Source organism: Schistosoma haematobium, chromosome ZW, assembly GCF_000699445.3.
Source record: "Schistosoma haematobium chromosome ZW, whole genome shotgun sequence".
Lineage (NCBI taxonomy): Eukaryota > Metazoa > Platyhelminthes > Trematoda > Strigeidida > Schistosomatidae > Schistosoma > Schistosoma haematobium.
The window spans coordinates 41,269,795-41,341,883 of record NC_067195.1 but is presented as its reverse complement, the minus strand read 5'-3'; the positions used below and the strand labels follow the sequence as shown (position 1 = coordinate 41,341,883).

Sequence of the window (72,089 nt, the reverse complement as noted above, 5' to 3'; positions counted from 1 at the left end):
TGGCAAACTATATGGTAGAGTATGAGCAGTGAATAATGTTGACTATAGTATTCGGGCATCTGAATGGTAATATATACGTTACGAACTTTCTGTCTCTCTGTTGCCTTTGTTTTAGGGTATTATTTTACTAACAATCTTATTTACCGTTTTATCACAAAGAATTAAAAATTATCTTATAACTGGGTATGACAAATTATCTTAGTTATTCTACAAGTTCAATGACCTAATTGCATGATTTCTGATTAAAAATAAATGAATGATACTAGTCCTGAAAAGAGGTTGGAAGCATTTATGTCCATGTTGTCGGTCATTTCAGTACTTGTGACCCTTTATCTTTTAATATTATCGTAATTCAAGAGCACATTATTGCAACTGATTATTTTCCAACAGTCAAGGAACTATAGTATGTTTAAATAAAGTGAATTAGAGAAAATAATGAGCACACGGTGGTTGAGAATATGGCAGGGAATTCATCAGTAGATGGTTATCCATTTGTGGACAAAGTAGTTTTTATGGGCAAAGATGGATAGTGGTTATCGGTAAAATCCAGGATGCGTGTTTCGTCCCGAATGGGTGTGCCTGCATCTCCAAGTTGATGTTCACCCTGGGATTCGAACTCAGTACCGTTCGCTTCAAACGTCATCGCATTATCCACTAAGCTACTAAGTTCTGATAATCACCTGCTTGTGCAATGGATCCCACCGCCAGCCACTATCGATCTTTGCTTATAAAGTTTGTGACTTAAGGCGATATCGAGGTAGTTTGCACAGGATGCACATATACCAGCAAGAGACTGATCAATTTTCGCCCTAAATAACAGTAGGAAGATACAAGTAAACAACACCAAGTGAATTTTTAGCTAATTTTTATTTGAGATCATTGACCGATCAATGTTAGACCGACATTGGTTAAAACTCAGCAATCTTTACATCCTCTTACTATTAATTATTATTATTTTTTTTTATCGCGTTAAGAAATGTTATATAAATCACGATTCTACCCAAATTAAGGTGACTTTTCCCATGACTTTAGTAAAGAAACCGAACTAAGTGAAAATCAGACAAACGTTTACTAGCTAAGCAGTTTATCACTATTAACGAGCGTCATCAAAGAATAGCTCATTGCATAATTTCTTTTTTAATCCAGTCGGACAAAATGTAATACCCATAATCTCAGAACAGTTTGCTATACACAGTAATAAGTCCACAACTAAATCATTGAAAAATATTGGAAACTTGTTTACTTATTGATGCTACTAACGTTCAGTTTACTCATTGAAAAAATTCCTATTTACACCCACGGACAAAATGTGCAATAGATACTGAAGATTGTTTTGTTTCACTTTTTATAACGATTTACAACAAATTTTGGTTATTCATATTTTAAATAAGTTGCTTACAAACACTGTAGATCTTGAAATAAATGGCTGTTACTTGATAAAATCGTAGAATTAGGGTGTCACTGTTCCATAAGGTCTTTGACTATTTTTATATTTGACTATCAACGATTTTCAAATCATCAGGTCAACTGTCAGTTGAACTTTATTTTCAAACTTTCATCATATTGGTTTATGATACCTACAGAAAGTTTCTTATCAATCATATTAGTAATAACATTCGTTGAAAACTAACAACCGTTAATTATTCATATTCATATAATTATATCAACGTATGATTGATTAAAAAAAGCCAAATAAAAAGAGCATGGTTACTTATTTTGATTCATGACAATACAGTATAAAACCGTAACTGTAGTATATATATATATATATATAATAGTTAGTTTTGAATTTGATTATTTTTGTTCTCCACAGCAATCACCAGGTTTATCAACTTGATGAACACATCCTATTGCACCGATTACAAAGTAAATTATTATCATCATAATGATGTAAAAGACTAAGTTAATCTGGAATAAAGAGGAAAGCATTTATGTGAATTAGATTGCAAAGGACAAACAATTCATTATCTAATATAGATAGTGTGTTATTGTATTTAAATGTTGTAGAAAAGTTCTAATTGTTTATTATAATCAATATTTTCATCGACTCATAGTTTCAGAATTTTGTTAAAAACAAGCAATAAAATAGAATGATCTTTGTAGCATCTTGAGTTATATGGTAAAAACCTTGAAACAAATTGCTAATTTTACATTTCGATAGAACAATGAGAAGACGGAGTTGATCTGGTCAACTAGTAAATTATTATAACAAAACGTTAGCTTTCATTGTTGATTGATATCCAAATGAATAAATGAAAACTCATCATAGTTCATTAGAAATGACAGATTAAACTGAGCATCTGTTATGTAAATAGGAAATGTCATCTTCATAAAACCAGTATGTATAGATTTCATTTGACCTTATAAATATTTGAGTAAAGTTATAGTGCTGTGAATCTCTCACTCAAACATACAACTGGGATTATTATATTCTCGTATATCAAAAATGATGAATATAGTTCAAATTAAAAGCACAGGGATGAGTTATAGACTTACGTTTTGAATGGAAAAAGCTAAAAAATACACACTAAGGTATCTAATATGAAAATATAACTCACATTCATTGCAATAATATTGTTTGATCTTTTGCCATATTCAAAGAAGGAATTCAGCATTTTATAGTAAAAAAAATGTTATTGTTTATGTTCGTAAAAATCAATTTGCACCCATTTCATAAATTTAAATTGTAAAAAATTAACATTTTAAAACACAAACAAGAAATTTCGCTTATTCTTATTTACTTAGTTATTTTTTTTAATGAAAAAGAAAACATTTTTATTTATTGTTATAAACATCGTCTTAATTTATGAACTAGTTTTCGGAGACGTCAAATAATATGAATTTAATTGATATCGAACTGTGGGAATAGGCGTCTCCCTGACAAGCTATAAAGTCAGGTTACAGTTACTTCTATACTTTTTCAACTTTACTAATGAGAATCTCATTTAACATTAGTTATTTACAGACAACGGTTATAATGTTCAATGAGAAAGATCAGTGAGTATTTGGTGCATAGAATTTTACATTAACAGAAGAAGTAATCTGAAATTCGGTTAAACTATTCAAAGGTAAACGGTTTCCGTTGTTTATGATATGTACAACTAAGGTGATCCAACTAGTAGGCTCATGGTCTATTAAAATTATATTGCTTTACCGACTAAGTAGTACTTAATATTTTGATGAAATGTTAAGCACTAAATTTAAGATAATTTTAATAGTTGAGATCATGAGTCAATTGAAGCTAGACCACTATGGAAAACCTGGAAGCACTGGACGGCTGTTTCGTCCTATTATGAGACTCCCCAACAGTGTGCATCCATGGTCACGCATGCAGAGCTTAAACCGAGGACCTTTGGTCTCACGTGCAAACTCTTAACCTCTATACCACTAGCCGGCATCCAACGTTATATATATATATATATATATATATATATATATATAGAGAGAGAGAGAAAGAGAGAGAGAGAATGAGAATGACCAATTTATGGCATGATTTGTTTGGTTTTAGAACTGTACCGAAAAGGATGGATTTACACTGAAGTGTAACACAAGGGTTTGTCGCTAGATCAGTGGAGAAAAACATGAAATCTACTAACGTCAATATACATCTTGTTTACTCTAATGGATAGTTGTTGAATCAAACTCCAGAAAGTATATGAATATTTTCAACTTGAAGAATAATTTACTTCCTCTGATACTGGCCAGAGAGAGTGGGGTACGTGGAACTTTTTCACTTTATTTAGAAAAGCATGTTTTTTATATATTTGTGTATATCGCGAATATATAAAACTTCTTTTCTTAGTATTCGAAATTATCTTTAACAATAAATATAATTATAAACAGAGATGTGGATAAATAGTTGAAATTTCTTACTGAAAATGTCCAACTAAATTACTATATCAAGGATCAAAGGGATTGAAATTGAATACTTACAAAGTTGAACAAAATTGTATGTCCACCGAAACATCATCTTTAATTCCTAGTAAATCTTTAAAAGGCAAATGATAAATGTTATGGTACCACTTTCCATGATTATGCTTTTTAAATTTTAGACTGATATCATTAGTGAGGTTAATAATATTAAGGGAAAGCTTTCACAATTTCTTATTATAGTTTTGTTGTATACTAGTTTTAGTTTTGACATATTTTAAACAGATTACAAAACTAAAATGTCAGTACTAACAGAGATCTTGTTTGACAAATTATACATTTGTATAAATATCAGCAATTGAAATACCATTCATATTAATTGCACTTGGCGACCAGAATGTGCAAAGATATATTGGCGAAAGTTCGTATAAACAGAAGTTGGCTTTTTTTCTTGCTAATAATTTAATCTCGTTTCATGACCACGTTTATGAAAGCTGTCGTCTTTGACATTTATGAAGTTAATACTGAATAAAGTGAAAAAATATGTTTTAACTCAGTAGATTAGTTTTTCTAATATATAGCAAATCATCCAACTGTTATGCTAAAAAGGGTTTCCGTCTGTTTGAATTCGTTATTTTCATTACCGCCTCGTATAACTGAAGTAGTCAGTCTTTATTAGTTTATACACTTTGACTAATATAGCGGTTATATTTGGACAATATTTCCGTATTTAAACTATTAGGTTCGTAATTCGAGTCGGATCATCAAATCATTTTTATTGGCAACGATAATTTCCTTGCTTAGTATGTAATCCTCAAACATATTACGTCTGCCTTAATCACACTAAATCCCCCCTTAATTTAACACTATAGGAATAATATGATCATAAGAACAATTGCGTTGCCATGTTTTCCAAATGAATGGATCAATACACAATGGTTTCACCTTTACATGAATACTAATTCAGATTGTATCAATATATGCAAGATTTATCTTGGTCATGATTTTTCAGTTTATATCCTGAATTAATTATTCGAAAAGTTATCATTCCTTTGAGTGTCAATATCAAGTTCTTAAATATTTATTTACTTAAATTTTCACTTTATTTTCTTGGAGCAAGCAGTTAATACCAGCATTCAATTTTCTCAATTTGAGTTCATTATTTAAAGTACACACCCATAAGTTCCGCATACTTCATATGAATAAATTGAAGCAATTTATATGAAGTAATTTGACATATAATACGAATTGTACGAGCGACTAAATTAATATATCATTGATTTACCCGATTATGCTATTCAATACCAGATGAGATGTACAAAGAGTGAAATTTACTGATATTTTTTCACCACAAGCATCTTTTTGAAATAATAAGCACAGATTTCTGAAATGTATGAGGTTTGTGATGCAAACCAGGTTATTTGGAATTATTGAAAAAAATCACTTGCGATTATATTAGTAACATAAGTAACTGAAATTTTAATCTTTTACATTGATATGCCTTAAGTTATATCATTTGTAACACTTTATGAAATCGTGGCATTCAGCATCGCCTAATTTATTACTAATAAACAAGTTACTATAAGTAGTCGACACAACTGTGTTCATAGAATGTTTGTAGAGAATAGAACTGTTTACCTTCATAGTATAATTAAGTTTCTATAGCTTATTATTTTTAGATTTAGTGACCTACTGGTTTACTTCTTTAGTATTTCCTGCTCAAATTACGTGGCAATCTTAAATATGGTACTTTATTATTTGAAATTGTAATTGATGAGGAAACTGTTGTATCTTAAATCACATGATCTTTTGTCGAACTCATATCAACCGTTTGACATTCACATACTTTGAATGGCTCAACAGCTACATTTCTACCGATTACCTAAAATCTGGGGATCAGTAAACAAGAAATGAGTAAAATATTTCATTTGAGTCGAGTGAATAACAATGTTTCTGAAATGGTTGTATGAAGATAATTGTTATCGATTATTAATAATAATTATTATCTGATTCATATACTTCATAAGTGTGTATTTCAGTCACTAAACATGACTTCATTTCCCAAGCAAACATAGAAAAACTTTTATTTTCAGTACGAATCACTAGATCCCTTTTTGTTCTGGCAAAAAAATTTAGACAGACTAAATCTCATCATTTATATCAAATACATGTGCATTTTGATGGAAGGTAAGTCGCTGAATAACTTCTTTATCTGGCCAAGTAATGTTGTGTTTTTTCTCGTTTGCATTCCACTTAATATATACAAGTCTGTTGTATTATCATTTGATATTTAGATAGATCATGTATTTTTTATAGGGATTATATAGTTAATTTGTTTAAACTGCTTATGTGGAAATCAGTATTTTGATTCAAAAATACGATCATAATAATTATATTATGAAGTAAAGTTCCGGATCAAATTCTCGAAAACGTTGCATTTCTTTGAATAATGAAGGCTATCTGCTAACCGAATAAAAGTTAAGGAACCCTCAATTGACGAGAAATTCTTTGGAAAAAGGACAAAATTAGTCTATTGGTTTAGGATGGTTCCTGTGTCTTATGTCGACTGAAATCACTACTTACTTGCGCCTGTTACCCCTACTGGGGAAGCATAGGCTGCTCATCAACACTCTCCATCCAACCCTGTCCTGCGCAATCCTTTCAAGTTCTTTCCACTTGATATTCACGCTTTTGATGTGTGCTCCCAATTCTAAACACAGTGTGTTCATTGTCTTTCCACTTTCCAGTTTCTCTTCAGGATTACAAGTTAGCGCATGCATCATGATGCAGTTTGATGATTTCCATAATGTGTATTCCATCCAATCCCAATGTCTTTCACTAAGTTCATCTTCAACTAGAAGATGGTTTGCTCCCTCCCACAGTAGAATATTGCTGATGGTATCCGACCAAGGCATATCGAGTATCTTGCATAGACAGCTATTTATAAATACTTGCACCTTCTTGATGATGGTTGTGGTAGTTCTCCATGCTTCAGCTCCGTACACTAGAATTGTCTTGACTTTCGTACTGAAGATTCTGACTTTGATGTTGGTTGAAAGTTGTTTTGAGTTCCATATGTTCTTCAATTGTAGAAAAGCGGCTCAATCTTCGCCTATTCTCGCCTTTACGTCTGCATCGGATCCTCCTTGTTTATCAACGAGGCTTCCCAGGTATGTGAATGATTCTACATCTTCCAGAGTTTCGCCATCAAGAGTGATTGGATTGCTGTTCTCCGTGTTGTATTTGAGGATCTTGCTTTTACCTTTGTTTATGTTGAGGCCTACTGATGCAGAGGATGCTGCTACGCTAGTTTGTTCGTGTATATGGGATAGAAGTGCCAGGTCATTTGCAATGTCCAAGTCTTCTAATTGATTCACTACATTTTTACAGTTAAAACTGAGATAATAACTGTTAATAAAAGTTAACATATACTGTGTCACATCAGACCTTGATTTAGTCGTTATTTGGATTCTTATTTTTGAGGGTTTGCATTTTGTTGTTGTTGATGTAAAACTTGTAACTAAGTCACAATGTGGAGGTAATGTTTTCAAGATGCTAATGGCAACTGATCATTTGCAGTCGTTTACACAAATTGGGGAAACATATAATAAAATAAATACCCTCTTTCCAAGCTGATGAGTAAATGGACTCAGTAGCTCAGTGGACTAGGCTCTGGTATTTGAAACGAAATGTATTGGTTTCGAGTTGCATTGTAGTCGTCAACACTAGGATGCAGGTATAACTAACCTACGAATTTGAAATAGGACGAAAAGCGAGTCAACAAATCTGCTGTTATCCACTGTCAAACTTTTACTATACTGATCCTCTTGATCCAAATCTTATCTGTGAATAGATGCAAAACAATTGTAGGCAGATATGTTTATTAAAATACTAGATTAATTGTGAGTTTGGATTTCCTTATCTGAAGAAATGATTTGGTTGTACACCTGTTACTTATATTTATCGCATTGACTGATTAGATCAGAAATGAATTAGATTCTCTTTATCACATTTTAGGACCGTTTCCATTTAATGACTGTTCAATCACGTCTTTATTGACTTTTATGTAGAACAAAAAGCTACTTCTAACTGTTTATTACAAATTTATCTACGTTATCCATCGGAACATTCGAAAATAAAATAAAAAGTCTATATTTTAGTGTTATAATAAAAGAGTTTGTTGGATTGACAAACTGGAGATCAAAAGCGAAGCAGAACAAATGAATTTTTATTACTGTTCGTTAGACATAAATTCAAACAACCATAAATAAAAATAAATGTGGACAGAAAAAACTAAAATAAAAGTCTAAATATAGAAACAATATGAATATACACCACTCCCAAAATTATTTTCATTTAAACTCTAATGTTGTAGAACAAAAATATAGAACAATATAAGACAATATTGAAACTGAGACCCAATAAAATAAGTAATAGAAGATTATGTCTTGGACAAAATAATAGTGAAAGTGATATTTTATCGTTTTCAATTTACAAAAAAAGGGGAATATTTCCGTATCAGGCAGAATTTCATAGAATATTGTTAAAAGGATTTTTTTTTGAAGAATAGTCATTCTCGTCAATAGTCAAGATGTAATTTCTAAAAATAGACTTGTTTTTTAAGTCTTACTAAATGCCATTGTTTATAAATGCCGTTGGTGATCTGATAAGTATGTGTAAAACTTAAATAGAATATTTTTCCCAAAGAAAATTGGAGGTAAACTTGAATTTACTTTGTAGTAAACTGTCCTTTTTCATCAAAACTATAAACTTCAGTGTTTTCACGATAGTGATTATGAAATATAATGGTGAAAAATAGTTACATTAAAGTTAATGGGATAAGTGTTTGAGAGAAACCTCAGTCAACGAGTTTGAAACCTCTTGTTAGTTCGACATGAATACCGGTACATTTATCCATTGACTTATCAAAATTGCAATCATTTTTCGAGTCTATTGTATCACGCAATTATTTTAAGGGAATAAACACAAAGATATGACCAAATTTACTTTAGCTTATAATCGTCTTTAATTGTTCTGCCTTTTCACTGCTCATTAATGCAAACTATTTTGTTGGGCGGTCGTTCGTTTCTCATACTGATATTCAAGTTCCCCTTATGACAACTCAAACTAGTATTTCATTTAGAAAACTTGGAATGAATCGAAAGGTATATTGGTAAACTGGATCGAAACGTATGGAAACCAAATGGTTTATATTTGCATATATATGTCTGTCGGATAATTGACCCAATTGTCGACTAACACTGTTCGTCCATTAGCATTTTTCACCCACCATTTCGCCTTGAACTAGCGGGCGTGCATATGCATATGGTGTCTTCATCGGCCGAGCCTATCATAGACATAAGTAATAAACTAAATGGCTGGTGATCTTGCAGTTCAGGTTCATAAAGCTGACCTTCATCTTACAGATATTAATCATGGGCTTATTCGGGTATCTATCATACAGTATAATTCCAAATAACTTGAGGCATTTTCATCATACTAATGATCTTATACAAATGGTTGTATGGCCATTTTTCATTAATAATAATTTTCTTGGATTTGAGTTTAAATAAAATTGAATAATCTTGTCTTATTCATTTCCTATATATGTGAGAAAGAAAGAAACTTAATTACAATATATATTAGTTAGACAAAATTTCTCCTTAGAATAATTCATATTAAACCTATCAAAATGAAGTTTTAGAAAATTTTGTTTATACTAAGTTTTACTGTTTAGGGGGTGGAAAGAAATAATGTAAACATTAATAAAAAGTGATAGATATTTCATAATTTTCTATAGAAAGTTAATTAATTATTAATTAAGGCTGATATTTTTCTTATGCATCATATGATACACTTAAAGTAAATTATTTTTTTTTATCGACTGGCCATAGAAAAGAGACGAGTACTGGAACATTTGGTCGAATTATGTAAATCTATGATATACTTCTCAATAAATAGTGCGCATGACATTGTGAACTGAGTTAACATTTCTACTTATCATCGATTCTTTTGATGATAAATAGTATCAAAAGAAATAATCTACAAACCCGTCCTGGTAAAACGTTTTGTTAGGCAAGTATAATTTTGTATATAAATTCTGTATAATGTTTAATAGAAGTTCTGCTGATAACAGTACATCACATAAATATTCACTGGATAAAGAATGATAAAAGTGTCGTGACTCATTTACCAAGAAAATTTTTATGTACTCAGCCTTGAACTCCGCCTGTAGCTTTTCTAGAGTTACTGCCGGTCGCAACCCCGGGTAAAGGAGGAGGGTTGGACATGGGGTTAGCGTCCCAATTACGTAGAAAACTAACTCGCTAAAAAAACGCTTACCAGAAAAAATTATTCAAACCATTCAAACTCTGCTCTGAAAGTTAGAAGGTCTTCATTTAGAAGAATTATGACGCTTCATGGTGAAAGTCGAGTTCCTTCGGAAGCCACGAGACTGATGCCCCTTCTAACAACCAGAGCAAACATTCTTATAGGTACATGGAACGTCCGAACAATGTGGGAGACCGGGAAGACCAGTCAGATAGCAACAACTTGGCAGTACTGGGGATCGGCGAAACCCATTGGACCCAAGCTGGACAACAAAGGCTAAATACGGGAGAGATGCTACTATACTCCGGTCATGAAGAGGGAAATGCTCCACACACTCAGGGAGTTGTCCTAATGCAGTCCAAAGTAGGATGGGAATCTCACGGGTCCAGAATCATCAAAGCATCATTCAAAACAAAGAAGGAGGGGATCACAATGAATATTATCCAATGTTATGCACCCACCAATGATAGCAACGACGACATTAAAGATCAATTCTACGAGCGGCTGCAGTCAATCATAGAGAAGTGCCCAAGAAAGGACCTCACCATTCTGATGGGAGATCTAAACGTCAAAGTCGGAATAGACAACACCGGATATGAAGATATCATGCGACGACATGGACTGGGTGAGAGAAACGAAAATGGAGGAAGATTTGCAAATCTATGTGTATTCAACAAATTGGTCATTGGACGCACAATATTTCCACACAAACGTATACACAAGGCTACATGGATCTCACCGGACCACACTACAGAGAACTGGATAGATCATATCTGCATCAATAAAAAATCCCGAAGGACAATGGAAGATGTGAAAACCAGGAGAGGAGCTGACATAGCTTCAGATCACCACCTAGTTGTGGCCAACTTAAAACTGAAGCTGAAGAAGAACTGGACAAGTGGACAAACAGCATTACAAAGGTTCAATACAGCCTTCCTTCGAGATACTAACAAAATCAACGAATTCAAGATAGCTCTCAACAACAGGTTCCAAGCCTTACAGGATCTACTGAAGGAAGAAGAAACCACTATGGAAGACAACTGGAAAGGTGTCAAAGACTCATTAACTTCAACGTATCAGGAGGTTCTGGGCCTGAAGAAGCACCATCATAAGGAGTGGATCTCTATAGAAACACTGGACAAGATCAAAGAAAGGAAGAACAAGAAGACAGCAATTAACAACAGCCGAACACGAGCAGGGAAAGTCCAATCACAAGCTGAATACATAGAAGCAAACGAGTGAGTGAAGAAGAGCATTAGAGCCGACAAGAAGAAGTACGTGGAAGAACTAGGAACGACGGCGGGAAAAGCTGCAAGGGAAGGAAATATGAAACAGCTTTTCGATACAACGAAGAAACTAGCAGGGAGATATAGTTAACCAGAGAGACCGGTCAAAGACATAAAAGGCGGGCCAATCACTGAGATTCAACAACAGCGGAACAGATGAGTAGAGTACTTTGAGTAACACACAGATCTTCCTATAGATGTCAATCCACCAACGACGGAAGAAATCCGAATGGCCATCAGACAAATCAAGAGCGGGAAAGCAGCAGGACCCGACAATATACCAGCTGAAGCACTGAAGTCAGACATCGAAGTAACTACAAACATGCTTCACCGTCTATTCAAAAAGATTTAGGAGGAGGAACAAGTGCCGGCGGACTGGAAAGAAGGACACCTCATCAAGATTCCAAAGAAAGGAGACCTGAGCAAATGTGAAAACTACAGAGGGATCACACTACTGTCAGTACCAGGAAAAGTCTTTAACAGAGTTTTGCTGAACCGGATGAAAGACGCAGTAAACGCCCAACTTCGAGAACGACAAACTGAGTTCCGTAGGGATCGGTCGTGCACAGACCGGATTGTGACACTATGGGTCATCGTCAAACAATCAGTTGAGTGGAACTCGTCACTGCACATTAACTTCATTGATTATGAAAAGGCATTTGACAGTGTAGATAGGAGGACGTTATGGAAATTTCTTCGACACAGTGGAGTTCCTGAGAAGATTGTCAACATGATCCGGAGCTCATACGACGGACTACAGTGCAAAGTCGTGCATGGAGGACAGCTGACAGACGCATTCCAAGTAAGGACCGGATTTAGACAAGGCTGTCTACTCTCTCCCTTCCTCTTTCTCCTGGTGTTCGACAGGATTATGAAGACCTCGACATCGGAGGGAAAACACGGCCTACAATGGACAGCTCAGAACCAGTCAGAATATTCGGACTTCCCAGGTGACCTAGCCATCCAACCAACATCAAAGTCAGAATCTTCAATACGAAAGTCAAGACAATTCTAGTGTACGGAGCTGAAACATGGAGAACTACCACAACCATCATCAAGAAGGTGCAAGTATTTATAAATAGCTGTCTATGCAAGATACTCGATATGCCTTGGTCGGATACCATCAGCAATATTCTACTGTGGGAGGGAGCAAACCATCTTCTAGTTGAAGATGAACTTAGTGAAAGACATTGGGATTGGATGGAATACACATTATGGAAATCATCAAACTGCATCATGATGCATGCGCTAACTTGTAATCCTGAAGAGAAACTGGAAAGTGGAAAGACAATGAACACACTGTGTTTAGAATTGGGAGCACACATCAAAAGCGTGAATATCAAGTGGAAAGAACTTGAAAGGATTGCACAGGACACAGCTGGATAGAGAAACGTGGTTGTTGGCCTATGCTCCTCCACGAGGGTCAACAGGCGTAAGGAAGTAAGTAACTAATGAAAAGATATGTTCTGAGGAACATTGTGACGTATATCATTGTTCTTAATTTTAAAGTGAGACTATTGAATAAGGAATAAATGTAGTTCAATGAATGAGATTTCTTTTACGATGAGATTATTTACCAGCGCTGCCGAATTGTATGTACAACAGATTAATAAATATATGGGTTTATAAATAAACGGAAAGAAAATACATTACAAATTGTTCTGATATTTCACTTGTCAAAAGAAGGTTAAACAATGATCTGAAGTGTAAATAAAGATAGTAAGATGAAAGTAGTTAACGGATCAAATATGTGAGAGATAATTTTACACTTGACAGATATGAAGAAGTGAAAAACGTTAGGGTAGTAATAAAAATGGATGTTTAGTATGGGAGTGTGGAGACGGTTGAATTTGTTGAAATTATGAATCCATCTAAGTTAGACCACCATTGAAAACCTGGAAGTACTGTACCTAGTATGGGACTTTTCAAGAGTGTGCATCCACGATTCCTCACATGACGTTCGAATCCAAGACCCTTGGTCTCGCGTGTGAACTATTGACCTCTAGATATCTGAGTCGGGTGGTAATATCTAACTTCAACCAATTCAGGACATTACGCGATCATCTTCTATTGTATTCAATGGGTAACTGCCTCACATCTGACACGGTTGAACTCCAATGACTACGGCTCCTGAGTAAAACTCAAAGCTAATCACTTATGAGTGCATAATGATTTTTAGTAAGGGTTTGAAGTGATTGTTGAGTTTCAGTGTTCGAAAAAATTTTCCAATCTACGAGCGATTGTGATAAAAGCTGGGAATTAGAAAATAATTTGTATATTGTATATCCAGTTTAATTTAAACTAACTCCAATAGAGTAGGTTAGGACTTTTAGGAGAGTCGAAAACGAACTTAAGAATACATTCGTAATAAACTGTGGTGGATAGACAATCTGATCGAAGTTGTGTAAATTTCAGACAGTTATTTATTATACCAAGTCCGATTAGTATTTAAGTCTTATTTGGCTTTCCCACATTTTAAAATTATCCTGGATAATTATAACATTGAAAATTCGTCACTTTTTCTCAAGTTTATAAATTCTGTAGATTATTAGGTAAACAATCAGAGGAAAATTAACAAAACTAAAGCACAATGTTTGAAATAAACAGAAGGTCAACTGTTAACCTATTTTTATGAATGAAAAAATAATGATTAAGCTAATATTTAATAATAATAAGCAATTTGTTTAACGAATAAAATAATTGGTAAAGTAACGAGGGTGTAAACAACTGTGTTATTTTGTTATACACGGTTGATTAAGTATTAAGGGCTAGTTAATGAGTTATCGTTTCTTTTCTTGTTTTCTTATTCATACTGTTGATATACAATATTCTCTACTGTTACGTCTTTTCTGTGAATACTTTCTTGTTATAAATTCAGTTATAACTTCTACTGAGCAAAAACTATATTTGTATATCATTCAAAGATTTACTTGTTAATAAACCTGTCAAAACAGTCTTACTTGATTCATTTCATATGTGCATTATGTCGATATTAATTTTTTATCTCATTTATTCTGTATAGAGTGTAAATTTAATCTTCATAAAAATACAAGTGTCGCAATTAGAAGATAAATTCGATGAAGTTAGTGAACAGTCAAAATATTTCTTATGTACTTGATGGTACTTTCGGTTACTAATGTACATTGTCTTTGAGTGTCGGAACTGTTCAGAACAATTAATTTATGAGCTCTGATATTTCTCTAACTTAATGTGATTCATGTATTAGTTCTCACATACTTCATGAAAAGACTTGTGATAACCCTCGATGGCGAAAATCACATTGGATGGATTAGACTTCGAATCTTAAAATTATTGACTGAAAACTAAGTGCTTTCACCATTTTCCTAAAGCTAATTAATCAATGTAGCTTAGCAGTTAGAGGTTTCTAAACTTCGTATTGAACCGTACTGTTTATGTGAGAAGAATTTTTGAATTTACCTGCTAGATTTTAAATCAATAATCTAGTTTAGTGGAGTGTGTAGTTAACAGGTAAAAGTCTTTTACTAGATAACTGTAATCATGAATTGACCGAATAGTACGAACTTAATTTCCTTCAGTAATGAATAAGCTAAAGAACTGATGAAAACTAGGAAACATCAAACATGTTCCTGGTAATCATTTTGAACTTTTAATCGAAATGAAATCTAGGAAGTTCCAGTTTCTTAGTGAGTCTGTTAATGTCGAGCTACATAACAGAGATCTAATGGTTCAAATCGTCAACTTTAGTCACTTGTTATCTAAGGTGTCCAGCTCACCGGTGACTCACTCTGAGATAGGTTTGTTGACGTTCCAGTGGAAATTCGCGACTTTTGAAGTTAACCGATTCAGAAGTTAAGAGTTTAATCATCAATGACACTGGATGAATATTTTATTATATCGTATGCAGGATAATTGTTTAAACTACCTTAAGTTAGGTGCACCAGTTGCTATTGGCGTGAACATTATTTGATATCATTTATTTTTCTTATTTTTTCGTTCTCATGGTTTTCAGATGTCTTTTATTTTACAAATGAAAACAATGATCAGTAAGTAATCGAAATGTACATACAAGTAGCTATCAACATAATACAAGTGAATTATATTCTTTCTTTAAAATAGCAATAATGTATGCACAAATTAAAAATCAACACTATAGTTGTCAATAATAGGAAACCGAACTTAATATTTAACTAACAGATTTGATGACGACAAACACTCAATGAACAGGAAAATGAAAATCAACATAATTTGAGTAGGTTTATTCACGTACTTACGAACTGCCTAACGTTTCCTAACGCAAATTAATACTAAGACAGTGATAATAATGATAATAACTCTAATTGGTGTACATCACATGGTTATGGTACTAAGAAATTTATTAACTGTAGTGTTCAACGTGATTTATATTAATTGAATGTTTTTACGTACTTCATGATTTAATGCATTTATCACAGTTTTACATAGTAATCTCTTCAATTCATTTATAACTAAATAAATCGTCTTCAAGTAAGTGGCATTTTAGAGACTATTTTGTGAATATTAGTGGATCATAGTTCTCCACCTACAAGATACCTTGGAACTACGTTATCGAAAACAAAATAAGTGAAATATACGGAGTCGATAAAATACCGGTGAAATGAACAACATTTTACTGCAGTCACTTTGAAGGTTCACTTACAGCTGACGAGAATTATTTTATCTCATATTTCCTTGTTTCTTTGGCAGAATTTTGAGTTTATATATCAACTGAAATTTTTCAGCTTTTTTACATTATCTTACGTATTTACTTATCTACTTACTTTATCCTTAACTAAGTTGCTTAGTGAAGTTAACTGAAAAATTGATAAGTCGGATTTGCTAGGCGACATATGATCATAACCAATGTTATCATCTACATATGGTATGATGCTATTGTTAAAACAGTCTAACCGGTGTACTTATATTATCAAGGGGTATTTCTCACTTTATTTATTTGCATGTAGACATTAAAAATCATTCAATCAGATCCCTTGATAAATTTAAGCCAAACAAGATTAGTAGTATTTGCAGAGTACTAAATAGACTAAATAACTAACTTTTTTGTGACCTAAGGCAATATCGAGGCAATCCGCACAGGATGCACATATGCTAACAAGAGACTGACCAATTGAGGTCCTATATAACAGTGAGAAGATGCAAGTAAACAAACCCACTTGAATTTTGTTTTAAGGTTGTTTGGTGGCTAACAAATATTAATTCAGTTTTAATAAATTTTATCAAACATTAATCATTGACAATAAGATTAATCTGTTACTGTCTTTTAATTCACTTTCTTCAAAGATAACTATAATGTCTTTTTTCTCTACATATCAGAGTGAAGTTTGTGAATGAATAATAGTAAATGTCAATAAGCTCTCTTAATATCACTTCTAAACATATGGATAAACATTGATTAATAATGTTGCCAAAGAACCAGTTAGTTAATCATTCATCATTTAGTATGATTTATAGGTCACTAGATTTTTTATGATAATAGGTTTGTGTTTAATAAAGGAGTGATTATGATGATTATTACATACTAAAGTCGTATTTTCAATTTTCTAAAGTAGTATGATGTTAACTTTAGCTATTACTTAAAATTTTAACCATTTGCTAAGCTATAATTTCAAATATTTGTCGGTCAATTAATAATAAATTTTTGGATTAGTAATGCATTTATAAGATGAAATGAATGTTAAATAAACGTCCAGTTTATTATGATGTAAACGGACCCTGAATATCATGCCTACTTTCTGATTATTAGAACTGGCACTATTTCCATTTTCTAATTTCACTATCATACGCCATGTTCATAAAAATTGTATCTTTATTCCTCTTTTCAATGCAAGCAAACTAATGAGCTTATTTATCTTGTGATAATCATTATGCATATATTTCATTTTATTGTAATTCAATCATAGATGTTTATTCATTATACTTTCTAATTCTAAGATATTCTTTTAACAAATTAAATTAACAATTGAAGACAGCTGTTTGGATATTTTTCATTTTTCTCAACAAATCTTGTATTATAGTTTATTATTAATAATCACTTATTATTTAGTATTATGTTAAACCACAATGTAATTAATATATGTAATTCATAATTTATTGCTTACAATGATCATCGTTGTTTTCTAATAGTTAGTCTGTCATAGATTATCTAGTTCATCTATAGACAATCACATGTTTCTTTGAAATTAGTGAAATGTTAATCATACTTTTAAGAGATTTTCAATATAAATGATCAAAGAGTAATAGTTTCAGGTTTTATGACCATTTATGGAGTAATTATTAGAGAGGGAGATTTTCTTTTTTAAAAAAATCATTTTTTGAAGAAAATCATAGATATGTTTTACTGATGTATCGATATTTATCTTAAAACTGTTTGTAACTTTCCTCATCCAAGTTCATTCTATAAAATAACAAATAACGTGATCTATTCAGAACTAGCATTATAATTACATAACAAACAGCTCGAAAATTCGAAATATCAAATGGCATTTAATTAATGAATAGGAAGTTACAGAAGAATGATGAAAGTGAAATAAAATATTTGAAAGATGATTATGACAATGGTAAGGACTAGCTCAAAGACACTTGGTGCTAATACAAAAAATAATCAACAGCTTAAAAAAACCCAGAAGAAGCAAGTACCTACTTATTGAGTATGAAAAATTAATTGTTAAGATCATGGTAGAGTGAGAATTTGCACGTGTTGGTTTTGCACACAAAGTTCTGATGTGAAAAGATCAATTCTTGTTGCCCCTGCAGTGCATAAGATATTGAATTTAGTTGTTTGACCATGTGGATGATCCTGAAAGATATATCTGTTAGAACAGTGTGATTGGAACTGACAAAATTCTCCAATACTTAGCTACCGATTTCTCACCTTCTCCTTTTGAGAATCATGAAGAACAATGCTCGCAGAGAACTCTCGCTTTTCGCTATCAGTATCACCTGTATATAACTCGCGTATAAAAGAATGATGTTTTTCCATAAAATATATTCTTCATAGTCAGAGGCCTATTTATCCTTTTTAATATTACGTGGTTTAATGAGATATAGAATTCCTGAGGAATGATAATTTTTTATTGACTTGTTTACTATAAATTCAAACCTGTTCTCGATTTTCAGTGTCTTGACAATTATTAGTAAACAAAACAATCAATGGTGCAAATTTATATACATGTAATCTATAATTTTGAGATAGTTACTTAGGAGTGTGAATGTGTATCAGCTTAACTTTTTACCTGCTCTTGATCTACTATCCTAATTGATCCTAGGCATTAGACAGCATGTTATCAGCGGGTTCTGATATGGATGGATGTAATGAGAAGTGATTAGAGTGATATAAAGGAAGTTGAACAAACAATTTATTTGACCGGTTAACTTATGTAAATCATACTTTGAGTCCCATACGAACTGTTGGTGCTTGACACATATTTTATTTATCCTACGCCTTTGGTTTTTCATTTACCACTAATGAATTTCCGCAAATTTTAACCTATACCGGACTAGTTAGCACTGTTGAGCAATATGTCACTCATCGGTCTTTGGCTTTTTACATTTTTCGAAACTTCCGAAATCTAGCACGCCAGGTGATTTGTATCGAAAAATATAGTGTCGAAGCTATTTCTGGCAAAATTCTCAATAATTTTCTTCTTACAAGCAGAGATAGATGGTAGTTAGCAATCGAATCCTTTTCTGAATGTACCTGAACCCCAGAATTGATGCTCACTCCGTGACTTGAACCTCGTACCATTCGCTTCAAATACCATCGCGTTATCCACTTAGCCAATGAAAGACCAGTCATTCGTACTGCTAAACATCAATGAGAGAACTCAAACATACAGTACAAATGAATTCTTTTCTTGCTGGAGCATAAGTTCGACTCTTCCTAACGAATATTTAGTAAACAACTTAATAAATTAATCACAAGATACATTCTTTGAAAGTATGTACACATGATGCATACTGTTTTTACGTTAAAGATGGGAGAACCCACTCAGTAGGATTTAAGTGTAATGGTGAAGACCTAAGTTTAGGGTTTCCAGCTAGTTACCTCAGTCATCTAACGTAGTTCATCAGTTATTGTAATCAGTGTTTCAAAACATTTATGACAGCGAAAACCAGTTTCTAAGCAGATTTTAAATCGGTAATATACATAATATCAGCTTGGTATTCTCTTGACATTTTGAAGAGCCGTTCGCCAATTCACACCTGAACTTGTACATGACCTTTTGATGAGCGAGAAGTACTTGACTATCCTAACTTCAATTTGATTAGCTCAATCTAGATTAGATAGTGTGAGACGATGGTTGATTGCTATTTATATTATCTGAAACATACTCATTTTATAAACTAAAACGTCAACGTGAATGGCAATTCGATATAGTGTCTAAGACGGTTGAGTCACGGTTGAACTTTCGCGAGTAATATGATTTAAATCTTAGTGGGACTTAAATTCTCTTTATTTTTATTATCATCCCTATACATAAAAACTTACCTACAAGATTATCTTAGTTAGTCTTATTTATATCCATTATCCCCAAGATCCTTCTCAGAAATACAACTTATAATTTATTTGTAAACATAACTTCTTTTGTGTAGTAGAAATGAATGGAGACTGAACCTCATTCATAACTGATTAGTCAAATTTTAAGTACTGGTTTGCTGAAGTGTCTTCCTACGGATAACTAGTTTTTGATTTTACCACCATTTAAATATCCTAGACTTGATTTGAAAATACCACTTGAGTTGACATCCTATTTTAGATCGATCCAACTCAAAGTAAAAACGAATTCCAGCACATTACTTGTTTGTTACTAAATGATCAGGGTAGTGTTATTCTATAGGTCATAATATTTGTTAACCGTTAGTTTGGTTTTCCATAGCGTCATAACTAAGGTTGATTTTTATCAATATATCTGAGACTGGAAGTCTCAAGTTTATTCTCAAAGTGGGAATCGATGCGTTTTGTACAAATGGCCGTAGATATTTTATTTTTTCTTGACTGATGGAGGATGGTGAAAATAATATCGGATTAGTAAGGTGGAGTAGTTTAGTGTAGTCTAAAGAATGTGAAGTCTCGTCACAGCTTACATTGGTATGTAATGATAATAGATCGCTGAAATATTTTCACATTCTGGGTTGTTTCTAAAAATCGAGATATTTGTCAGGTATTCCTATTTCAGTGAAAATTGAACCATTCAAAATTAGTAACTTATTTTGAAATTACTGTTGCTTTTCTATCTAGACAAACCAGACCAGTTGATCTCTGTTTAACTCTCCTAATACTGGTTTATGCTCCATAGTTAGAATTAACGATCACACATATAAAGGGGTTTTTAGAAAATTAACTATATAAATGAATTATGGTTGAAACTAGTCCCATTTGTTTTCATCCGTGGACTTCAAACAATTGATTTATCTAATGATATTCTCATAATGGTTCGAGTGCTAACTTCTAATCCATAAAGTTAGGCTTTCATTCAATTACTTTTTCATAAAGGCATTAGTTAATGGGTTGGCATATATTATTAATTTATTTTGTTGTACTCGACAAATGAAAGGATTACTACGCTAGTCATCATTACGTATACTACGGTTTCTCTAAGTTAAATTCAATTGGTCACAAATCTTACCACAGTAGCATCAGTCACTTTGTTACTGTAGTGTTGTTTACAGAAGAGCAGATTATTTAAGAAAAAAGTTAAAAACATATTTGAATAACGGTATTCGGGTTTATAGAATTAATCATCTCGTTTTCTCCCCGACTTTAATTATTTTTGTTGTGGATACTGGCTTGGATTGCGTAACAATTCACCACTTAGTTTATCCTTTGGAATGTCAACGTTGCAGCATTCTACTAGCAATTTGAATATGTTGCCAACTGACGATGATTGACCACAATTTTTGAATACGTCAGTTATTCTTATACGTTGTTTTATGATTGAATTAAGGCGTGCAACAAACCTCAATTTTTAACAGAATGACTAATTTAAAGTAGATACCCATTCGTTACTTTGTTTTATTTTCAAGCGTAAACTGATATATTTGCCCTGATTAAATGAGCATGCTACTCATTTATTGGTATCAATGTACCATTGAACCAGATTCAGCTTTGCTAAGTGAAAAAAATTATGTAGAGGCTTAGTGACAAGAAAGTTTCAGTTCACGAGAGTATCCTCTGCAACCATTCAATGGAACCTCACTGACATCGGTTCATCTTCATTTAATTTTTCGAAAACTCATTCATGTTGGATATTATCAATGATGGTGTGATTATTTCTCTCATGAACTATATTACCACATAATTTTCTACATATTCACTTACCTGATTTTCACATCAGTTGTTTGACATGTATTCCGAAATCATTTAAACACAAACATGTGACCTCTAAAGTGATGTTAGTTAATTTACATATAAATGATTCATATGTCTTAACGTTCATTAGTTTTTTGCAGTTGTTTGGTGAAGATATATCGACCTTGCACACACACCTTCTGAAGATTCCGTCCGATTATGTATTTTGACCAAATACTTTTATATTACCTTTATCTGAGAGAAATACATTGATCCAGCCATATGAAGTTTGCTAAATTACTGTAAATGATGTTTAAATAAACATTTATCATACAGAGAAAGGTCAAGTTCTAGGAAAATTTCAAAACAGGTGAATTATAGCAATAAGGTTGATTCACTTTTTTTCAAGGTCATTGACATTTATCATGTGCAAATAGAGAAAATAAAAAATAAGTTGGTGTATTCACCGTTAGAACACATGGATTGTGGCTAGCAATGAAAATGCATTTCGTCCTATTTGATATTTCCACTGTACGTATAACTTTAAACTCTGAAGGAAACCCACTAAACTACCGAGTCCAGATGGTTACGGTCTTCATTAATGTTTTTATTATCTCGTTGTTGATATTCAGGATTGGAATTTTCTCAATCTTTGTTGTTATTTATAAACTTTTGGGAATATTTCTGATAGGCTTTATTTGTTTTCCGCATTTTTTGTTGACATGATCGAACTTATTATTGATTTCGTCTGACTAATCATTCGGTGAATGAAAACTAACAGAACAACCTGTTTTTATTATTAACAGTAATACACTACTTTACCGTCTGAACAGAGCTATCCTTCAAGGAAACAGTTTTAGTGATATTCGTAGCTGATTAAAATCAGGTGTAATCTGATCAGTTGGCTGTGTGAGTTATTTTGTTTCCTATCTAAAATTAGTGTATTATCTGCATAGTAAGAACCAGGTCTGTTGAACAATATGTGAATACTCTGAATTTTTTATTAGATGTTTACGATTTTATCTGGGCTAACACGCTCTTGTGGTTATGTAAGGCTTTTAATTGATAGCTAGGTTACTTAAAATTCTTTCAATAGGATGATAAGTTAATAATTCATTTACACCTTTTTTAAGGCTTCAATTTAGTTACTCTGTTCGTATGGTGTACCTGAGCTCACTTGTCATGAAACAGCTTACTGATAGTGTCAGATAATATTAAATGTAACTAACTTTAATTTATTATCTTCTGTAAAAATATACCGACTCTGAATTGATGAAAAATAATAAATAATTCATACACAGCTTAACAGTTCTGTATTAAACAGTGGATGAAAGGAAGCATGCACCATGAATGTTATTCGTTCATAAAACATTAGAAAGTGAAAATATTTCAAGACAACCTCAACAATTAGCTGGAAACAAGATTGAAACCATTTTAAAATATTTTAAGTTTTTTAGATAACGTAAAGCTGCATAAAGCATATGATTTTCCATGATGATGAATAACAATTCAAGTGAAAAATTATGTTCCAAAAGCATTTAGATGGTAGATATTTTGTTAGGAAAAGATATTTACTATAAACCCTCAAAGATTAGAGTCTGTCAACACATAATGAATCATAATTTACCATTTTACATCACATTTCTGGTTGATGAGGATAAAAATAGTGCATAGTGAGCTTCAATGTTCACTGGATCTATCTAAACATGAGCTGCTTCAGCTAATAGCCTTGGGATGAATCCCTGAAATTTATATAACGGAAATGTAACCGTTGAAACCAACAAAGTCAGATAAATATAAAACAATGACATCGGATGTTAGTAGCACTGTAGTCCAGTTAATTAAATCTGTCAAATATGGTCCACTGTATTCCGCTTCATGAGGAATGGGAAATACTAGAGACGTTAGATTGTGAGCTCAATCTCATATGAAATTATTTTTCTCAAATAATCACAAAACGATAATATGCTGAATTATAATTTGTAATAAATTTTCTTTAATTTTAAATCATTCCTTAATACTATCTTCAAATTAAAACAAACACCTATAAGTATGTGACCAAGTTTAGTTCCAAACGGGCAAGTTCAGTCTCAAGATAAAATAGGCAGTCGTTTTTGAAAAAAAAAGTTTTATAATTCCAGATTTATGAATAATACAGAATATACAATGGAACGACATATTATTATTATTGTTATTATTATTATTATTATTAGTAGTAGTATTATGCAAATACGAACTGAGCACAGGTAAGGAAGTCATCATCTTTGTTTGTTATCTGGAAATGGTTTAATAAAGTTAAACACATAGCTAATAAATGAGATGAAGATATGACGAAGTTCATTTTTTTTTGTGTTTTTTTCCGTACAGATAGTTTGTTTTACAATTTTACAATTACTTATGTATATACCTATCAATGTTGTAGTATGTTAAAGTCGTTATTTATTCAACAGTTGTTTTAACAATGGTAAATAATTAAATCACTTTTCAATAATAAAAAAAGAAAAAAACATTAATAAAACAGTTTAATCTCAAAAAATAGATTGGTATTCTATATTTAGTGCCTTATTACTATTAACAACAAAACTAGTTGTAAAATATACTCATAAATCTAATAGTGAATGTATATTGATGATGATTTAATTTTATTCTAATTTTCAGTTTGATGCTCTTTGAACAGGTAAACTATAAGAGTTATTTGTTTGTTCACTATTCATGTTATCATTCTCGACAGTAATTTTATTAACATTGTTTACTGAATAATTTAGATTTCCATAGTGTTTATAAATATTTCGCTCATCAGAAACTAATGGTATTATTCCTAGGGTTTCTGATGTATTTGTTGTTGTATTATTCAAACAATGAGTATTGTTTTTACTACTTGTACTACTACAAGGTTTTAATAAACATGATTTACTTTCTGGTAATGAAGCATAACCTCCAACAACATGTGCACATTCGGGACAGATTGCTAACCCTCTTAAGGAACTAGCCAAAATGGATGTGTTCATCAGATATTTATAATGAGCTTCATGAAAACCAACACAATTACAAGATATTTTATCTGAAATTGATGAATTGATACATGGCATTGGACTTGTATGTATACCAAGAAAATCATCATTAATACAACACAAAGGATTAATGATGTTTGGAGATTTAGTGTTCAGTGTTTGACTTTGTGTACTCTTTGAACGTTTACGATTTAAACGACAAAATTGTAGCTTTACTGAATTCCGAATCCGTTTATCATTTTCGTTACTATTATTATTATTGTAAATAATAATTTGATTGTTATTGGTGTTGGAAGTGTGACCAAGTTTACATTGATTTTCGTTATGTTGGCAGTTAGAAGTTGGAACGACTTGAGGATGAAATTGTTTATCTAAATTATCAGCTAATTTCCTACGTAGCTCATTTGTTCTTGTATCTGAATTCCATGAAGAATCTTTTGAATCTGAGCATAGAATTTTTAAGATGTTCGGACATTTATACTCACGTACATTTCTATAAAAACGTTGGGAAAGACGTTTAGTCGTACGACGAAACGTTGTAGAAACTAGAAAGTAGAGGAAAAAGTTTGATGCGCATCCCAGCAATTGAACCACATTAGTCCATTCTACTGTTAAATTTAATGTCATATATAGTATACGAGCATTTCTGTCATGGCGAACAAGCGAACCCATTTCGCTCATTACTTGGAGACAAGCAAAATGTACAATACCGAATGGTGCAGTGAACAGTAGAAATGCTATGATAACTGCAAGTAGTAATGGAGTGACACGATTTGTGGCTCTTTGTTGTAAACGCTGAGCTGATGATTTGCCTTGTGAGTTCGTACGCCAGCTACCAGTACCCACATGTTGTTGGTGCGTGTTATTCGAATCTCTTTGAAAATAATGAAGATAACGTTTTTGTAATCTTGTTTGTGTACTAGAGTGTTCCTGAGTCACATTATTATTATTACATTTTTCAAATGTTTTATGGGAATCATATGTATATGATTTTCTGCATGCGTCACTTTGACGACACGCTCTAATCACCGAGACATTAGTTATAACTACACCAATAAATGGACCGATATTTGTCAAGATTATTTGACTAACAGTATATGCTATTCGTATACTTTCAGTCTTCCAGATCTCACGTTCGATAACAAATATTGTCACTGGATTATGTTTTTCGGTTTTGTTAAAATGTGTTCTGCTTGTATTTGTTGGATAACTCCTTCGGTGAGTTTGTTGTTCTGATTGTTGTATTGTTGAATTTAACATTCTTTTATGACTAACCTTTTCTTCACTATAGGTATATGTTAAAAATGATGGGATATGAAAAAGCAATGCCAGCAAATACAACAGAGTAATAATATGTAACATATGACGTGATGTAAGACATGCACGAGAGGCTAATGGTCGACAAACTACTAGGTAGCGTACAATACTCATTAGTAATACCATCCAAACACTAACGGTTAGAAAATATGTCACAAGCCCAGGGCCATAAATAGTGTAATAAAGCATAAAATTATGACTTGTATAACGTCGTTGAACATAGCCCAATGGTAAAGATGTTAAACAAACAAGAAAATCAGCCAATGCTAGACCAAGTAAATTTACACGTGCTGTACATTCACCTCCAAATGTCACTTGAGACGTTGGATAAGCATGTAAAACAAGAAAATTTAAACAGTTTCCAATTATTCCTATGCATCCTATAAATAAGGATAGAACAGGTAGTATAGTAAACTGTATACGTGCCCATTCAAGTGAATCGGTCGTGTTAGCCATAGATTTAGAAGACTTAGTTGATTGGTTATTTGTTTTCATGAGTACTGTAGTATTTATTGACAATACAGAATTTGATCCATTCTCTATATTGTTAATAATGTTACTACTTGATTGAGATGAAAAACTCAACATGATCATCTGTACCAAAATCAGATTTAAAATATTTCTGAGTACTCTTGGACTTCTGTAAAACAAAACAAGAAGACAGGGGACTTGATTAAAATTTCAACTAATAAAATAATAATTTTGAGAATAAGGATGGATTATATTTTCATTCAAAGAGTATGTAGATAATAAATACATATTTATAATATTGAAACGGGTTTCTATTATTCAAAACACTTGGATGTATTCCCATCTAGTTGTATTAATTAAATTTATATATATTTACTCATTAGAACTAAAATTACAGATGTGGTAGAACGTGCCTTGTGGTTAGTCTAGATTTGTTTGGACGATAATAACATAATGCATTCCGCACATCTGATGGGGATATTAGTATTTTCTCTACGTTTATACAAATGATGATGATGACGATGATAGAGTTTATTATAGTTTGACAAGAAATAAAAAGATCCAATTATTTGTTTTTCACTAAGGATACTTTTAAGTGAAAGTCGTAAGATATGTGTTTCACACTTTGAACCACCTTACCACTGGCTAAACATTCATAAGTTCCAACCGTAAAATCTGGAAAAATAATTGTGTTGTCATTTTGAAATAGAATTTTTCAATGATTATTAGTTCAATAAAGACGGACTAAGTAATTTAAAATATTTTCAAATGTAAGAAAAAATACATAAGGTAATTTTCGAATACTTCTCGGATGAACATTACTTAGTGTACTGAACAAGAATAGAATAAAAATATGAAGCTAAAACATTAAATTGAATGTCCCTTTTTGAGTTTAATTTGTCATGTTTTAGCACAAAAAAGAGATAGATTTTCGAACATAAATAACAGTGATTGTTAACTTTTTAAAAGAAAATCTTAATTAATTAATTCAAAGTAAACTGGGAAATAACATTTTAAAGAAAAATCGTAACTGAAGAATTCACCTGATGTTTCGGTGATTTCAAGCGTTTAATCTTTTCATCTTAAAACACTACTCAACATCAATTTGTAGCATGTAGAATATAAAATTTAGTTTCGTTTCTCTTTGATAAAAGGGATGAATAAGTGATGAACATTATGAATAATCTCTGAGTATCCATTAAACTTTACCATTCCAATTTAAAAAAACATTATAAAGAATTTAGTGATTTAGTCATGTACTAGGAATGGTTTAAACCTAGTCTTATTTCTAGAGAGACAAAGCTAACCTCATATTTTGCACTCAACTTTGTAAACTATATCTATACAAATAAATAGATACTATTTTGTTAAAATAAACCTCCAACATTATCAATCATAATTTGTATAATAATTCATGTCAAATGTTTCATATTACTTTCATTTCTCATTGAAGGGGTCTACATGTCCTATTGGCTAAGTTCGCAAATTTATTCTAAACCGCGTTTACATATTTATTTAAAAAATAAAACATACATATTTAAACGTTACAGATTAAATCCTCATGAATATATTTATTCCTACTTAGCTTATGCATCAAAAAGAAAAGAAAAGAAAGATTGAAACGAAAAAAAGAAAGACCCCATTTTTGACGTTGTCATTTTTTGTAATTAGAAAAGTCAAGAAATTAAGTTTTCTTTTGTTGTTGTTGTTGATGGTAGATCTGTCCAGTGTTGTATTATTTAGAATATTCATTATAAGAAAAACTAAAGTAATCTAATCTATCATGTTCAAAAACAAAACAGTGAATAAGTTATTAAAAAAACTAAAAGATTTCGAAATTATGGAATATTTTTCTAACTACTCTAGAGATCTATAAAAGTACAGTATCTAAAATAGAATAAATTTAAAATGGTAAGTAATTTTAGTTTATAATGCATTTGCATATACGTAACATATATGTCAGAGGAAATGTAATCAAAACTGATAGAAAATTTCAGCAGGTAACCAATGTGATGTTTGATAACTGATGGGTATGTGAAAGTGGTTCACTGGAAATATTCTTTTCATAGTTTCTAAATATTTGAAACTTAATCTATTCTATGATCAGACTAATCAACTTAACAGTTATAGTGTAAACATTGTCATTAGAAATCTAACAGTACTAACAATTCGGCTGTGATGATGAAAATCTTAAAATAGTTATTATTAAGAATAAACGATAAAATAACTCATTAGCATACTGAGATTCATTATTTTGAGAGGAAAAGTTTCAGAGAATATTTGAATCAACCTTTATTTAGTGGAAGCATTACATTTTTAAATCCTTATTTATAGTTAATGACCACAAGTTGTTATCTATGTTGTACACGTCATTCATTAATCAATTCACATAATAGAATTGTTTTCTTCTCTAGACTATGTCTTGTTGATTTCTGTAATACTGATAGAAAATATGAATATGTACTATGATTTGCATATTTCATCACGTCAACATTTCCTATTATATTAACTTTAATCACTGTTTATAAATACATATCTAAAGTTTCCTAGATATTATGCTTTCAATTTGGAAAATATAATGTTAGAAAAAGTTTTGTCGAGGCTAGCGTTACTATGATCTACGTAAGTTGTCATTTACATCTTTTTAGTGTGTTTTAACATATTGGCTGAACTGTGAGTTAGTGAGGAGGTATTTGAACGTTCTTGATAACATAACTTAATGCTATTTACCATGTAATACAACTTGTATTTGCATATTTTTAAAAAAATTCAAACAAATTTATTCATTTGAATAATCCGATGACAAGACGAATGTTATCAGAACTATGTGATATATTAGTGTAATAGATTTCGGACAATCTGATCACCCATCGACTTGTAAACGTGCAGTTGGGTACTTCTGGTGTTTTATGGTCGATATTTGAGGCTTAACGTTTTGATTCAGAAAACTAATGCTAAACAATAATTTTACCGTCCAAGAACCATAATGTTAGACTACTACAATTAGTTATATATATAATCGACTAAGAAATGTTATCGCAAATCCTCCTTTGACTTTTATCTACTTCGAAAACAAAATAAGGTATAATTACACTTACACTTCATACCTCATGTTTTATTCTTTGGTCAGTTAGCGGCATAAACAGTAGTTATATACTAATGAGTTAATCGTTTGTGTTGACCAGTAATTTTAGGTTGGTTTAAGTTTTTTACTCATTAGCTTTCCAAGCAGACTTGCATATACGTAATCAGAAAGATCTTGATGTAGAACTGAGATGAGTGAGATTTGGTACAAAATGTATAACCACGTTTTAAAAAGTCAAAAAAGATGTTATCTCTTTAGAAACAATTAATTTAGTCGTCTTAAATGTGTCTACTTTCTCTTGATTGTAAAAAAGTTTCGCCTTTTAAAAATGTGAAAATATATATCTATGGCATTGATAAGTTTAGTCGTTCGCTTTTATCTCTGTATTAATAGATGGTATATTATATGACAGATAACCGGATATTAGTGTTAAACATAATAAACATAGAACGCCTTCAATGCGACATAAAAAATAATTGAAAGTACTTTGCTAGGATATGTTATACAGCATAGATCCAGCAAAGATATTTAATAAAATACAATGCAGTCTACTATGATGAAATACATGCCAAATCAACTTAAGATGCTCATTAATCATTTATTTCGAAGAAGATTGGACATTTTCGTGTTAAATCATTTGCTGTAAAATCCACATGAAGTAACAATGTGGATTTTGAATTTACAAAATACATAAATACTACCGACAAACCATATTAAAATGAAAAATAACTTGACAAAATAGTCTCACATCTCTAACAAACATCTTGCCTCAAGGAAGGCTTGTATTCCTTGTTGTTCAGGACGAGGTATAGAAGTCAGAACATAGTGGAGATTCGGTCTAGACCTTTGCTCAGTCTCAATGATCGGTCAAATTCCATCATTTTGTGACGGTCACTACCCTTAAGTTAACCATATATCAAGAACAACCTTGAAAATGAGTGAAGTGGCTTTACTGATATGATTGGTACAAAACATTAATCAGGTGGATTGACATTAACTAGTGTATGATGAGCAATTCATAACACTAAGATTGATAGTGATCTCATAATTTGAAGAAGCAACTGAAACCCAAAAGATAATTTCTATATTATAGCTCAAACCATTTGGTTTAGAATATTTGTTTAAATAGGATAAAATTGATATGAATAAAGACATTATACATTCATACTTATATCCTTTACTTCTAATAAAGTCATATTTAGATAGAAATCCAAGAACCGAATATGGTAATATTCATAAGGTTAAAATATACTTTTATTCAAGTATTTAATTTCATAATCATCATGTCAAATTTACGCTGTTAATAATGGAGTGTTCATGAAAATGTATGTAAAAATGAGACAATTATATATTTTTTTGTTTCTCGTTTCAGACAGATAAACACTGATCACTCACTACACTAGATATAATACCTTTTTAAATGAATGATATTTACTGATTTTTAAGCTAGTTAGTATTACCTTTGAGATAAATGCATCAACTGACTACCTAAACTAGACAGTTTAAATAAAGACTAGTCAAGAACCTAGGTTTTGCTATTAAATATAAAATCATTTGCAAGAATCGGAAACGTTCACCAGACTCTATGGAAGTAGTCTTAAATTCAAAGACGAGGGATTTCAGGAAATCTAGATTTGTATTTGTTTTAGGATTCGTGATATAAATCTAAAGAATTCATCCCAACGAATACGTAGTTGCCTACTTGGAGAGTGAAACTATTTCCTTTACTTTGGAGCAACATAAATCGTAGAGAAAATGATCTGAACACCTCAGTGTATAGAAAGACTTTCAAAGTTAAATTTTAGAAGGTACCATTTCCAGCCGAATTCATAAAACTAGTTTTGAGGACGTTATTAAATACCTGTCTAGTTATCTCAGGAATAACAAACCGAAAATTTCATTCAGTTGTGACCACGTAGAACTGAACTCTCTTTTTAATTCGATGGGAATTCTTTCGAGTTTTCTGAGTCCATCTGTGCTTCTCATATTCGAAACCAGTAAACAGAAATGAATTTCCCAGAATTAGATAACTCTCGTTGATCTGTTTTGGTCGAAATCAGAGCGTAAGCTTATTTCAGTTTACGGATCGTTACTTGGCTTTACACTTGTCACAGTTGAGTTCATCGAAATATTTGTAATAATGACAAGTTTTACCACAAAAAGGATTAAATGATTTTATTTTCAATAATTACTTAGGATTATAACATTTCTGATGTACACTACTTATAGTTACAACATAGTAACAAAATTACAAGTCTAGAATAAACTGGGTTTTTTCTGCTGAATACGTAAAATTTTGGAAAGATAATTAGTCTAAATAAAGTTCTATGCAAAATGTTAATTAATTATTTCAAATGAGATTTGATACAAGACAAAAAAGTGATTAGTTATAATGAATGAATGGTTGACATTTTTAAAAATTTTATGGAAAACACTCAGAAGTTAATCACAAAAAATGTCAGAAAAGTTATTATTTCCTTTGTTTCATTAGGGTTACGTAATAGAAAGTTTATTTTATTGTGGCTTGTAGTACGAAAAAAGAAAACAACAGTGTATATCTTTTCGATTTTAATTGGTAGGAAATCACTTGGTTCATGTGGTTTTCCGAAAGAACTTCGAGGATTGGAGAAAGTGACATTTCTTGTGTTTGTATACCGTTGTTGTGCACGTAAATGTTGCGCATGGAGAACAGCTGATAGATGTATTGCAAGTGAAGACCGGAGTCAGATAATGCCGCCTACTCTCCTCCTTTTTCTTTCTTCTGGTGGTTGATTGGATTATGAAGACCTCCATATCTAAAGAAAAGCACGAAATACAGTTGACGGCTTGGATGCAACTAAACGATCCGGACTTTGCAGGTGACCTAGACTTTCTATCTTATACACACCAACAACTGCAGGTCAAGACAAACAATGTAGCAGTAGCATTTGTATTAGTCGGCCTCAAAATACACAAAGGTAAAAGCAAGATCCTCAAACGCAGCACGGATAACACCAAACCAAACACAATCAGTGGAAAGGCTCTGGAAGACATGGAGAAAATTACGTACCCTGATGGAATCATTATTAAACAAGTGGGATCTGGTGCAGATATGAAGGCGAGAGTAGGCGAAGATTGAGCCGCTTTTCTACAATTGAAGAACATATGGAACTCAAAACAACTTTCAACCAACATCAAAGTCAGAATCTTCAGTACGAAAGTCAAGACAATTCTAGTGTACGGAGCTGAAACATGGAGAACTACCACAACCATCATCAAGAAGGTGCAAGTATTTATAAATAGCTGTCTATGCAAGATACTCGATATGCCTTGGTCGGATACCATCAGCAATATTCTACTGTGGGAGGGAGCAAACCATCTTCTAGTTGAAGATGAACTTAGTGAAAGACATTGGGATTGGATGGAATACACATTATGGAAATCATCAAACTGCATCATGATGCATGCGCTAACTTGTAATCCTGAAGAGAAACTGGAAAGTGGAAAGACAATGAACACACTGTGTTTAGAATTGGGAGCACACATCAAAAGCGTGAATATCAACCGTCAAGTTACCTAGTTGACTAAAATAGAATCGTGGAACCGGCTAAACTGCAGTTTAAACAAAACACTTTCACATTCGAGACGGCAATGGTGGCAAATTTGATAAAGTCTCAAAAAGATTGCGTCCATCTGGTAATTGTCTGATTCATTCCCATTAATGTCTATAGAATTAATTATATTCACCTTTTCGTAAACAGACGTTGAGACTGTAAATAAAGCTAAGACTATATTATCATAAACTAACTCTTAGTTACTTGTAAATACGAGGTAAAAACCGTTTTCATCCCAGATGTTTTCTCCAATAACCTTTAAGCATAGTTGGTGAAATGCGTTTTAAAACAATTTAGCACTCGTAAGAGAATGATAGTGCTTAGGATGGCACTAATCGAGTCTTTTAAACCTTTTGGTTACTACTATAAATGGTTCTAATATACACAGAAACCACTTCTTGGTTGGACAGTACGAACAGTTATTAACTGTAAATTCTAAAGTAAACCCAAATTAGTGTTATTTAAATATGGAGCAGATCAATCTTAACAGGCGTCCTTAAGTTAACTTCCCATTTTTTTGCAGTGATGTTTAAGACAAGTTGAATAACCTTAAAAAATTTTGATCGTGAGTAAATACGTGGTGGTGAAATAATCAATAATAGAATAAAATTCATCGGTTTACAGTACTAATACTCTGTTAGGTAGTCATTTTAACGGTTTGATTTGTAGCCCAAATTAATAACCTTTAATCAATGGCATGTAATATATTTAGGAAATATGGACAACTATATGCGTAACGGTCGTATTTGTATATAGTTAAATTTAGACAAATTCAAACAGTTGTAGGTTACTGTTTGGGGATATGGCACGGAGTACATACAGTTTCATATTCAGTAGAATCATTTATTTGATCAGGAGAAATTTCATTGAAATTTAAGTAGTTTCGTACGATAAAGTATCATAAGAGAAACGATTCGTGAATGATAAATCAGTTTCTTCGAAACTATCAAGTCAAAGGGCTATTACCATAAAAACAAGACAAGTTTAATATCAATAATGAAAAAAATAAAAAAATAAAATTCACATTATAATTCACAGCTAGTTAACATTTAATCCAGAGTTTTTTGAAAACTTGTTTGTACAAGGTCAGTTCTCATTAGTCATTTCCAACAAAATAATTGAGTCCTTATTAATTGTTTATACATAACATAATAATTGTATTATGAACAAAAGTCTTTTATTCTGTAAGCTTTCTCCCTCTCTCTCTCTTTCTATCTTTTGTTCGTTACTAAAAGATTAAACTTGTTTGTTGTTATATTCAGAAAAACGTATATTTAGTTATGATAATTAGCCATGATAATGAGCTTTGCATAGTGAATTGTATAGACTAAAATAAAGGAACGTGTCAATAAAATAAATTACTTCGGTATTGAAAAAAAATCAAATCCGGTTATTACTAGACTAAAAGCAAATATTTCAAATGAATAATGTTTAGTAAAGAAATTTGTCTTTCCTATCAACAGATTGTAAAGACGTTTATTAGGAGAAAATTTCTTAGGAGCATCTGTTCTAATTAAATCACCACTTTGATCGGTTTATTCAGTGTCTGACAGTTATTTAAGTATGTGTGTAATAGAAAATGCTTTCGTCTTAGTGTTTTTCTTTTGCAGAATATAAATTATCAATTCCTTGTCAATACGCAGATAAGGGTTTCAAGATTTACACAGTAACATGGTAATTTTTAGTAAGCTGAAGACATCGAATCTTAGTATGATCTTTTTCGATAAGAATCAAAATTGATGCGTTGTATTTTTTGACGAATATGGATTGATTGAAATGGTTTGCACTAGTTTCTAGAAGAAAAATAGACTGCTGAAAAACAGACTTAACATTAAAATCACACTTTTGTGTTCGAGGAAATGGTTCATTCAATTATTTTTGAGTAATTGGAATGGATTTCATTCTTTGTTAGAACAGTACAATTATAATCTAAGCGATGATTGCTATGATATATTATTTTCATAATAGATTTGCTAGGCTGTATTCAGTTTTTAATATCATCAAGATTATTTCGGTAATAAATAGACCGTTAATCATTTCATGTTAATTTTCTACCTTTGGGGTAGTTTTATACGATGTTATATACAATGTTTAAACTGAATAATCATCATTAGAGAAATGAATTTTAATTAGTAAATAAATGAATTAAATTGAAAAATTGTGTGGAATATCAAAAAATCACAAAAGTAGTCTTCACTATTTAGAAATAACTGTATTTAAACTAGTTAGACATTTCCGATAAGCATAACATTGAAATAATACAGTTTATGCTAACTATTATTGAATGAGATAAAAAATAGTATGAATTCAGTTAACATATGTCCAGCTATTACTTCAATCATTCTCTTTTGTATGGTTCAGCATAATATTAAAATCTCTCTATCTATAATCACTAACCAGGAATGTAACTTATACATTGTGTTAATTTTAAATGAATCAAACAAGTATAAAACCTCAATCGCTCAGTTATGAATGAATTTATACACCCTATATATTGTATAAAATAATTACGTCATAAAAACGTACTTTTCTTATCTGATTGCTGAGACATTTACTGAACTGTCGTTGTGCAATAAAATGTAGAAACCATTTATAGAAATATGAACTAACACTATTGTTTACATAAACAATATTTGTGACTTGTATAAATGAATAAAATATCTTCATTGCTTCAAATTTTAGTGTTTAATATTTTTTCAAGTGCTACAGTTCCAAAGATGTGTGTTTTCTTTTTGTAGGCTTCATTGCAAACAATAGTTCTTGTTCAGAATTTAAAGAAATTAGAAGAATTTCAACAAACTACCTCTTATAGGATATCTTCTTCAGCGATATAGTGTGAATAGAATTAGCATACGGATTTAAAACAGAGGAATCTAAAATTACTACACAACAGTGGGACAAATCTTTATCGTCAGTGGTCACTAATAAAGTCCAAAAGTTGTATGTGGATTACATCACATTTTTTGTCGTTACTTATATATATTTTTTAGTTACGGTTTTACATTCTGAGTTTATATATTTATCTGGCCATTATGAATAAATCTTATTGAAAGCATAAATAATAGAAGCTTCTTATGATATTCCGATGTATTAATATAAATAATTTCAAATAACTAGATAAATAAATGAAAGGTAATTATGAATGTCTTCATAATGACCTCATTCATCTACAACCAACTATGGAATAATGTCAACTGTGACTTTAAATGGTATTTAGATAAGACAGAAACAATAAACAAGACATATGTTAATAATATTGTTTTCAAAACGATGTTTGCCAGATTATACGCATATATAGTCATAGTTACATACATAGTACTACAAATATCAATAGTGTTATTTTGATAACGTGAAGCCATCTTTAAATGGAACGATTTTCATAAGTAACTTTGAGTCATTTTTATATAAAATTCTACCGAAATTGATAAAAAAATCCGATGTAATTACTATATAAACCTTACTTTCTTGTATGTGTGTTCTTCTAATGAATCAGTTTAATGACAATTTAATTCAAATTAATCACCAAGTTTATAAGTTAAAAGAGTTCTTATTTGCAATAATGTCTTAGTAATTGTAGGTTAAGAAGCATCAAGGGGAGATAGACGGGATGATGATTAAATGGTTACAATTACTGAATTTGCTGATGATTTAGTACTAAATGAACACGAGCAGCCGATATCTTTCATGGAGTTATGGTAATTGTTTTTAGCATAGGGTAACTACATTGTCCAAATACTTGTCATCAATTATAACTTTACTTAATATACGTCTTTTTGAACCATAATTACTGAGCTATTTTTGTTGAAATAACGTCGAAGTATAACTTAATAATAAACAATATATACTGCAAGATAAATACAATAAATATAACTATGGAATCGAATATCTATTACTTATTTCTAAAAATCGAGAAATTCAATTATCTTCGCAAATTTATTTGAAAATGATCAAATTTAAACATCGGTGATTATATCTAAAAGCTTTTATCTATCTGTCTATCTGGTTTTTCATTTCACACACAGATTACTAGTGTGTTATATATTATTAGATCAATGTAACAGCCCAAGAAAACAAGTTCTTTTAGCTGTTAACCAGCTACTGCTATTTCTATGAAGATCGAAAGACTGGGTAATATAAAGCAAATAATCGAAAATACTTTGTTTCATTTATGATAGTTACCCTCTTCAACAACATTTTAGATGAAGCTAGGATCTTGTTATAAAACGGCTGAAAAAAAATCCATATTAAAAGTCCCTTTTTAAAAAATGATAATGAAGATAATCGTTCTTAGGAGTGTTTTTTAAGGTATATGGAAACTGTTTGTTTGTTTAGAGATACAACATTTGTAAATTTATTCCATATGAAGACAATTAGCACTAACTGACATCTTGGAATAGAGAATACGGGAACAAATCTTTACTAACCAAACAACTGAATAGTAAGTATAACACCAAAAGTAACTAAACCCGTAATGGGTTTCCAGATTATTAGTTTGTAATGACGTGAATTGTGCAATTAACCGCCGATGTTAATTAAATATAGTCACTCTTTCCTGAGAATTGACTGAATTTAAACATATGGAAGATTGTATACTGGCTCCATTTCTCAACGGTATCCTGGATATTGAGGGAGTAGATGTTTCTGAATTCAAGTTTATTCGGGATCTTGACAATGCACTGCAGAAGAATATGATATAATGATAATGCAGATATCGTTTCTTTCTAGTTTTCAATAGATCTCCACACATTCTCAGCTAATTACTTAAACTGTATGCAAGTTTTTGAATGAGCTTTTTATTAAATGATAATATGTATCTTGATCAAATTCATTCCTATTTGAACGTGTGAAAAGGCTTTATGGCCCTCAGTCCTCTCCTTTGGATCAAAAAATATTTTGGTTATCTATCTTTTAGATGCTTTTGTTTATTAATACTTCAAATGTGATGGTAAATATTATTTCAATTAAAAGTACTTAGTATATTTCATAGTCACCTCATTTGACCTACCAGTTGTTGTTTAGTCAACTAATATAGATCAAATCAATAATTGCATGAGAATAATGAAGTGTATTTTCAAAGTAAGTTCTCTCCCAAAAAGACAATTTTGATCTATCTGTTTTTTTATATTATAGAGGGGACTTGGCTTACGTCTTTGAAAATTGCTTAGGAGTAGATATCTCGAATATAGTACTTCACGTTTATTGGGAAAAAGTGCCATGTGTTACCTGAATTTTGAAAAAAGAACAGTAAATGTTTGTGTTTAAATAAATAGTAATTAACTAGATTAACTATTTGTAAAACTGAAAGAACTCATTATGATTGAAAACGGATGCTAATCAAATGTTATTAAATTTCAGTCCAACACCGCTGTCTACTTCTAGACCATCTAAGGCATAGACGATGAGTAAATTTTGAAGTTAACTTAAATGATAATTAAGAATCTTTAAACCATAAACCAAGTTTACTGTGTAGTGAGCTTTAAACAAGCCAGTCATGAATTGTTTGCTCTCTCATAAACAAACACTGATATAAAATTCACATTCATTCATTTAACAGGAATATATCACAGAAAATTAAAGGTGGTAACGCTCATATTTATATATATGACGGTTTGGCAATTATTTATAGTGAAATAAACTGAGTTTATCCAGCAATTTAGTCGTAATAATTATGTTTGTCCACTGATCACTTATTATTCTTAAGTTAGAAGGAACACATTAATTATCATTTAATAACCTGATTTTCGATGCACGTAGTTGGCTTAGCTTTTAAGTACTTTTTGACATAATAACTTAAATATATAAAACTAGATAACATAATCAAATTCTGTCAGTTTTTTGCATAATAACATTGATAATCTTCGGTTTGATGATATGCAACTTATTTTACCTGTTTATTTGGATATAATCCAATGTTTACAATTATCCTCTATTTCAGTAGTAAAACGTCAGTTATACGAATTACGACATTAATAACATTTTAAAATAGCGTGGACATATATTACTACTTGTAGCATTAACTTAATGTTCGGTAAGGTAGATGGAGTGATTCTAATTATTTTCAAAAGCGCATTAAACAGTATTAAGGCATCTATAGTTGAATACATGTAATCTGGAAGCATATTCAATAGAAATGAATGCGTAAACGATTGAGGTTTAAGAGCTAACATAGCTCAAGCCTGATTCCGGTTTACGTTTGTTAACATCTGTTAAAGCTGTTCAAGATATACAAATAGGGTACTTTATTTCCGAAATACATAAAGTATATTCATGAATATTGTTAATAATGGAATAGATTATCCAAAAGAAGCATAAATCATGGGTGTGATTCGTCTCAAATTTGATTTAAAAATCTAGATCAAAGGTTACTCCGTCAACCAGAGAGGATTTCTGAGTTAATCGAAACGTTGTTACATAAATGCACATAACCTTTGAGATTTTAAGAAACTGCCTATCAAAATTTCTTTTTCAGTTATTGGAAACAAGTTACGAACGTGAATCGAATAATATCATGCGTGTGGTCAAATCCCAAGTGTGCACTAAAATATAATTATTAAGTTATGCAATATAACTATGCTTTGTATGTTAGAGAGGTAGGATTTTCTGATTCCAGAAGCTCGAGAATAGGGTTTATGAATGAAAGTAGCAGGTAGATTAATGGATTTGAATTCTTTGAAGGATTGAAGTGCCTTCGAATAATCGACAACGCATAGGCAAGGGAAACTTAACCCTGGAAACATATTTTACACCCTTCTATATAATGGAAACTCTTATAAATGTCTGAATTCTCGAGAAGACGATTTGGTAAGACTATGATTTATTGACAACGCTTGAGCGACGGTACAGTGACCTGAAGAGTGTCCACCCAACAACAAGGACCAAATGATGGTTATAAAGCAGTATGAGGGATTAGAATTATAATTTACAGTTGATGGTCAAGGTTAGGGACTACACTTAGGGTTTTCATCACGAACTGACATAATCTAGTGCTATCTCACCCCTGATTGGTTCGCCCATAAATTATAATTTCCCCCGACGATTTTCTCTACCAGTTTTCGGACGTTTATTACACCATCATTTTATTTCGATAACTTTAGTTTCCTAAAATTAACATTAAACGAATAGAATTAAGAAGAAAAAAGAAAGCATTAGCCTATTAGCAGACGTCACTTCACAGCAGTAACAAAGGTATTTTAATTATATGCATTTTACTAAGTATTGCAACAAAACTCAAATGATTGAATGTAGATTATCTTAGTTTACAATGTTATTGACTTCATATCTCAGGAATATCATTTCCAGATTTAATTTTTGTGTTAATTAATATATTGATCTATTGGAAATTTCTATCAGAAAACTATAATCATCACAAAATTTCTGTAAATCAACATAAAATGAAAAAAAAATACCCCAAGTTTGATTTGTGTAAGAGCCGCTCCTTAATAAAGAACATCTTTTTACAATGTATTTTAACATTTAATTACATTGTCGGTTTAGAAAATGAAATATATTTCATTTATATTTTCGTTTTCTTTCACTTGGATGTTGAGTCAGTTTCAATAATGAGTAAAATCTTTTTTGAATTATCTTTTAAAGCTGAAGTAATTACTTTTGTCTGGACTCTCTTTCTCAAAGAATATGAACCATTTCATAAGGATCAATGTTTTACAAAGCATAGATAGTGGGAAAGTTAATTGTAACCACTCAATCCAACGATAATGTATTGGTGATAATGTTGGAAGTATGGGTGAAACGTTTAGTTAGTTATAAATAAATAAGAAAAAAAGTGATTGTTACTGTAACACGAAATCAATTTATTTAGCTTACCGTTTTTTATGATAGTGGTTGTATAAACAAGGTATCAACACAGTGAAGGCAAATAAATCTATGCTAACAGATGCAGTTGTAATCGTATATTTGACACCAATAGTAAACTAACCATTCTATTAAAATTAACCCTCTACATAAAATATTAAGTTATCATATAAAGTGTTCCATGTGTTCAACTATTTTTTAAGAGTTGTTTAAAAGCTTTAAATTCTTGCTGACTGATATAGCTTTTAAGTAAAACGTACAAACCCATAGATTTCATTATTGCATTAATATTTACATACAGAGTAAGTATAGTACTTAAAGAATATACTTTGCTTCTGCTGTTGAATGAAACAGCTTATTAGCAGACAAGCTTGTTAATTTTTACTAAAACGATACTTTTTAATGTATAACGTAGGAAATAAGAAAAGTAGTGAGACTATATACTGATAGTCAAATTAATTTGAATATATATAGAGTCATATTACTTGATGCTCATATTTTCTAGTTATGGTCGAAGCAATTGCTAAAAGTTGCCGAATAATACTTTTAATTGAAGTTAATAGTTTTTAACATTTTCATTCATTTTAGTGACCGTTAGACAGCTCAGTCTACTAGTTCATTTGTTTCATAGTTAAGTCCAGAACATAAAGAGTGTAACTTTTTGATGAAAACTAGTACTACCTGAAGGTTATTTATCGGAAGTGCTTTTGAAGTTTCATTCATTCATAATATATATGAATTAATCGATTTCAAATGGCAACTCCAATATAGATGATCTGGAATACATAACAGTTGTTTAGTTCTAAGCGTATCAACTGTTTAAAACCTTTAGAACGCAGATCTTTTCATTCTTCTTCATCTTACAATTTTGTAATTAATGCTGAAAATTGACTAATAGTGTTTCTAAATCATTTTTCCTCTGATTTATCATAAAGCGTCGCGAGTGGAAAAAAAATCAAGAAAAACTTTTTTTAAAGGTTTCTTTGTCTTTATGTGAATATAATTCAAAAGTTTACGTTGGTTACATGATATTTTTTACCACGGTGATCCATATTTTTGATAAATATTTTAAAGAAACATACATTATTCACAAAATAGAAAGAAAAATGAATTGGTCAAACATACGGTGCAACTATTTCGATCAGCTCATTAAGTGAAATAAACTATTTAGAAATTCGAGAAAATTAGTTCAGAGAGAGAGAGAAAGGGAGTGGCAAAAATTCTATTCAGTTGATTATGCAAAATTCATGAAAATGCCTGGAAAATATAATATCAATTTAGTGTAAACCTATCCATTATTTGTCAACTGGAAAGTTTAATTAGACTTATAAAATATAAAGAAGATAATTAGATTTTTATAATTAAATTCTGTCTAGATATTAGATTTTTTTTCGTTTTTTTTTTACGGAGTCAGTAGACAGACTTCATAATCTACGTTTTGACAAATTTTAACATTCGTCTCTATTTAGGAGAATTCGACCAGACGTGTTGTTGAAGTTAGATCAACTGAATTGTTAAAATTTCGAGAAATTCCCATCAAGTTTGTATAAAATCCTGTTTTGACACGATGTGGTGTTTGGTACTTATATTGACATAAGTAGTATATGATGTTAGTCATGAACAGAAGGTCTGGCAGCAGAGAAACAAGAGGATCGAACAGTAAAGAATGGAAACAGAATGCAATTTGTATGAAAATGCAAGAACAATGAAGTCTGAGACATTTTGGGACAACTGGTGGACATTATGCAAATTAACCATTTACTTTATGATTGTTACATTTTATTAACAAGTCCTGTAATTTTGTGTTAAATACATTCGATTGTTCCCACCCATGTGGGGATTGAACTAAATTATAAGGTTCATTTTATATCTAGCATGGTAATAAATAATGTTATCATATAAAAAATATTACTACTAGTATAAATCAATTATTTTTCAATTATAAAGCTGCCGAAAGCTATACATAATAATTACTTTGTTGCCAAAGAGGCTCTCATTCTAAATGTCATAAAACATACGTTCATATTATTAGGTGGAAGTTTAAGATGTCCCAAACAATGCATAAATCCTATTTACTTTGCACCAATAAAGTTAAACTACTATAAAGGAAACTAAATATTAGAAAATGTATTACATAACAAAACATCTTTCTAAATAAATTCCTTTTAGAGCACTTAAGTGGCATTATATTATAGTATTATGAACGACATTATAAAGTTAAGAAATATGGCTGCTACTGATTTGTGCGTTAATTAATTAATTAGTTATCACAAATTCTAACAATTATGATCGAATTTATTTGAATGAGCTTACATTTACCTAAATGACATATAATTTGGTATAAAATGTTTCATTGACAATAACATTTCATCTAACAAATGTTCAACTACTTATTATGTAAAGTGAAATATGTCATTGTTTAACAGATTATGAGTCATTAGTGATTCTATAAATTACAATTCGTTTAATACTGAAATAATCTGTTCTTAGATGTTACAGTTACAACTTGTTCAGATGTACATCCAAAATCAATTTAAACAATTAAAACATTAAATATTGACTGACTTACAGCGGAAAATTCATTATTCCAATATTTTCAATAAGTGATAATTTTGAATGTCATTCAATACGAATATTGTTAAAAGATGTTGACTGCAAGTAGAAATGAAGTTGGAAGATACGAAAAATGTGGAAAATTATATGGTTTATAATGACTATAATAATTCTTCATTAGTATGACAACAATTTTTGTTTCCGTTGAAAAAGATTTCAAAAAGACCAAAATATTTTACTGGATAAATGATGATACAAAAAACTATTGGTCAATAGTGAGGTGTTTAACTGGTACTTGTAAGAAATAAAAATGGGCTTTATGGTTGGTTAGACTAATTTTTGAAAAAGAATATTTCGACTGTATTAATTGGATGATAGGAATGTGATAATCTTACGGCAAACAATTTAAATTTAATGAACCTTACGACGGAAATCAAACGTAAAACTTTGACCAAAGTTGTTTATAATAGGCATCATTTTAAGACTCATTATTAATATATTATTGGCATGGGTTATTTGTCTTATTACCTATGGAAAAAATGATCCATGAATCTCATTGTACTGTCAGCAAGATTATTTACCTGTCATCTTGGATATCATTATCTTGAAGTACATTTCCAAAGCAAATTAGTCTAACAATTTTTGAGAAAATGACAGCGTGAACCATGACTGTATGAGAATTTAAAATTAAGTGTATATGTCTCATTGAAAAATAAACTAAAGAGTTCCTGACAAGCATGTTACTTTTTTTGACAGGTTAATACGTAATACACATTTGTTTGTGTTGATATCTTCATTCATAAGGTTAATGATAGAACATAACACATTTGAGAATTAAACTAATTAATTTTGACTGATTAAATACAAAACCAAGTCGCATTAGTAATAGGTGTTTAAATGTTTGCTCTTTTTATTTTCGAAAATGAACCCAACTAGAATGTTTTAGTGAGTACATTGTTTCACAAGAAACATAATAACGAATTACACGCTTTATAATGTACCTGGTCACTGTTTTATTTCGTTTACACTTGTTGACAATGTTTTGAGGTACCATTTTTACATATTAAGGACTTAGTGGTAAATAGTATCAGCCAGTACTTGCCAATTAATTGCAAACCATGAGTCTGTGGAAAACTAAAATATAGTCCCCTTTAGAAAGGTGGATTATTTACTTAAAATGTATTTCGTATGTATTATGCATACACTATATCTACCATTTACTTATTTTGTCTTACATATAACACAAAACAGGTGAGTTGTATCACAGTGTACTATGTCGTATTTTGTTCTGCCATGTGTCCTCTTATTATTTGTATCACGTGCAATGTATCGTCCTTTGAGTTGTGCGGACATTTATAGAATGTAGTTATATAGTTTCAGAGACCTATTAGTTAAGCAGTTATATAAATTTTACCTCGAAAAACAGAGATAAGCGACTGGTAAATGATTCAACTACACTTAATATCTAAAAGTAATTTAGAAGCATCTTAGTCCAATTTACGTCAATTTCAATAATTAAAATTCTTTTAATTGTTTCCTAATGAACTTGAGACTCGAATCTCCATTTGTCACAGTTATTGTAAACCAAATAGTAGAAGGACATGGCTGATTCAAAAAACTCTGGAAACACATTGAATTGTTTTTATCTCTATGATCTTTGTACATCACAGTATAAACTTATATCACGTACAGGATGGTTACCAAAATTGTTTTATGTGGTGTATTGTTTCATTTATTCAAACAACGTTGTATCAAAACCCTAGAAAAAGCTATATGATTTGAACTAATAGTAGTGGTACTTAAATTTGGTTATCGAAATATAAAGTGAAAACTAATATATTATTATCTTGTAAAACGACTCCTGAAATAAATTAACCGTCTCTAAAGAAAAAGAGAATAAATCACAAATACTTTGGTAATGCTAGTTATTACTGCTTGCAGAGCAAACACTTTACTAATAATGGGAAAGATATTTTATCTGAGTGTTATGGTATGAATATTTGTTTTTCCTGATTTAACGGGAACTAACTACGTTAGTATATGTTGAATAACATGTTGGAATACATTTTTATCAGGATTAATTATGTTTGAAAAGGTATTCATTACAGCTGACAACGTTTCCTTAAGTTATCACTCAATAGTGCATATTACAGATGAAAGTAGAACTAGTTTACTGAATAATCATATTTCTGTAAGAGATATATATATGTAGTGGATGAGTGACTAAATATTAAAGAGGTGCAATTGTATCACTGACAATTAATAAGACCGATTAATACATAGAATGATAATTGAAATCTTAGTTGTATCCGAAATACATTTTATGTGAAACCATATTCATCGCAGCTTGCGGCACTAAAATGTTAGACACCATAGGTTATTGTTTATGAAAAAAAGTGTTTTGATCAAATTGTAATTAGAGTATTTAGTAAACAACAAATAATACCTCATATTTTGAACGTGAAGTTGGTGTTAACTGTGGCATATATACATGAAAAATATTTACTAAAACGTTTACCACAGGTTAACAAAATTTGTTGATCATTCACATAATTACAAGAAATGTCACATTAAAATTTCATAGTGATTTGGTTGTTAGTTATGATGATTTGGATAGAACGATAGGTTGAGAAAGCTGACTACATATTCACTGATGTTGTTTGCTTGAATCTTCCCACTGATGTTTGGGATTGTAATTGATAAGTCTCTTATTTGCATATGTTCATACTGTGCATATTTCCCCGATATTGCACTAACAAGTTGTTATCAGGACTGTGTAGCTAAGTGGGTGACGTGATGGCTTTTTAAGCGAACGGCACTAGGTTCGAGTCCCAACGTGACATGCCAACTCTGGGATGCAGGTACATCCAGCTGACGAGTCGCAAGTAGGACGAAACGCGCGTCCTGGATTCCACTGTTACACACCATTTTTTTATAACTGATTATGTATTGTTGGCTTAACAGGAATCGAAAACTGTATCGGTTAAAATATAAGCTAATTATTCACCATTATGGTCTCTTCAATTAATAAAGTAGCGTTACAACTCTACTGACAATCAATTCTATTCAACAACGTATGTGTTACTGAATTGAACAATACTGTATGTAAAATGTTTCTCTTCAGCATATAGTAAAATTCTAATACTCCGAAAAGTATATTTTATGATTATTTTCTAATAATCAGTATACACCACTTCAGTAATGAAGACGTTTAAACATTAAACCACAAAAACCTTTTCAATTTGTGTTAGGTTTGAGAGGGGGATTTTTAATGCAATCTCCTATCCGTTCGTCAAAGAATAAACAAGAAAGTATCTGTAGAGAACGAAGACACTATCAGCTGACTGTAAGAAAGTTAATGTATATTAATTGGGGTTCAAGAAACGAATTACTAGTAATTCTGAGCGACGTATCACTCTGACATTGTGCCATTCATTTAATTTTTAAAAAACGTCAACATCGCTTACGAAAGTGCTTAATATCTAGTATAACTATAGCAAAATGCATTTTAGAGTCTAAGTATTAGAGTTGTAGAAAAAAATTGTTTTTTTTGTCACACATCAAAATTGTTAGTTATGTAATCTGATCTGGGCTTCTTCAGGGAGACAAGTTGAAGTTGATTAAGACCATAACCAGAAATGTATTCTAATTAAGAGAATAACCATGTTCAAATTGTTTAATATAGTTATGTAAATCTGAGTCATTTAGAAAGAACATTCTTCAAATTGTTATAGATCAGGAGGCCTATATATGTGTGTGTCAAAGCTATCTAAAAATCAGTGATATGTTGTTTGGACTATAATCAAAGCCATATGATTGCTGTGGATAATAAAAATAAAGAAATGTGCGCTGCCATGTTGATAAATAGAGAGTGGGACGAAATAATTGAAATGTGATTAACTAAACATTTCAGAGTACCTGAAATCTACCGCATATTTCAAGTTGAGTTATTCTTTAAACACTTGTGGGATTATAAGGATCTTGGAATTATATTTATATTCTACATTACTCATATTTTGAATATATAAAAAACAGACTTTTCAACAGCGTACATTTATTTATCTATTCTGTGGAAATATCTGTGATCATGAAACCAGTAGTATCACAAAACTCTGTGTATGTCTAATGTAACTAGATGGATTGGACGAAACTTTTGAATTCGTAAACAGTTTTTCAAGTAGTACACGTTCATTAAGGAAACTGAGTCTATTGACCGCAAGCAAGCGATTTTTATTTATTTAATGGTATGTTAGTACAATAATGGTATATTCACAGAAATATCTTAACCACAGGACAGCATATACTCTATCATTCAAGGAACAGATTTAGTTCAATTTAGTCGTACCTACTCCAGGGTCAAATAAGGTCTTTTAAAGAAAATATTAGGAAATAAGGGTAGAATGTACTGGAGTGGACATAATTAACATATAACAATGAAAGGCTAATTGCCAGAGTTGTTATAAATTCAATATCTGACTTTTGCCAGACAACACTTTGAGATATAAAATTCCTAATTATTATATTAATAAATAAACAAAAATGATGAAACATGGATGCTTGGATACAATTTAAGTAAATACTCAATAAAAGTAACATTGCACATCTGTTATAGATTGTTTCAAAGCAAGCAAGTTAAATATCCTATCCGATCTGAATCACAAAATATAGAACAACAAATAGGCTCCATACTATCTGCAATGTAAAACGTTGGCTGTAATAACTGTAGTCCTTAAAGGATAAATGCAACATGTAGAATTAGTGATAAATATATATCAAGTGTTTTCTCGCACCTAATTACATGAAATGAATTTAGATACTGAGTAAATAACTTAACAAGATCTTGTTACATTGATTATCAGTTTTTAGTTTTGTTATACTTGATATGATTTTTCATACTTTTAAGTTATAGAAGATGAGGACAAAATTTCTTGACTTTTCAATGTAAAAACCTGCCAACTATCACATCCATGGTAACATTTTATGACATCTATAGAAAACATCTAAGGCGATGACAGATAATTATTCAGTCAAATTGTTACTTTAGAGAGTATTTCATTTTAAATAAATAGACAAGCTATATATCAGATAGACAATAGCAATGAACAAAAGTTTGGAGTTTATTCCTGTGTAGGTCACGTCGACAGACTGAACCAGCATCGCAATGCTTATAATTGAAATAAGTTTCATATCTTGTATCCATTATTTCCTTTACTTAATTTGTCATTTGATATGATCATAAAATGACTGCCATTCGATTTTTACCCAATTATGAACGTAATTAAATTTAAAGTGAAACAATATAATTTAGCATTTTACATTTATTTGGTCTTATTTTCTATGCTTATTGATGTTTTTTATATCTTGGACTAATTAGTTTTGACTGAATTGTGAATAAATAAGACAAGCGTGTCAGAAGATTGGTTTGTGTTTACTGTCTGGATCTTAAATGTCTAAATTAATTCAACAATCATTCAATCTTATTTAACAACAAAAAAATTTGAACTATTCAAATACGATATCATTCAATATACTCTGGGTAATTTAACTTGAAAAATGAATATTTTGTGTGTGCATTTTAATCAACTATACTGTTTTAATAATACGTTATAACAGTAGGTAATATGGAAGTGGTTAAACATTGAAAACTAATAATATTAAAATTTGTTGGTGATAAACTTAAAGTAAGTGAAGAAAAATTTATGGATTTTGTACAATTTCACAAAAGATTTTTAGTACGAATGTCAAGTTGTTTTAGTAACTGTAACCATAATTTTTTTTAAAAATAATAAAAACAGCCTTTCGTTTAGTTATGGCGCTTCATATGATGAAGTCAATTTAAAAGCAAGTGATTAAAAAACTAAGAATTAATACCATAGCAACTATTCCTATGATAAGACTTTATGATAGTTAAAACACCATGACATAATACAGTCAGATATGATTGAGGTGGAATGATTTACTAGCTAATTAAATGTTACAGGTGCATAAATTGTTTGACTGCTTCGTTTGTTCAGGTTTGTTTCACCATATGAAACTGCAAAATCACTTTTTTTGGTTAGACAGACAACCTGTCAGACTAGTGTTAAGTGTACTTAGCGTAATCATTTTCAGGTTGAATTAAGTTGTTTTACTTCGAGTAAACATATATATCTTACCATAATTCACCTGAAAATGTGTACAGAATCTAAAACATAAAGTTGTAAATGTTCAACTGAACAAAATGCTTAGCTATAAAAGTATTATTATTATTATTTCCAGCCCAAAAATGTGCTTTGATTACGTATTTTTTAAATTCTTAGCATTATTACCACTTTTAGGGTAAATAGCCAAAGATGTTTCTTTTATATACATAGTTCCTTTTATCGTTTTGAAAAGAGCAAGTACAAAGATTCTAGCAGAATAGCATGAATTCATTTTATTTCGTAGGTTCTCGTCAGCTGCTTACAACCTGTGATATTTAAAAATCATAATTACATAATGGGTTTAAATCACTTACATGAAAGAGTTTAGTTGGAAGTTATGTTGAAGACAAGGGTTTAGATAGATTTACTAGGCTGAATATTGTAAATACATACATTATATGAAAGAACATTCTACAACATTGATTGTGACAACAGTTCAAACGGCTAGAAACAAGTGAATATTGATAAGAATATAGTGAGTAGAGCTCAGTTGATAAAATAAGATTATTAATTTGGAAGATAGTTGAAATAAAACTCAATGATGTAATAAATGCAAGGAAGAGTTTGAAGAAAAAGGGAAACATTTTTTAAGAGTATTTGTCACCAAGGCAAGGAAAGATTAATAACCGTCTCTTTTTGAACACACAGGTCAGGGTTTTTACGCCTGATGGCAACGGCTTCAGCAAACTTCAGAAAACTGGAGTTTGGCTGCTTAATAATCACCTTAAAGTATTGCAAGGTATCGACCTGACGTCCTTTATCGAAAACCTACAAAATAAAATGAATTCTTGCTATTCTGATAAAATCTTTGTTCTTGCTCTTTTCAGATATGTTTCTCTATGATTAGGCCGTAATTTACTGGAAGAAATATTTGGATATATGTGAGTTACGTAACATTTGTATAATAAACCAATTTTCTTTAAATCACTGTATCTTTTCAACTGGTTTACATGAAATGAAGTAATCAAAAGAAATGTCTTTGGAAAATAAGATTTCTAATTGGCAGAATTTTAAACTTTGGTAAGCAGTTGGTGAAACCTATTGAAATCTCTGCTGAATATATTTTGGAATGTTAGAGATTCTTTGATGGCTTATTCATCTTGAACAGGAAACCACTAAAAACAACTAGACACATTGCAATCCCATTCTAAAAGAAAAAAAAGTACGTAGTTTGATGTGAAACAGAGTTAAGATTCGCCGGAGATATCGGTGAATAGTGGAACATTTTTTTCGAATCTATAAATTAGAGTTAAAATACAGAACCTTTAGTCAGGATGTTATCAATATCCTGACTAATCAAGCAAACACGAAACCTGCTTTCGGAAGGCGAGTAAATCTTGCGTTCTATACTGACAAATGATACTTTTAACATAAATAGAATAGTAACTTAAGTGAAAGGTAATGTGCTATTTTCTATGTTTTAAACTTCCCTATTATTAAAGTGTACCGATAAAAACAATAATTGCTGAGGTCAATGTTCTGTTTGCTTTTATTTGAATAGTAGGTGTGAAAAGCTAGTAAAATGCCACAGGACAAAGGCATATTTGTTATAATATTTTATTAATTCACTAACAAAATAATTCATTGTATCTTAAAAAAGATAACTAGGAATGTAGCCTACTGGCTAAAACGTGACATATATATTGTAAGGTATGTACTTATGAAATAACGCAATTATTCTTTTACTTATCTCTGTTATGTTGATTATTATCTACAAAAGACTATAGCTATCATAAGGATAATGCAAATAATTTATTCTGACAAGGAAAATGTTAGTCGACCATGAACTTTTTTTAATATGTAACAATGAAATAAACATTAACTTAAAGTAGGTATTTTATTTATTACGTTATGAAAATGAAACAGACTACAAGTTAATGAAGGGTTAGTTTCTGATCACAATCAGCGATAGAAATCAGAAGAAATGAACAAAAAGAAAAACATCAGATATGGATTACGTTGGACAACTCCAAAAGTCACGTAATAAGAAGTTTTAATTTATTTTGGATGATCTTAGAGATGTTCAAATAAAAGTGACCTCAACGATGTAAGTGTATTTCTAAAACACAAATCGATAAAACACAAGTTTATTGCAGATAAGTATTTATAATCAGACTATTATTACTCTCACTAGTAATGAAATCTATTCCTTTTTTATCACGAGAATGCAGGTAGACCATGATAATGAAAATCTGATTTCAACACCAATTATTATTCAAATATTTCTGAAGAGTATTACTTAATGACTGTTAAAGCTCGTTTGAATATATTCCAACTGATTTACAAGAATCAGACGTATTAAAAATATCATATACAGAAACTGTTTCCACAGATTGTCTTGAAATAAAAGAAAAATGCTGTTTAAACGTATTAAGTCATCTTCTATGAGCCTGATACACAAAGATTCGACTACCTAAGTTATTATTGCAACGAATAATCCCTGAACTTATGTAGTTATCAGCTTACATTAACTTTCAGTAGAAAATAGATTTTCATTGTTAAGGTAGTCTAATAATAAAAATGTGGAGATTATTCAGTAATATAGTTCCGCATACCGTGAAATCGCATACCGGGAAAAAGTATTCAACATTTAATTGCGAAATTGTATGTTCAATATTACAGTATTTTCGATGGTCAGTTTTGTGTTTAAGTTTAATTTTTATTGGTTCTGATAATTTATATATCCATAGTACGACAGTTAAACTGATTATTCAGAATGAACCTAAAGCAATGCTTGTAGGTGAATATGGGGCAAAAAACCAAAACACTGGAAATTAAATGTACAAGCAACCTTAAGTTCAAACTTACTGATCACACATAGATTTCTGTTCAGGTTTTATTAAGGTGAACATTCGAAAATTGTATAAAAGTAGATCACACATTGTACTTCAGTTAAATGAATCGGGTTATTATAACTTCTTGATAGATATTTCCACTTATTTACTGCTTCACTTAACGTAAGCTACTATCACTAAATATCAATACAAATTTTGGTTTGATCATTCATTTTGTTATGTCCGAAGAAGATTAAATGATGGATAACTTCCGGGAACTATTTATAAACTGTTATATATATACTTATTGTATGACGGTTAATTAAATAGATTATTTATATTATATTACTTTTATTATAAGCTTTTAATAGACCTATTGGCTAATAATATACAACTTACTATTGTTAAGTTAATTCCAATTTATCAGTTACATTCTCTCATACAGCCACTTTTTGGCTTGATCTTTTATAATTGTTATTTTTCTATTTTATGTCGTGATGTGGTCTGTTTAGTTTGTATATAAACTACTTATATCTGAAAAATATTATCCGTATAGGGGGAGGGTGAGATCGTGTACTGGACTCTCACGGGCAGGGCTAGACGAGGAGTTAATATTTTGAAGACCAATAAGGATTCAGGTTTAACTTAAGGCTGTTATTGCCCGTTGACTTCCATTGGTTTAGAACAGGAACATGGTCATGTGAGTTGGCATTCTGATTGCTTATTTTGTCACGTGATAATTGACAGGGACAAAAGACAACAATTAGCGACACACGAGCCATCAACAATCAATTAATTGGTGAAATATACATAAAGTGACATATTATTGACAAGTATTGACAAGTTTTGATCTAAAAATATATAATGTGAAATTGTGATGTCACAAATCAAGTTACATAACCAGGAGAGTTAAGTTTAATTTGTTTGATAAATTAAATATTCCTTTTGGAAAAGTAAATGACTCCTCAGTTTGATACCATTCATATTTATTTGTAACGATGTCCATTTAGTTCTAAGAACGGTTAAAAATGAAGTGTCTGATCATTGTATAATTAGAGATAATAGGAATATCAAAAATGTCCCCACGTGATTTTAGAATAATTTAAAGATGCAAATACTTTTAAATTGTACGTAACTATAGTGAATAAAAATAATTCAATGAGTTCATTGTATTTTGTAAGTATTATCATATTTGATCTGTTCAAATATGTGAAGGGTACCAATGGCACGAAATTATTTTTTTGCTTTTTTACTTTCGACTAACAACAAGTAGTCATCCATAGATTGATCTGATGTTTGGTCGCAGTACATTTCATTACATGAATGTTGTAATTTCGCTTAACCAATGAGATAGGTAATCTAATTTATTTAATGTCGAGTTACTTATCAGTATGGTTATTTGAAGTTCAGCTGTAAAGAGAAATAATGTTTATGTTATTTACACTTAAGTTATTCTGACATTTGGGTTTTAAGTAGCGCAATGAGAAAAACAAAACATGGGTGTTTGTACACTGGAAAACTGTAACAAAACTTTCTCAAGTCAATTGGTTACCTTATAGCTTTTTCTAACTAGAAGATACGTTTACCATTATTGGAATTTTTGATGTAATTAATTTCTTTTTGGTATTTTGTTTTGATAGTATACAAAATAGGCATTTATGAAATTGAATCTTAGGTGACATTTAATAGTCAATATTTAAGTACAATACCTGTGAATTCAACGGTAACCTATTGAAAGAATAGCATAATTAGCAAATTATCCTCATTATGATTATACAATTAGTACATTTGATGTATTAATATAAGCCAAAAAACGATGCTGTATACAAAATATCTCGATTTCCTAATATTAGAGCTCTATTCATTTTAATCATTGCGGTTGACAAAAAACCTCAAATTGTTTGACTTGTTTATATAGAAAATTATTTCATTTTTATTGCTGCTTGAATTCTAGAGAAAGTCACACATGCTTAAATTGAATATTGAAGGTGTGAAATTGTCTCATTAGGTTACATTAATTTTAAGAGTCCCAAAACCAACACACATTATTTTAAACAACAGTATCTATATATTACTATGATTCGGTTAGATTTTCACCTCATCATTATATTACTTCACATTTCTAATGTGATTTATTTGTTCATGAATGATACATGCAAGTTTCGAAAAGAAATTTTTATTATTTATTCCATAGAATGTAGATGAAATTTTAAGCTAAGAAATTTCTTCCACTTCAATGAAAGAAATAATTGATTGAACAATTAAACATAAAATTGATTTAACAGTAAATATATTTGGCGAAAATTTAAAAGGTTCAAAATTGTTGAATGAATTGAAATGTGAACATCATTTAGCTAAATAAACTTAATCAGATTAAGTTTTGAAAATGTTGCGTATTATCATTGCCTTTCCTTTCGCATAGGATACATTTTGAACCTTTTTTTCATCGATTGTATTTCAAGACTGGTTACTACTGAAAAACTTTTAAATTCAATTAGAACCGTTGCGTATTTTTTCAAAATACAATGTGATTACCATAAAGTCAATCATTACCGATGAAAAGAAATGTCAATTAGTTCGCTGAACAATATTGTAATTTCCTGTTTTTACTTTACCTAATCAGAAGTCTTGTCATACATCATTTGAAGCTAAAGCACGTTTTTCACTCGAGAACATTATTTTGAATAAATTTATTTTTAAGAGCAAAATACATGTATTCTAGTTAAATTTGAATATTAACACTTATTTGCTCATTAGTTCACATGTTTGCTTTTCAAGTGCCTAAAATGTTCCACTTGATTTATTCACGTGAAAATACTCCTAAACTTTGCGAATAAAAATCAAGAGTGAATAGCTTCTTTTCTTACCATTAATTTTCAAAATCGAACATTCATAATTCATACATCATTCTACAGATGGATGTATCTCAAAGAATGACAACATTTTCTTCTATCACAAACTCATTTTATTTTAATCATTTTATGAAGCACATTAAATTCCAGCTGAGTTATTTTACTTTCTTTTTTACCAATCTGTTAAGTTATTTAATTTCAGTCGTAAGAGTAATTCTAACGTCTAGTTGACCAATGTGACCTAAATAATGTATTTTAACATAAAATTAATGTGGCTTAACCTGAAGCATAGATCAGAATACGAAGTAAAACTCAGTAAACTGAATAATTAAAACAAAGTATTTGAAAAATCTTTTCTTACTCTGATTAAAACAATGAATGGTATCAAATGCTGAAAATTCACTATCATAAATAACCTCATTTAAATGAGATAAATGATTTATGTTTAATACAGAAAAGTCAAAGTTCTCATTTTTTTGTTTCCTAAAAAGAAACTACTGGTCAAACTGACTTTCAAAATGCAGCCATCTTTATGTAAACAAATTCTCTAGTGATTTAAATAAATAACTGATAGTTAAGTAACTTTCTTTTTTAAAAGTGGGATAAAATGTTTAACTATCAAAGAGATAATTTCACAGAGTGAAAGTTAGATGAAACACTTCAGTCTGTTCAGTTATCATCTAATAAATGTAAGCGAGTAAAGTTATTTTTATATTAGCGTTATAGCTAGTATGTTAGGCTATCAAAGATAGTCATAAATGTATTCATTTTAAGCTGTCTATGATATCATTCATTTATCGTCTACCAATAATGAGAATTATTTTAAATCTAATTTTTCAACCATTTTGACAACGTCATATCCTTTGTTAAAAATATTCATTTGGAAATGTTTGTCAAAGTCAATTGTTATTGGTTGATCAGCTAAAGTTTCTGTATAGAAATGATCAGCACATAATTATCACCTTTAAATCTCTGTTCGTCAGAGAAAATAAATGTTCTTATTATCATACTAAACAATACAAAATATAGTAGGCAGGACTGACTTCAAGTGATACTCCTGGAGTTCTAGTGAGAAGCAGTTACCAGTAGAGTTCAACCAGGTCTGTTGTGAGATATCAACTCACTGAAGACAATGGTGTACGGTGGCACAACTTCGTGGATTGGTCAAAGTTAGACATCAACACCATTGAGTGCCAGCTCAGTGGTCAAGTTGGTTAAGCGCCTGGCGCGAGACCAATAGGTCCTGGGTTCGAATACTTGTAAGGTTACTTTTGAAGGTTTTGTGAGTGAAAATCATTCTCTGTATACACTTGTAATTGATTCCTTCAGTTCTATATTTTGTTGGTCTTTTTTATTCCATTTCATATGGTAATATTTGTATTTTATTATAGTTTTTATTTTTCTTACACCTTCACTGAGTTTCCATGTTTCTTCCTGAACTGCATTTATTGTTTTCGGTCATACTTAACCCTGGAGGCAGCCATATTGATTTGTTCTCCCTTTGGTGGTGTTGCTTGCATTGACTGAAATTGGGCATTTTCGATTGTGAATTGAAGCACTCTTCCAGAATTGGAAACACTTTGTTATAAAGCAACCAACGAATCTGTACGTAATTTATCCAGGAAGAAAAGAATAACATTTATTTGTTGCTCTTGATTTGCTCCCTGGTTGAATAATTATTGGCTGAATCGCTAGGTGTTAATATTTTTTTAGGGAATAATGTATATTTATATTTATAACGAAATATAGAACTGCCATTTACTCAATCACCTTGTTTTGGTTTCAACTAAACAATCGCGCGCATCCAAACTACCCAGACAGCTATTCTTCAGTCCAAACTAAGGTTTGGACTCTACAAAATTTACTGTCAATTACCCTCGAGGCTCATTGCATTCTTGCATAATAAAAATTTAGGATATGGCATAAAGTATTACAATCACTAAGAATATATAGTTTCAAAATAGGGGAATATTTTGACCGTTAGATCGCTCAAAGCCAACTTTTTAAAGCTTTCATCCTTCTCTTTACACGATACAATAGTTAATTTATTAACGACTCGAATGTTTTGAAAATTAACACTTGCTACATTTAAATATATTTAAGCACAAACAAATGAGAATGGAAACTAAAGTTACCTTAACATCCAACAATGTGACAGTTGTGTATAACAGAAATTTGAATAGTTAATCCACCTACGTTCAAGCAACATCAAAGTGAACTGGTATGAAATACTGCAGTGCATTTACTGATTTTGAGTTAATCATTCATGATACAGTCGTAGCAGAATAGCTAGTGAGCTCATAGCTTTAAAGACTGGCTATTGGAAATCCTGATCATATGATCGCATGAAACAACAAAAAAGTTTAATGTACCAATTCGAATTTGTAAATACTGGAATTTTACCTTCCCAAAGCTGAAAATAAACAACATACAGCATATGAATAAGGCAAACATAAAACAATTAAATTAAACGCATTTCTATGAACAATAATCCTGTTTAGTGAATTCCGCTGTTCAGATCTGTATACGTATATATTTGAATTTTGGTTATTTGTTCTTTATTTAATCAAAATTATGACACTAAAGAAAATATTGACAGATAATGTGTTACTAAGCAATAAACATTTTTTTAATCAATGCACTTTGGTTGATGATTTCCATTGAAGGTAATTTTTCAAACTGATTTTACAATTTTGAACAACATTCTTCCGGTAAAGCAAGGTAATCATCATTGTCTATTTCAATTCTGAAATAGCACTTCATATTGTCAAACTTTTTGTAATAGCTACCTGAATTCTGATCTTAGTCTTTCGTGGTGATGAACAATAAATTCCATTGGAAACAAATGAAATTTAAACTTTGACTGGTAATTGTCACTGAATTAGACAAGTTTACTTCTTATTGTCATTCATTAGTCTCGTCGATAGAGAACAGTGAGTGGAATCACAAATGTAAAATTAGCAACTAAAAGGTTATGACTGAAAAAATTATTACTGTTGAAAAGAAATTAGCTACGAAATTCACTCAATACAGAATCTCTTTGGCTATCAAAAAACTTCACTACTGCACTGTATTTTTACTAAACACAGAAGTAAACCTTAGTATCAACGTTAAATAATTCCAAATGTCTTTCTCCATTAAAACAGAATTAACCGTATGCAAACCTGGTGTATTTTGCTGACATAACCGCCGAATAGAGTTTAAAATGAAATCGTACAATAATATCTCGATAACTATTGGTTAGTATTTTAACAGATATGAAGTGAAATAATGAAATTATATATATATTAAACACATTTTCTGGGTCTCTTGTCTTTTAAATTTGCGTTTACAATGAACGTGTGACCACAATGGAGGATTGCATTTCACCTAATAGATATGGAACCGCTTACTTATGTTATGATACGTACTGATGTTAACAAAAGCGACATCAATAGATTGAAGATAGACCTATTTTCAGTGATGTGCAGAAAACAATGGAAATATAATCACTCATATTTTTGAAGAACAGTGACATCTTTCTCCACATAATGTGACTCGGCGTTGACTATCAGGTTTTGTTTGAAATAGAAAAATCTTACTTAAACTGATCTGTTTTATGATTTACAGTCATTCTAAACAAAGTAAGATGGTCAACTTCAAGTGAAATTCAAAATAAAGCTTTATTAAAATGACCTTTGTCATACATTTCACAAAACAAAAAACGTTCCAATTTTTAAATGAAGTCTGCAATAATTTTTGAAACGTACAATACTTTAGGTAGAGTAACTTGTCATGATGAAAAAAATAATTTAATGGTTTAGTTTACAATTCAAAAATCGTCACAAACAATTCTGATAAAAGAAAGAAACAATAATTTCATATTGTTCTATTAAAGTGCCCTGTATCTAGATCTATTTCTTTAGGATATCAGTTGCTAGAAAGAAAAAAATAAAGTTTTACAATCATTGTACAGTCTGTTTATGAAGTTTTCTGGCATATATTAGCCACATATGGACACAAAGATTAGTGCTGCATAAACGCACACGCTCTAGTTACGAACTAATTATAAAAGCATATATCTTAGGGATAATCTCTCATACCAACTGCAATTATTCATTTGTGGTTCAATAGTTCTCTTTTATATGTTCCGAAATTCATTGATTTCTTAATTCTGATAATAACATTATTTAAAAACGTTGGTGGCAGTACCAATAAGTTCTAAATTACTGCCTTGGAGTTTTTGAATTTCGATGGCAAATTAGTAGATTGGATTGAAAACAAAATGCGAACATGTATATTGTATAAGAAAACTATATAGCTGTAAACTAATGTGGAAACAATTCAACAAAATACAGTTCAACAATTTACACTTAAAAAATTGACAATCAATGAAAGCGTTCAGCAAAATTGCTCCGTCATGAAAGTCTATAAAGGGAGAAAAAGTTCAAATTACTGTTTTAACAACATCTATAAGTGTAGAGTTTTATCAATTCCAAGAATGAAGAATGACGTTTTATTATGTATATGATGCGATTGCAGTATGTAGAAGCAAAAACTTCTCTTCAATGTATTTTTTTAGTTAAGAAATGTTTAGTAAATTAATCTTAGCAATCTGGTTATCAATAGTTTACATCACGGACTAAGAGCTTAGTTGCTCAAATAAAAAGTCGTCGGTTCTACTCCCGGAGAGATTTTTAGTATTCACTTCTGAGGAGCCCCGTAATAAAATGAAACAAGTGTACAGTTCATGCTGGTTTTTCATAGTCATTTAATTAACATCTGTCCATGATATAAACAATGACAAATCAATAATTTCAGCAAACTCTCTATACCAATAAGTTGCTTACCTGTTTATTTGTAAAAATAAGAAAGATATCTCCAGATGTTGTATTGACTGAATATCTTGTTTATGAAATTATGTATGCTTGTTATTAAAAGCAGAATTTTAGTTGTCAAATAAGTTACTATCAAAAGTAAGCCAGAGTAATAATTCGGACGTTAACCAGTTTACAAATCAATATTGGATTCATTTGAAATATATGATGATGTTAATACAAACATATAATAAAAGTATAATTGACTTTGTTCATATTTATTTCCTGTCATGGATGATTTATTTTCAATTTAGCTGCCTACTTTTTTTGTTCTGACATGAATAATATTGGAAATCATAAACATATTTCTGAATAAATACAAGTATGATGAAAAGAATTTAATTCTCTTATTTTGGTAATAACAATGAAACGAAGAGTTATAAGAAATAACTGTATCCGTTATAGATCATGAATACATTTTTTTTTCATTTAATAACATACTCATTGTTTATCGCGGTTTCATCTCAAACATTAGTATGAATAACTAGAACAGGGACAATTTCGAGGAATTTCATGTCGGATGTATATTTTTATATGATACATTAAGGTGTTCGTTAACAGAAAGTCAATACCTGTTTGGTCATATTGTATAACGATTGGTCATGTTATCTCGATAGTCCAAATTGTGACCAATCTCTCAGTTTCAACTGCTTTGTTTTAGCTTAAGAATTGAAAGTCTCACAAAAGATTTAATTATGCTAAACCAATCTAGCACATAATATTTGGTGAATGAAAATTCCATGTTTTTTTTTATTAAAACACATTTTGGAATAATATTAATGGAAAACGTTTCTCGCCATGTGAAGTAGTAATATCTACATGAGTTGTAAGTTAAAATTCACAACACAATTTTCAAACACTAACAAAAACCATTGAATAAATGTTTAATATATATCACCGATGAACAAGGAGGATCTGATGCGGACATAAACTCAAGGCTTGGCAAAATACAGGCTGCATCCCAACAGTTAAAGAACATATGGAACTCAAAACAACTGTCTACCAATATCAAAGTCACATTCTTCAATATGAACGTCATCACAGTTCTGTTGTATGGAAAACTACCACAACCATCATCAAGGAAGTATGAGTATTTCTGAAGAATTATCTACACACGATACTCAATGTCTGTTGGTCGAATACTATGAACAACAGCATTCTGTGTGACAGAACAAACCAGCTTCCAATTGAAGAGGAAATTAGGAAAAGACATTGGAAGTGGATAGGACATACATTACGCAAATCAGAAAACTGCATCACGAGCCTAGCCCAAGTTTGGAATCCCGAAGGGAAGCGGAAAAGAGGAAGGCCAAACAACACATTACTTCGGGAAATAGAAGCAGATAGAAGCAGAAGGATGAATAATAATTGGGAAGAGCTGGGAAGGCTTACCTAGAACAGAGTTGGATGGAGTGTGCTGGTGTGTGAACTATGCTCATCCTCGAGGAATAACAGGCGTAAGTAAGTAAGTAAGTAAGTAGGTAGGTAGATAGGTAGATAAGTAGGTAATTAGGTAAGTAAGTAAGTAAATAAGTAAGTAGATAATTGAATAATTAACTAAGTAAGTACACATACTCACAGCTAGCTAGCAGCTATGTCGTAAGATTGTATACAATAGAGAAAAACATCACTTACTTAATTCAGGTTTCGTCAGATCATGCATATGAATCTATGTTTTACACTGTTCATTCTTTAGCTATTAAATATATTTAGTTTGAATTATTACTTATGTTATCTCAATCGGCCCACCAAAATTTCTATCGGTATACAACGAATAAGAATTTTATACTTTGATCTTAGTAATTGTTCTTTTGGCAATTACAATAAAACATTCGATAAAATATTTGTATTAAATTATCAGAAAGTAGTCTAATTTTGCCAACATCGTCTAATCTCATGTCAATTTCATACTTTGAGTAGATACTGTTCACGTGATATAAACATCTTGTTAAATATGAAAACATCTTGTCTGAAATTAACATTCCATCAATAAAGTCAGTAAACTCTGTACAACATTTTATATTTAGTTTGAAATGATTTAACAATTTTCAAGAGCTCTGCAATGAGCGGATTTATTCCAATAATCTTAATATAGTTATCAGTAGAAAAAAATTAACCAGACAATATTAATAATTCATATATATTAGTAAAATTATGTAAAGTTTGCTTTCTATCATACTGTTCTTTTCATGATAATTGGCATAAACATACTATCTGAATTATAAAAGATTATCATAAAACTTTGACCAAAATTTTTTTTTTCAGGCTTTAAAAATATCGACTGATGAATAATTTGCTCTAACCAATTTCAATTCTACGTCTAGTTCTATTTCATCAGTTTTAATAATATCGTATATACAATAGTGGTAAAGTGTATACACATGAAACTATTAAGATAAACATTATTGGTAAACTAGGTTTTTTTCCCATAGAAACTATGCGTAAGTGATAGTTAAATGAATTTCATCTTTAACTTATATATTTTTTTAAAAAAATTGTTTATACATTTGGATTTATCATCTTGCTAATGTGAATAATAAATGTGAAATAACACGAGGGATCATTCGAGAAAAGTGCAAGTTTAAATTTTTTTTTTATAAAACAAAATGTTGAGATTATCAAATAAGAGAACATGAATTCGAATCCATGATTTTATCGTTCGATAAATTCAGGCTAAACAAATGAGTACAGTAATGATGGCATAAAAATAAATCCCCAAAACGGTCAAAAAGTTAAGTTTATTGATTGTTTAAAATGAATTAAATCAATATTTAATGACGTATTTCTCTTTAAGCCCGTGGATAAAGTGTGACCGATATTATAAAATGATGATAACAATCAGTAATTGAATAAACCAATTATTAATTTGTTTTTTTCTTCATAAAAACACTAGTAAGGTATATAATAAACAATTTCATACGATTAGGGGATCATGCACCTGTGGCGCTTTAAGCAGTTAACAAATGTTGCTTGAATCAATGACTAGGTTAAACACATCCAAAATACTCCTGATTAATATAGGAACGGTAACAGCAAATATTTTGTTTATTATGGTCAGGTAGGACCTTAAACAATCTCATTTTCAGCGATTATTGCTGTTACTGTTATTCCCAAATGACAAAACAAAATAACTGACTAATAAAAACTTAACGAAGATAGCTTAGTTAGTAGTATGTTTCATTTTATATGTCTTTAAAAACAAAAAGAAAGATTAGGTAGATTCGGAATTATTTCAGGTTGGATAAAGAAAAAATGATAGTTTTTATTTTTAGTCTAATAAAAAGGAGTATGTAAAATATTTTGCTTAAAAATTGATTATCTTTGTCAAATAATACGTTGACCAAAAGAGACATACCAATAAGCTGGTATTCAGGTGGAAAGCATGCTTAAAAGTAATTTTGGATCTTGAAAACTGTGTTTTTATTGATTAGCATCTTTCGAGTTGTGCACATTCAGCAGCCGATAAATACTTATCCATCATATGCTCTTGACGTCGACTCAGCAAGCTTAAGAATTTGATAGAATAATTCTACTTTTTTAAAGTCAATTATAAATACTTACTTACTTACTTACACCTGTTACTCCTCGTGAAGGAGCATAGGTCGCTCACCAGCATTCTCCATCCAACCCTGTCCTGGGCAATCCTTTCCATCTCCTTCCAGTTGTAATTCATCCTTTTCATATCTGCTTCTATTATCCGACGTAATGTGTTCTTTGGCCTTCCTCTTTTCCGCTTCCCTTCAGGATTCCAAGTTAGAGCTTGCCTCGTGATGCAGTTTGACGATTTGCGTAATGTATGTCCTATCCATTTCCATCGTCTTTTCCTAATTTCCTCTTCAGCTGGAAGTTGGTTTGTTCTCTCCCACAGAAGGCTATTGCTGATGGTATCCGGCCAATGGATGTTGAGTATCTTGCGTAGACAGCTATTTATAAATACTTTTACTTTCTTGATTGTGGTTGTTGTAGTTCTCCAAGTTTCAGCTCCATACAGTAGAATTGCCTTGACGTTCGTATTGAAGATTCTCACTTTGATATCGGTTGAAAGTTGTTTTGAGTTCCATATGTTCTTCAATTGTAGGAATGCGGCCCTTGCTTTGCCAATCCTCGCCTTTACGTCTGCATCTGAACCTCCATGTCTATCGACGATGCTTCCCAGATATGTGAAGGATTCTACATCTTCCAGAGTTTCGCCATCAAGGGTGATTGGATTGCTGTTCTCCGCTTTGAATTTGAGGACCTTGGTTTTCCCTTTGTGTATGCTGAGGCCTACTGATGCAGAGACTGCTGCTACATTGGCTGTCTTTATCTGAATCTGTTCACGTGTACGTGATAGGAGGGCTAGGTCATCTGCGAAGTCCAGATCGTCTAATTGGTTCTGAGCTGTCCATTGTATTCCGTGTTTTCCTTCAGATGTCGAGGTCTTCATAATCCAGTCGACCACCAGAAGAAAGAGGAAGGGAGAGAGTAAACAGCCTTGTCTGACTCCGGTCCTTACTTGGAATGCATCTGTCAGCTGTCCTCCATGCACTACTTTGCACTGTAGTCCGTCGTATGAGTTCCGGATAATATTGACAATCTTCTCAGGAACTCCGTAGTGTCGAAGAAGTTTCCATAATGTCCTCCTATCTACACTGTCGAATGCCTTTTCATAATCAATGAAGTTGATGTATAGTGACGAGTTCCACTCAACTGATTGTTCGACGATGATCCGTAGTGTTGCAATTTGGTCTGTGCACGACCGATCCTTTCGGAATCCAGCTTGTTGATCTCGAAGTTGGGCATCTACTGCATCCTTCATCCGGTTCAGCAACACCCTGTTGAAGACTTTTCCTGGTATTGACAGTAGTGTAATGCCTCTGTAGTTTTCACATTTGCTCAGATCTCCTTTCTTTGGAATCTTGATGAGGTGTCCTTCTTTCCAGTCCATTGGCACTTGTTCCTCCTCCCAAATCTTTTTGAATAGAGGGTAAAGCATGCTTGTGGTTACTTCGACGTCTGATTTCAGTGCTTCAGCTGGTATGTTGTCGGGTCCCGCTGCTTTCCCGTTCTTGATTTGTCTGACGGCCATTCTAATTTCTTCCGTCGTTGGTGGGTTGACATCTATAGGAAGATCTGTGTGTGCTGCTTCGATGTTCGGTGGATTCATTGGAGCCGGCCTATTCAGGAGTTCCTCGAAGTATTCTACCCATCTGTTTCGCTGTTGTTGAATTTCAGTGATTGGCTTGCCTTCTTTGTCTTTGACCGGCCTCTCTGGTTTACTGTATTTCCCTGATAGTTTCTTCGTTGTATCGTAGAGCTGTTTCATATTTCCTTCTCTAGCAGCTTTTTCTGCCGTCGTTGCTAATTCTTCCACGTATTTCTTCCTGTCAGCTCTAATGCTCCTCTTCACTTGCTTGTTTGCTTCTATGTATTCAGCTTGTGCTTGGACTTTCTCTGCTCGTGTTCGGCTGTTGTTAATTGCTGTCTTCTTGTTCTTCCTTTCTTTGATCTTGTCCAGTGTTTCTATAGAGATCCATTCCTTATGATGGTGTTTCTTTAGGCCCAGAACCTCTTGACACGTTGAAGTCAATGTTTATTTGATGCCTTTCCAGTTGTCCTCCATGGTAGTTTCTTCTTCCTTCAGTAGATCTTGAAAGGCTTGGAATCTGTTGTTGAGAGCTATCTTGAATTCATTGAGTTTGTCAGTATCTCGAAGGAAGGCTGTATTGAACCTTTGTATTGCTGTTTGTCCACTTGTCCAGTTCTTTTTTAGCTTCAGTTTCAAATTGGCTACAACTAGGTGGTGATCTGAAGCTACGTCAGCTCCTCTCCTGGTTCTCACATCTTCCATTGTCCTTCGGAATTTTTTTTTGATGCAAATATGGTCTATCTGGTTCTCTGTAGTGTGGTCTGGTGAGATCCATGTAGCCTTGTGTATACGTTTGTGTGGAAATATTGTGCCTCCTATGACTAATTTGTTGAATGCACACAAATTTGCAAATCTTTCTCCATTTTCGTTCCTCTCTCCCAGTCCATGTCGTCCCATAATATCTTCATATCCAGTGTTGTCTATTCCGACCTTGGCATTTAGATCTCCCATCAGAATGGTGAGGTCCTTTCTTGGGCACTTCTCTATGATTGACTGCAGCCGCTCGTAGAATTGATCTTTAATGTCGTCGTTGCTATCATTGGTGGGTGCATAACATTGGATAATATTCATTGTGATCCCCTCCTTCTTTGTTTTGAATGATGCTTTGATGATTCTGGATCCGTGGGATTCCCATCCTACAAGTGCATTTCGTGCTACTTTGGACAGCATTAGAGCAACTCCCTGTGTGTGTGGAGCATTTTCCTCTTCGTGACCGGAGTATAGCAGCATCTCTCCCGTAGCTAGCCTTTTCTGTCCAGCTTGGGTCCAGTGGGTTTCGCTGATTCCCAGTACTGCCAAGTTGTATCTCCTCATTTCCGTTGCTATTTGGCTGGTCTTCCCGGTTTCCCACATTGTTCTAACGTTCCATGTACCTATAAAAATTTTTGCTCTGGTTGTTAGAAGGGGCATCGGCCTCGTGGCTTCCGAAGGAATTCGGCTTTCACCATGAAGCGTCATAATTCTTCTAAATGAAGACCTTCTAACTCCCAGGGCAGAGTTAAAATGGTTTGAATTATTTTTTCTGGTAAGCGTTTTTTTAGCGAGTTAGTTTTCTACGGGATGGGGACGCTAACCCCATGCCCAACCCTCCTCCTTTACCCGGGCTTGGGACCGGCAGTAACTCTAGAAGAGCTACAGGCGGAGTTCAATTATAAATAAGCGGATGATTATTTACCACTTTATAACATTAGTATCATCATTTATATACAATCTGGCATTTCAACTGAAATATCACTTTCACGACCGAACATGTCAACACCGTTCTATAATGATTGATTGAGAAGATCAACTTCAGAGTTATTACGCTGTAATGGAAAAGTGAGTTGTTTAAAGCATGTGAATTTGGGATTGTCAAACAAAATAGAATAAAATTGTTAATTCTGATATGACTCATATAAAACGCGGCTAACGAACTGTTAACTCAGAGATTACGCAGAATAGTACAAAAATCTTTCAACTCCGGAGAACTACGATCAGTGTTTTCTACGCGCACAGTGGTGACACCAAGGCTAAAAGATGAATTATCTAGAATACCACCTCATTTTGAATTTATAAGTTCGACTGCCCTTGTGGAGCAAATTATATCGGTTAAAGTTCTGAAAATTTACATTTTCGTGCTCGTGAACACTTTCCAGAGTGGCTTGGTGAATAAAGTGAACAGCTCGATATTGGCCTATTTAGTGAAAACTGGTCATAGTGCCAATATAAACCAATCCTTCTAAATTACTTATCGGGTCAGTAATTTTTTGCCAAAGCTTGACAGACCTAAAGTCCTTCAGACGGCTGAAGCAGTAGCCATTCACATTAAGAAACCGGAGCTATGTGCACAAAAAAAATATCTTCAACCGCTTCTCATTCCCTGGCCAACTTCAAGGCTAATTAATCAATGGTAATCTTAGCTATTATATGATCTAATTTGACCATTGTACTTACAACCATTCGTAGTCGAATGTAATTGCTTCAGTTATCTTCATTCATATATCTTTGTTATTATTATTATTGGCTGAACACAATTAATAATCTCTCTAATACGTGATTCATTTGCATCGCATTAACCCCACCTTATTATGTCTCACTAATAATTTTTTACACAATATAGTCTTCCATTAAGCATTTGATTGAATTGTAATGGCACTATTATATCTCTCACCCTATCTGACCCATATTTATTCTGATCATGGATCTTAAATTTTCACTTAACCTGTAAGCTGATTCAAGTTAAAATTCCATATGATCATTTGCTAGTTTTTGTTTAACAATTCTAAATTCACATACTATAACTTTAAACGACGCAATTCGCCCCAAACCTGGCCATTTATAGGATTGTTAATTTAGGCAAATAATTGTAGGACTTGAAGAGAATTTATCGAAAAGAATATTCTCCGTTTAAATATTAGTCTTTTAATGTGATGGGAAACTTTAAACGATGAAAGGTGAGTTGTTACGAAACCCTGAACTTTCAATATCTAGTGTCAAACAGAAAACAATAAATTTTCATTAATCTGAACGAGAGATTAGGGCATTGTCATGGCGATTGTTTATCCGGTTCCTAAGTGGTAAAACAAAATGAACTAATTATTTATCAGTAAATCTAAATTTTAATTGTCTACGATATTATATAAAAGTCGTTTATCGCAGATATTTCGAACTACTGCTTTGATAAAAAGCCTTTTTAATGGTATCACTGAACTGTCAATACTCGTAATTCTAACGTTGCTTGCTCATATAGTTTAAGCATTTAAAAGACATTTGAGCACAGTAAAATTGGCGCATTAAAGAAATGTGTTGAATCTAATGACAGCAAATAAATATGAATCGAAACGTAAATTAAATACTTGCAAATTGAATAAGTACGTTCTTAATCTTTGATAGTAAACCTTTGTCTACGTGGAGCACATTCATATTTCGTTAACTGACAATCTAAGTATGCTGTCATCACTGACGAAGAACCCTTTAGTTTATCTTAATTGTTTTCTACCGGAATAGTGGTCAGTTAGGTAAGTTTATAAATCCAAGTTTAAATGCCTTTCCCAGTTATTCCTTGCATATAATAGATGCTTTTTCTTAGATTATTTAATAAAAATCATATACAGTTGGTTGTCAAATGTGAGAACGCAGTGGGAACTGCTTCTTTGGCCAAATGATTTGGTACTTCGTTCAATATGCCTAAGATTTGGATACATTTTCTCTTAACTTAGAGTTAAATATAGAAACTCTTCATGATACGTTCAAAAGAAAAAAGCATATAGTTTATAGCTCAAATATCATTTTGTGTTTTATATTAGGATTGATTAAATTACGATATACTTAAAACAGTTAATCCGTTTCGTTATAGAGTCGGTTTGTATTTACTAGCAAATTGAACGTAGATTTCTGTGCTTATGATTTATTGATTTCGTTTACAGTTATTCGTAATATTCAAATGGTTAACATGGCATGACCTACATTCTAAGCTGCACTTTAATTCCAGGTAAATTAATTGTAAATACAATGTTAATCATTTTGAATATTTAACATAGAAAAAAATCTCATATTTTGTAATCAACAGCATTGTCTATATCTAAAAATAATCACTGTTGACTGCAAAAAAAAATCTTAACTCATCAACGAGCTTAATAAATGAAAAGTTGGTTTTATTGAATATCATGATCTACTATGTAAACCAATTCTAATCATTTCATATATTATGCATGAAAATAAGTTCAGCTGTTTAAATTAAAATTAAATTCAAATGTGATAGTTAGTTTCACCAACACATGAATAACAGTTTTAAAGCTTGAAATTCATTGATGAAAATGATTGATGCATTTTATTATTGACGTGATCATTTTTCTTGATATCTGTTAGCGTAATGAAATCTTTGTATTTAGAATTTTCAACTCAAAACACGCAAAACAATCATAAAAGATCATCTACAACTGCTTGGATCAAAATAACTCTGTGAATACTGAAGTAAATGTAAGTAAATTTAACAATACATAGTCGAATAACGTACAAAATGAACACAACTATTTGTACATATAATAAATGTACTAAACCTACGTGTTCATACATTTATGCCTTTGTTTGCCGAGAAGTTGCTTTTCCAACTATAATATGACACACCATGTAAACATTGTTCTTTTTTCATGATTTATCAGTTTTCGCGTCTATCGTCTTATAAAAAGTTATAGAATTGAAATGTTTGTGAAGATTTTATCAATGTAAGTAGCTTTTATGTTCATTGAATAAATTATTAACTCATATATATTGGATCATTTGTCCTATTTCTGTGTCATGTAATTCGCTTGATCATTAGCATTGAAAATCATTTGATTATTGTTGAAGTTCATAAAATATTGTGGATACATAAATAAATACTTTAACTTAGAAAGCCTAATTGTGAACAATAATTCCGGCTTATTAACTATTTTATTTTTTGTTTAATAACGCTTCTAATTACTGAACGGTTAACGTTGAAATTTAATCCACTATTCTACTACCTGATTTGTCGACAAGTGAGATAGAGAGAAAAGACGTGTCAACTGGAACACTACTCGATTGATTACCAGATTCCTATTCCAATTCCCAATTGCGATTCAGATTAGTATAAAAAGATACATGAATAAATTGATGATAAACATAACCACAACGCATAAACAATTAGAAAAATATAATTATATTCAAACTGGGCATTTGGGTAGAAACATGGAATACAAAAGGTTACGTTCAAATTAAAATAGCCTTGGAACAGAAAAGTGTACGGTAGAGAAGCGTACATCAAACAAAGCTTATAATTTATTCAACAAACTAGGGATAAAACTAACTGTCAGTATTTTAAAAATCTGGAAGTGAAATAACATCTACAAAAATGGCTTCTTTATATCTCTATTTACATCAGAATTCAAGAAATATACAATAATAGTTATTCTCATGTTGCTCTAAAGTAAAAAATATAGCTGAATGTATGTGAACCACATCCATTGTTTAAAAAAGTATGAATTGGTGCTTTTAAAAAAATTGTTTTATTTTTTATGAATCCGCAAAATGTGATCAATGAGACATGTTAAAAATATACTTGGGTACTGGCATAGTAATGGCATTATTACGAATTCCATAAGCATGAAAGTTTAGTGAATTTTTCATGATCTCATATTAAGATTTAAAGGATACAAACATTTTATTTCGTCATAGAGACATTTATTGTTGGTTACTATCAGAAGTTACAAAAAGTCGTTCATAGGTTTCAGACATTCAGTACTGAATACCGGTTAGATTTTTAAAAAAGTGAAATTCAGTCTACATGCTTATCGCTCAGAGAACGTAAGTTATAGTGAAGAAGTGATATTTTTGTGTATTGGCTACAAGATGAAATGCAAGTTAATATGAGTATAAACAGTTCTGGTCCACGACTACTTTATTCATTAAATCCTAAGTAGAAGCAATTTTGTTCTGTTTTTTACTCACTGAAAAACATTTTTCTAATCACAATGTATAGTTAGTTTCACTAATGAATAAATATCTAACTGTATAATACTGAATTCAATACTACTAGTAGTATACCAACTGTATGTATCATGTTAACTTCATGAAATATGAGTGCATGAAACCTGATAATAGTGAAACGAGAGTCTCAGCCTGATAATCTTAATATGCATTAATTTAATGGTTGAATTCATGAAGCTAGACCATCATGAAAAACTTGGAGGCACTGGACGACCGTTTCGTACTAGCATGAGACCTCTCATCAGTACGTATCCACGATACCGCCTCGCAAGTTTCGAACCCAGAACCTATCAGTCTCGCTTCAAATAACATGATTTCAACTATAATATTCACAAAAGTACTCTTTGATTATAAAATGCATTAGTTTGCTAAATATTATTATCAGTTTTCTAAAATTCTTTATTATCTATCAGGGAAAAACGTATCAATTTAACGATCAAACCCTAATCATCTGTACAGAAGAATTTCTTAATTAACTTCCATTAACCATGTGAAATTATTTTAGAAGACATCTGTCACCGTTGATGTTAGCTGCAGAGAATAGTAACTATTATTATTATATTTATAGTGTTGCAATCAGAAAACATAAATTTTAAATCGACATTAATTTTGTAACCTCACTTTCTGAAACTTTTGCTTTATACATCACATTAAGTATCAGAAGCAGATACTTTACAA

At 31.3% G+C, this 72,089-nt stretch overlaps 1 protein-coding gene across 1 annotated transcript; it reads right to left on the bottom strand.

The window, feature by feature from the left end:
- Positions 1-22,498: 22,498 nt before the first annotated feature.
- On the bottom strand, positions 22,499-44,365 carry MS3_00003573 (uncharacterized protein). The gene is made up of 3 exons (XM_012942895.2): positions 43,651-44,365; positions 38,416-38,492; positions 22,499-26,760 (listed from the first exon to the last, which is right to left on the bottom strand). Exon 3 carries the CDS (start codon positions 26,712-26,714, stop codon positions 24,447-24,449), a length of 2,268 nt encoding a protein of 755 aa, XP_012798349.1. The 5' UTR covers positions 26,715-26,760; positions 38,416-38,492; positions 43,651-44,365; the 3' UTR covers positions 22,499-24,446.
- Positions 44,366-72,089: the final 27,724 nt, after the last annotated feature.

Coding starts and splice junctions, on each gene's coding strand:
- MS3_00003573 (XM_012942895.2), bottom strand. CDS start 26,714: ATGATCATGTTGAGTTTTTCATCTCAATCAAGTAGTAACATTATTAAC.